We start from the raw sequence: 72089 nt of genomic DNA on the forward strand, positions 1-72089 counted from the left end.
GAATTCAGCCCAGCCAAGGAGATGGCAGAAGTCCATAGGACTCCATCTGGGGCCTGTTTCTTTGGCCTCTGCAACCTGGCAGAGCCTCTTCCCTCATAGGCCTAATTTTCCCTTTCTCTTTGTAGCTTAAAAGGAGAAAGACCTTCATGACTGCCATTTCTCTTTTGCTCCATTTTTTTCAGCCCCATGCCATAGAATCAACAGTGGTTAATTAAGATCAGTGACTTGTTCTTTCCAATTTCTTTCATCAAAGCTGAATTCTCTCTGATGATATATTTTGGTAACCTCCCTATTTCCAAAGAGATACAGAATATCTGTTTTTCTTCTTTTAACATGATTCTAATATGTGATTCTGTAATATATCTGTCTGCTCTTGAGGATATCAGTTGTTCATTCATACATTCATCATTCCTTTAAAGAGGCCTTATCATGTGTTGGCAAGAAATAGTGGAGCTAAAAATGAAGAAACTCATACTTCATCCTAGTCGTGTCATTAACTTCCTTCACTCACTCAGTCACTTAATACATTCCATTGACTTTTATGGTATTATGGCTATGACAGCCATCACCCCATTCATCTCCAAGGTTTGTCAGCTGTCGTAACATTCCGAACTGATGTCCCATTCTCTTTAACACCTCCATATACATCTCCAGGAAAATATAATGAATAATTTTTAGAGTGAGACAGCTTAACAATTTTTAACAAAGGAGAATAAAAAAAAATGAAGAGGACTTTAAGCAAAGTATAAGCAAGGAATAAGGAAGTTGCTTTACACTCAGCAATTGTGTTAGGTGTTCAAAATTCTGGAAAGAGTAATATTTAACCCTGCATCTTAGGAAGCTCAAAATCTTCCTCAGATATAAACACATGAATATAACATGATAATAAAATGGAATATACTTATTTATTAAATCAAATGATGGCACAAGCATTCTTGTGGGTGGCTCTATAGTGGCAGCACTACTTTGGGACCTGAAGCAAGATAGCTATTGTACCGGGACACTATGGTCTTCATTTTCTCATCCAGATTTACTTATCCCCTTACTCTCAAACTTGGTGTATTTATTTTCCAAAACCTTCCCTAAAGGTACATTTGAACCAACTGTTTCCTTTAGCTATTAGACCCAGCCCTTCTCTCTATAATATCATCTCTCCTACATTCTTTCATTTCCCTCATCTCATTGGAGTGAAGAGGGATATCAGTCAGTCCCACAGTGCAGGCAGGAATATCCCTGGTGTTTTCTATATATTCTATAGTCTTCTTTCAGTCTTCTTTCTATATATTCTATAGTCTTCTTTTTAACAATCCCTCCTGAAATGATAATAACTTAAAGATATCATCAGTTTCCCACTGGTGTCCTAATGAATGTGCAATCCAAGCTGAAAATATCATTGGGTTGTCCACAGAAGCATAATACCCCAAAAGGTAGCATGTCAGTCATAAATATGCAGAAAATTAGAGCACCTGAAGGGAAGAGCTAATAAGCTGATGTCTTAAGTCAGGTTTCTAGGATAATGGATGCAGATTTACATGTTAGGAGTGTCCTCAGGATAATACATATAAGGGAATGATAGCAGAAGTGTGGCTTAGAGGGAGGAATTGAATTGTGATTGAGTTGCAAATAAGGCTTAGACAGTCACTTGGAGAGCTCTGGTGATTTGGGAGCTCTGAGAATTCTTGGGGAATTCTGGGAATTCTTGAGTCACTTGGGGAGCTCTGGGAATTCTGGCCGGCCCTTCAGAATTGTCCTGTCTTAAAGTAAGAAGTGAGGCCTTGACACTTAACTAGTCAGAGGATGCAGGCTGCATAGGTGGACATTCTCTTTGGCTAAAAACAATTCCTCAAGAGGGCTTCCCTGCTGGCTGGTAAAGACTCTGTCTGCCAATGCAGGAGACACATGTTCAATTCCTGGGTCGGGAAAATCCCCAGGAGAAGGGAATGGCAGCCCACTCCAGTATTCTTGCCTGGGAAATCCCATGGACAGAGAAGCCTCTCCAGCTGCAGCCTATGAGGTCGCAAACGAGTTGGACGCAAGGTAGCAACTAAACAACAACAGAGTCCTAGAGAGACCAGGTGAAAGTCTCCAGCTGCCTACAGTCCCTGCCGCTGAGGAAGAGCGTTGGTACAAAAGGGAAAATCTGAAAGGCCAGCACAACACAACGTCCATTGTTATATTTGGCACGGAAGGATGTTAAGGTATGTTTTGGGAAGTAACAGCACAAAGACGGGATATTAAAAAATACCTTATCATGAAAAGTCTTGCTAGCAAAACTAGTCTACTGTGAATTTTAACAAGTTTTTAACCCTTTCAGGGCCTCATTTGATCATTAAAAAAAAAAAGCTGGCAACATCTAAGACTTTTAGGAATTTAACTTTTTAAAAAAGGATCTAGTTGTTACTTTCATGTGTCAATATGAAAATAATAACTGCAATTCAAATACTCTATATGGCTGATCTCCTTGAATGGCCACTTAATTATCCTCTCCAAACAAAATAGGAAGTGACTGACTAAATGCCTACCCTAGGCTTGTCACTGTGGTATTTTCCAATCTGTGAAGAATATTGTGGTTATATTATGGAGTCTTTTTGCTTTTTTTGCATTATAATTACATATGCACACATTTTTCAATCTGCTACACTATCAATGTAAAACCATTAATTTTTTTTTTTAAAGACTGACATGGAATAAGATTTTTATTCTGCTACTCGTTATGGGTCCCCTGACTGATTTATTAAGTTAATTCAACTTGTTTCCTTATATGCAAATTGGAGATTTTCTCCTTAAATTTTATAATGTATATAAAATGCCCCACAGAGTGCATGGAAGATAGAAGTATTCAGCATTTTTTACCTCTCCCTCTCCTGTCACATACTTTCATCTCATAGTTCCTCCTGTGCGTCTCTTTTCCCCTGGCTTTCTCCTTTCTTCCCTGGTATGTTCCTTGAGAACAGAGTATATGCATAAAAATCTCATTTTTACAGTGGCTAAATAATGTCTAACGTTTAACAATGTTTCTCTAAGTGCAGTCTATGGGCTGCATATATCAGAGTCACCAGGGTTTTTAAATAAAATGTAGGACCATAATTCACACAAACCCGACATAATATCAGAGGTTATATATATGTATTTTATCAAAATTTCAAAGGTAATCTCATAAGAGTGGAAATGTGGAGACCACCAAATCAGAAGACTTACGATAAACATTTGCTACATGAATACATGTGCTATGGTATCAACGTTCTTCTCATTGATGGAAATGATGGTAGTCAGTAATAAAAAGAAAGATAAACATACTTCTTTTAATATGCTGCACTTTTTGTATGAATTCTCTGAAGATGAAATGATGAGTAGACATGCTTGAGTTAGATTTGGTTATGTATGTCCTATGATATTATAAACCAGAAGGATGCTGGATTCGATTAGAATCATCACAGATCGACTTGGGCTTCCCTGGTGGCTCAGATGGTGAAGAATCTGCCCACAATGCAGAGAACCAGGTTTGATCCCTGGAGGAGAAAATGACAACTCACTCCAGTAATCTTGCCTGGAGACTCCCAAGGGCAGAGGAGTCTGGCAGGCTACAGTCTATGGGATCACAAAGAATAGGACATGACTGAGTGACTAACACAGTTCAGTCACTCAGTCGTGTCCAGCTCTTTGTGACCCCATGAATCGCAGCACGCCAGGCCTCCCTGTCCATCACCATCTCCCGGAGTTCACTCAGACTCTCGTCCATTAAGTCAGTGATGCCATCCAGCCATCTCATCCTCGGTCGTCCCCTTCTCCTGCTGCCCCCAATCCCTCCCAGCATCAGAGTCTTTTCCAATGAGTCAACTCTTCACACGAGGTGGCCAAAGTACTGGAGCTTCAGCTTTAGCATCATTCCTTCTAAAGAAATCCCAGGGCTGATCTTCTTCAGAATGGACTGGTTGGATCTCCTTGCAGTCCAAGGGACTCTTGAGTCTTCTCCAACACCACAGTTCAAAAGCATCAATTCTTTGGTGCTCAACCTTCTTCACAGTGCAACTCTCACATCCATACATGACCACTGGAAAACCGACGGACCTTTGTCGGCAAAGTAATGTCTCTGGTTTTGAATATACTATCTAGGTTGGTCATAACTTTTCTTCCAAGGAGTAAGCATCTTTTAATTTCATGGCTGCAGTCACCATCTACACACAAACGCAAAGGTTGATGCCTCAGACAGACAATTGGAAGAATTATTAAACTCTTCTCAAAATATAGTTATTACAATAAATGAGAAATAAAATGTCCCAGGTTCTTTGGTACTATCCTAAGAATGATTCACAGTCTTCTGCTATAAAGAGTCACAACATAAATAAGACTCAAAGGCAAGAAACTGGAGAAATACAGACCCCCCAACAATAATTATCTTTGTTAATAGAGATTTCTGTCTTCCCAATTAACCATTTCTGTGCCTTGAGGATCAAAGAGTAGCTACTGCATAATGCTTCTAAAGTTTTGATCTATTTCAAATTCATCGTCTCATTTTTTTCTTCTTTGAATTTAGGGGAGTTCCAAGGATCATGACAGCTTTCTTTGTGCACTCCTACTGATTTCACTCTAAATTTGACTTATCTTCAATAAAGAACTTTAAAAAAAATCTTGACATGAAATGAATCTGGTTTTATTATATCATTTGTATATGATCTCTGGGACTATGACTCTATTCCTTTTAGGACTGGGCTGTTGTGTTTTTGTTTTTTGTTTTTTTTTTCCCCAGAATAATATGCCCTAACCTTCACAGAAAACAATAAACTATCTATCTTTCCATTATCCCATGGGATTTTTAAAGCCAGGAGAATCCTAGCAACTGGTGTTGGGACCCATCTCTACTGCAAAAGAGATATAAACCATGGCTTCCCCTCAGGAAAATGCATAAAAACCAAAATGTGTGTGTGTGTGTGTGTGTGTGTGTGTGTACTTGTTGCTCAGTTGTGTTTGACTTTTCGTGACCCTATGAACTGTAGTTAGCCAGGTTCCTCTGTCCATGGGATTCTACAGGCAAGAATACTGGAGTGGGTTGCCATTTCCTTCTCCAGGGGATCTTCCCAACCCATGGATAGAACCTGGCTCTTTCACATTGCAAGCAGAGCCTTTACTGACTGAGCCACCAAACCAAAATAATACAAAATAAAATTTTGCAGTCAGAATCAGGACTCTTTACTCTTACAGGTTGCTGCTGCTAAGTCACTTCAGTCGTGTCCAACTCTGTGCAACCCCATAGACGGTAGCCCACCAGGCTCTCCCGTCCCTGGGATTCTCCAGGCAAGAACACTGGAGTGGGTTGCCATTTCCTTCTCCAGTGCATAAAAGTGAAAAGTGAAAGTGAAGTCGCTCAGTCAAGTCCGACTCCTAGCAACCACATGGACTGCAGCCTACCAGGCTCCTCCATCCATGGGATTTTCCAGGCAAGAGTACTGGAGTGCGTTGCTATTGCCTTCTCCCTTACAGGTTGAGTTAATGACTAATACTCATTTTCCAGTTTCTAGTATATCGTTGGTTATTTACAACAGTATCTTCCCTGGTGGCTCAGACTATAGAGAATCTGCCTGCAATGTAGGAGACCCAGGTTCGATCCCTGGGTTGGGAATATACCCTGGAGAAGGGAATGGAAACCCACTCCAGTATTCTTGCCTGGAGAATTCCACAGACAGAGGAGCCTTGCGGGCTATAGTCCGAGGGGTCGCAAAGAGTCTGACATGACTGAGTGACTAACACACACTTTACAACAGTAGAATACACCTATATGTTCCTTTCTCCATACAAATTAGGAAACTTCTCTATCCAGACTTGTTCCTAACCTGCCTTAATTTTGACTTCATAAGTACTATGTTATTTGTACGGTCCCCAAACTTCATGTTCTATGTGACTGGTGATTATTGGTATCTTTTCTATAAGTGTATAACTTATGTTTGACCTATCTAATCCCTAAGATTTCCTGTATTCCTCAGCCTCAAATCTATAAAATACAGCCCACATCACAGTCAACCACTTAATATTCAGCCAGGATTGCCCAGCTCTTCAAATAAGAGGGAGTGTAATACCCATGGCCAAATGATCTTCCTTTTCATCTTTCAATATGTGAATAACATAGCCAGAGAAACTTAAACAAACTTCTTTATATAAAATATATTTTTTTTGGCTGAGTCCTATTTGAATGCAAAGTACACAATCAAGACATGTCTTCAAATTTTGTTGTCTAATTATGTCCTCAAACTTCATAATAGTCTATGTCAAAATCTAGCCATATATTTCAGTGTACATATCATTAGGACAAGAGACAAGATTGACTCTTGGCATTCTGGAAGACTCTTGAGTGGTCCAGATGATGTGAGCAACAAAGTTCATATAAGAAGTCATAACAAATTACCTGGAGAGTGTCATTCTGGGTAATTAAGTTTTCTACAGTGTCAGTTTGAGTCAAGGTGGATGAAGAGGTTGTACATAGTTTATAAAAGATACTACAATTGTATTTAGAAAACAAAAATGTTAGGGAAAAAACATGATCATAACTTCTTAACACACTTTTTTGTTGTTCATATTTTATTTTTTAAACAGTCTTTAAAAATAAATTACATTTCAAACTAACCATATAAGGAATCTTCCTGAAATTAGATATTAAAAGGGAATCGTCTGAAAGAAGCATCAGAGCACATAGTTTACTTTAAAACAAACAAACAAACCAGAAAAAGAAACAAATTATGTATGTAATTAATGTAAGCAAATTATACACATATATAGATATAGATATATAGATATAATTCCAGCACGAAAACTCTGGTATGGGTTCTAGTTAATAATTAGACTCATGAAACAAAATTAAGCTTTAATCTAACACTACAGCTTCTTAGCTTTCAAAAGTATACAAGCAACAAGCACAACAGAAATAGTATCTTCATTTTGTTGAGAAACCTATTGGTTCTGGGGTAAGCATACAGTGTCTATTGCTTCCTCACTTAACATGAGCACTATATGGCTTCCATGAATAAGACTGAGGTGTCTGTGCATCACTTTGATATAGAGAGGTAGTTTCCTCAGTTTTCCACCAATCTTTTATACCATTTGAGTTCACATAGGTCCCACATCTGCCTGACTATTCAGCTTAACAAAAGCAGTTGTGTTCCCAGAAAGCAAATGAGGCTAAAGCAATGGTCTACATTTATCTTAACTCTGGGATTCTCCAGGCAAGAATACTGGACTGGGTTGCCATTTCCTTCTCCAGTGATAAAGTATGAAGTGAGTGAAGTGAAGGAAGTGAAGTTGCGCAGTCGTGTCCAACTCCCTGAGCCCCATGGACTATAGCCTACCAGGCTCCTCCATTCATGGGATTTTCCAGGCAAGAGTACTGGAGTGGGTTGCCATTTCCTTCTCCATCAAGGAGTTTCCAAGGAAATGTTACTGGGAGGTGAGGAACACCAAGGTCCAGGTCACTCCCAGCCAAGCCTGCAGAGACTAAGCCTGATTTTAACTGTTACTCATTGACATGAAACAACAGTGTGACATAGTAAATGCTAATATGTCAGCATGTAAAATTCTGTGTGAAAAAGGAAGAGAAAGAGTTTAATCCTAAATCGGATATTTAGGAAAAGCTTCAAACAAGGAGCAATACTGAGTTTTGGTTTCAAGACAATAAGAAGAATTTTCAATGGTTGGACAATAAAGTTAAGGGCAATTTAGGCCCAAGAAAGAGTAGGTGGGAAACTGGAGGAATTTGTAAGATATTTGGAAGGAGGAGTTGGTATTTCAAGATGTTGAAAATATTTTTAGTATAGTAATTCAAGAAAAATGAAACTAAAGGAATGCTAGCCCCAAATAACTTGATACTGCTGAATTGAAAACATCAAATTCTTTTGTAATTAATTTCCATGTTTACAACTGGCTTGATACAGGTTTACATTATAAAAATGTCAGCATGGGTCACTATTTATTATGCTGCTATTTATAATTATGGACAACAGAAATTACCTAAATTAACCAAAGAGAAGAATATCAAGTAAACTTTATCACCTCTACTTCAAGGGTGGTTGTGCATTCATGACAAAGAACATGTATGACAGAAGTGTGTAATGAAAGCTAGTGCTTCAGGGGGTATTGTGCTTACGTGCATGCTTAGTCACTTCAATCATGTCCGACTCTCTGAGATCCCATGGACCATGGCCCGCCAGGCTCCTCTGTCCATGGGATTCTCCAGGCAAGAATACTGGACTGGGTTGCCATTTCCTTCTCCAGTGATAAAGTATGAAGTGAGTGAAGTGAAGGAAGTGAAGTTGCGCAGTCGTGTCCAACTCCCTGAGCTCCATGGACTATAGCCTACCAGGCTCCTCCATTCATGGGATTTTCCAGGCAAGAGTACTGGAGTGGGTTGCCATTTCCTTCTCCATCAAAGAGTAACAGGCCTTCCTAAAATAAAGGAAAGTAGGAAGACCCAGACCAGGAATACTAAAAACACCAAAATTTCTAAATTGGGATACACCATCCTTCTGTGTTATTATCACAGAAGTTCTTGTGTGTTTTATTGTTTGTTGATATAACTTGTGATAAAATTTGGGGATTTGTACAAACTGAATAATATCTGCTCCCTCCAAAAAAATATTTTAAGGGCTTTTTTTTGTACTCCTAGACTATCATTAACATCAAACCGATTCCTATGAATTCTCTGGTAATATTGAAATAAAAATATGTCACAGACTAAAGGGACTACATATGAGTTAAATCCCAGGGAATTAAGGTGATTTTGTTCCAAAATCTCCTGCACTGTTATATTAGTACATCTATGTCTTTGAAAATTTATATTGAACTGATGTGGTTTCTTATGAAAGTGATTCAGTTCTAAAAGATAATACTAAGATCTATGCATTAATTAAGTGTAATTTAGAGGGAATTAGGATGATACCTATTATATTCATGTTAACCAAGGTTCTAAGACTAAAATAAGATCTTTACTAAAATATATATATGCATATATAGTAATTTTGGCACTGTTCACTTCATTCTTTTAAATCCCAGAGCCAGACTAGTTTAGATATATTATTAATACAAATGAATTCCCTTGAATACATTAAAAACATGAAGAAATAATCTATTTTTCACTAGTTTAAATTTAAAAAACACTGGTACTTTTTCTGACAATTAATTCTATTCTTATTATTGACAATATGGGACTTCAGAAAACTTATAAGTAGCAGATATTACTATCTGTGCTCTATGACTTGGATGAAATCATATCAATAGTTGTTATGTGTTTTCTTCTAACAAATTTGACATTAAAAATGAATATCCTGATTTTTTCTCAACTGACATGAAGACATAATCTTCCACTGATGTACTAAACTATACTTTTTTTCATAAAAATATTCTTAGTGCCTACATAATTTTCCAAGGCTTGGGTATATCATGCTTTATATTATGATTTTAAATAATTTTGATTTGTAGGCAATTTTCAGTATTGAGCTAATGGTAGTGAACATATGTTAGAATACAGACCTTTTTGTTTGTTTTCTTTGGGGGCTTTAATTTCTTTTTCTTAACATTTATTTTTTAAAAGTTAGCCAAAACCAAGGAAATCTATTTTTGTCTCTTAGATGTAATCAGCATAAAAAAAAAAAACTAAAGAAACAGCATTTGTCACTGTAAATGAACCTTTTGATTGAAATCTTTCAATTTTAAAACAACATTTATTAACTGATTTTCTCATTTGACACATTTCGATAGAACTGAGTATACAAGATTACTTAGGAGTAAAGTCATAGAAATTTCATGTTGAATGCAGCTCACATCATTTACTTTAATGTTCCACATGATGGAAAAAATTATTTTGAAAAGAATATGAATGAAAATACAGTTTTTTCAAATAAAAACACATTATTTTAATCCTTAGGTAGACTTACTTAGATTTCTAGCAGGAGGAGGAGGGAGATGGAGCATTGGCTTTTGATCTGGTTAATTTGCAAGAAATCCAGGAAAGTCACTATTTACCAAGATATGGTCAGAGGATAAGGAAGAAACCAAGGGATACTGATATGCCCTACATGTACCAAGAGCCGAATGGTATGACAAATATCAGTACTGAAGAAGTGAGAAGCTAGTGATTACTGGAACACAGAGACGAGAACTGGGTGGGCCGCAGGACCTGGTAGCCTGATTGAATCGCCTCCCACCCTCTGACCTCACTGCTGTGTCTCCCATTGACCAAGCATAAAGCATATGGCAGGCAGAGAGCAAACGGGATACTCATACAGACCAGTTTTCTAGGACAGATTAGGGAGAAAAGAGTCTAGAGGGCATATGGTTGTCAAATGAAAGCAGCTTCATCCTTAAAAGGCTTCTACAATAAATTCTTTGGGAGACGTGATTATTGTTTTGTCAACAAATAATCACTCTATGTATCCTTTACTTTTTAAATATGGGCAGAACTGTTATAAAGTAAAACGGAAAAAGAGCTTATTTGAAAAAATGCCTCTGGAACCTCAGCTCTGGGGGTAATTTAGCTGTTAACAATTGAAATCTTTTACAATGTATTTGTTCACATACTTATTTTGTGTTTACTATGTACCAGACACAATGCTGTCTGCCAGGCATGTACTCTATTATGTATTATAAAGTTGAAGTTTCTTACCCACAGACATATAAGCTAAATAGAGGTAGAGACAACATTTTAGCCTAAGTGGCCTCTAGGGTGAGCACAATTGACTGTCCTCTAAGTAGAGTCGACACCATCCTTCCCATCAGGGAAGATATCATCACTCTTTTATCACCGCCTCTTTCATTTATCACCCTCCAAAAAGCAACCATCATATTTTGTTTTTCTTTTCATTGTTGTTAATGGTCTATCTCTCCTCATTTCAACCAACTCATCCTTCTGAGCATTTGTTTTAGGTATTTTTTCCTTGGAATGGAGATTCTAAGATGGAATAATGTATGTTTTTCAGAGGAGTGGGGGCATTTTTAGAATGACATCTGAGAAAGGAAGCTGTCAGTCTGATGGAGAGATAGGTGTATATGCAAATTTGGGGGCTGGGCCTTTGTTCCTTTGTGGCGATCTATAGCCACATGAAGGGTGCCACACTATTGTTTCCTTCCACTGAGACAGTCCACAAGGAGGATGGACAACTATGGGTCAAGGATTATCTTGTCATCATTCCCATCAGGTGGAAGAAAAAGCCTCACATTCCCAAAGTGGGACTGTGTAGTGCATTACAGCATCCACCATAGTAATCATGAATCTGTTGTTTAATTTATAAGCAAAATAGTATAAATTATGCACACATATGCATATATACTTGTATTCTATTATATGCATAAATGTTTTGTTATAAATAACAAATGAGATTACAGAATAGTTGATTAGATAGTCACTGTAGTAACACCTTTTAAATTATTTAATAGACATACTTACATACACAAAATATGTATGTACATTTCTATCTAAATCTGTTGTTCCTAGACAGGAAAGGTTCACTGAAAAGTTCATGAATTGTTCAATGGCAGAAATCAATGTGTTTATACCCTAAATTTGTTTTAGATCCTTGAACTAAGGCATTTGATTGCTATCAATTATAGGCACACTGTCTGAATTCCTGCATTTGGATGACTAATAATATTGTAGGCTCTACCTACTTGTTAGTATTAAAGAAAAAGTAAATAACGCTTCTGTGAGCAGTTCTGTTCATTGTTATATTTAGGGTTGCAAACTGTCATAACTGTATTTGATTCCTCACTAACTGTGGATCTCTAATGGTTTCTTCTGCAGCCAAAGGAAATGACATAAAGAAGTCAGGCTGCTCCTTTAAGATAAGTTCTGGGAAGCAAAACCAGAACAGAGTAAGGACAAAGAGCAGAGATGATACAGAAAACAAAAGGAAAACAGCTGTGTTCTATATATTTTATATCTTTTAATCTTCACGATATATCCTAATCAAGAGGTATTTCTAAATGAAAAATCTGAGTTAATGATTTTAAACAGACTTACTTATTCATGGTCACACATGAAATATATCCTCAGAGACAGGACTTAAACCTAGTTCTACTGACCCGAAGTGCAGATTTTAGTCCACTGCTCTTCTGTCTCACCCCAGAGAAAAGTTCTCCCAAGGCATGCTTGCAGTGGGATGTCTAACTGAAAACACACATATGATGAGTGCACTGGTGTGATGCCAGTCTGCTTACTTTTTGTGTTTTCCCATCTGTGATTCTTGACACGGATATGCGACTATTCCTCTTTGGAAGAGAATGGGTATAGATGTATGAAAAAAAATCAACTCTTAAAAATGTTAAAATATAAAACAAATGAACCATTAAAGTGTGCGGATAAAAGTTAAATGAAGCTCCTTGTGATTCACTCAGAGATTTGGTTTAAGATTTTTCAATTTCTGGACAAGCCTGCACCTGTCCACAGATTCTGCTTCTCTTCCTTTAATAATTCAGCTGCTGACAGTTGGAGCTTTGCTTCTGCTTCATTAATCTGCTCCTGGGAAGCAGTATTTTCTCAAAATTTTGGTGACATTTTCATTTCTCATCTTTAAAGGATCCTTCTCCACCTCTTCTAGAGGTCGCACAATTCTACCCTCTCAGTCAGATGGACTCTCTTGTTTTTATTCAACCTGACAATGTTCAAAATAAGGTGCTACGTTTTTCCTTTGATTTACACTGATCATTTACATCTTTGTCCATTAGACAGATAGTCTCTTTCTGTTTTCTTTTGTCTCCAAATCACAATGCACTGAATTTGCCTCCAGAGAGATATTTTGGATTTGTTGAAGGATATAAGGAATTTGCTTAATTAGTGAAAAGTTAATCAAATGAGAGCAGAATTACTATAACATGTTGATTACTCAAAAACATTTGCAGAGACTTCCCTGGTGGTATAGTGGTTAAAAATCTGCCCTCCAATGCAGGGGACTTGGGTTCCATCATGGGTCAGAGAACTAAGATCCCACATGCCTTGGAGCAACTACACCTGCCTGCCACAATCGGAGGGTCTGTGTGCCTCAGTGAAAGATCCTGCATGGTGCAATTAAGACCCATAAGTAAATAAATAAAGATTTTTTTAATTGCAATGGAAAAATAGCATGGCATATTTTAAATGTAGGTCTACTGATTTTCAAGTTCAGGCAGTCTGTTTACATACTTACAGTCTTTTCCTCTGTTTCTCTTGGTTTAATTCTGGGTCTCTGCTTGGATGCCAGTGTACTCAAGAAGATAATATTCTTTTGTTTCCAAATTCCCAAACATACTGATGTTACCACCATTGGGTCATAAGTATAAAATCAAATATAATAACACATGCTGCTGTGTTTTTCATGAGTCAGAAGATTTGAAACTAGCAAGTTCCAGAAAAGAAGGGATAAGTTTAGAGTTAGGAAAAAAAAAAGTTATATATGACAATGAGTTGGAAGTGTAATCTTTCTAAATCTCATCTTTTTTGTTTCTAAAATGGTGCAATTGTCACTGCCTACTTCGTAGCATTATTGTGAATACCAAATAAATTAGTATATGCAAAATTCTCAACACAAACACAGCAACTTACTGAAAGCACTTCTATTATTATTGATACAAAGAGTTTTGAAACATAAGACAGATGAGTCTCCAATGGTAATCTGGTTATCCCCTTTGAGTTTCAGAGTTCTCATATTTTAATTAAGAAAAAAAAACCTACATGTTATTAGCCAAATCGCATTTCCCCCCTAAATTCATGTATTGAAATCCTAAATCCCCATTACCTCAGAACGTAACCACATTTGGAGATAAAAATCTCTAAAGAGGTAATTAAGTTAAAGCAAGGTCTTTAGGGAGGGCTATTTCCAATATGACTGGTATTCTTACTAGAAGAGTTAATTCAGAAAGAGACAAACACAAATCAAGGGCCAATTATGTGAGGACATAGTGAGAAGGCAACCATCTGCTAAGCCAAAGAGAGTCTTCAGATGAAACTACACCTGCCAACCCTTCATCTTGGACTCCTACCCTAGAGAACTGTGACAAAAGAAAATTCTATTGTTTAAGCTACCCAGTCGGTGGTATTTTTTATGGCAGTCAGTCCTAGCAAATCAATATACTTCCCTTTAAATATAAAGAGCCATAGCATAATGCCCATAAATAGGTGACAATAAATATTTATTCCATTTCCCCAGTTATGACATTTATGACATTCTTAACTTTATAATTATTTCTCATACACATCTTTTTCTCTTAAGAGCATCTTTTCTTGATGTCAGAAATCATATAATCTCTACTGAGCACTCTTCTTTTCATAGCTAAAATCAGTGATTTGCAACTAGTATATTGATGATTATTGGTTAAGTAAATAAATGGATATCTGAATGATAATGCATCTGAATTATCCAAAAATAGAAAAATTCTCTTTGGACCTCATATGGTTAAATTTAATGGCAACTTTATCTCAAGCATCCTGTAATTGCCAGATGGTTGTAGACATTTTAACAAAATATTAATTGGCAGCCTCGAAGCAACACATTACAGGAATATTTTCCCATGTAACTCTCCGTGTTTAGGTGGTGTAGAAATGTTCACCTCTCACTTGACTTAAAACCACATGAATATGGCCTATTTAATATTTTACTTATATCCTTTGTTATCTGGAGTGAGATTATTAATGCAGAATAAATGATTTAGCTAAATATTCTTGTCAGCCACAAAATAAACATGCATAGGTCAATAATGCCTCACTTGAAAAGGTCTATCAACATTTTTTTGAGAAAGTGTAGGGAATTTGTTCAATCTGCATGAGACAACCTGAGGCAGGCAAAGACTACCTGCATAGCTAATACCACACCTTTGAACATAGAGCCAACAGGAGGTTAGAAATGCCAACACACAGACTACCGTCTAGAATACTGTAGCACATTGGACTGAATTCTCACCATAGGAAAACCACAGTCTTTTTCAAATTAATTCAGCAGGCCCATCTGAACACTGAAACAGAATATTTGACTCCATAAGCTCATATATTGTCTTGCCCATTTACAGTTAAATCGCCTGTCAATAAGTTTATTTTCAACCTGGCTACATAAAAAACTATATGACATAAGCACTAAAACAGCATTTCCTAATCTGTGTCTTGTAGAATATAAATCCCTTCAAATGTTAATTGGTAAAAACAAACCAAAAAAAGAGATAGTGGGTTTCCTGGTCATTTTCTATTCGGGAGACCATGACTTTAAGTTAATTTGAATTTCACAAATTTGCAGAAATTGTAATATAGGAATCTATGTTAAGATTACCCAGACATATGATTTTAAAATATATCCGATCATGATACCTTAAATCTAGGGAGTGACTTATTGACTTATTGTACTGTAAAACACACCAATGAAACTGCTGAACGTAACAGTAAACACTGCTAACTCAGAAATCAGAAATGTAATATTGTCTTGTAGAGTGAGGAATATATGCCAGAGGCTGGTTGAAATTTAGAAAAAAAAAAAAAAACAAAACCGTAGAAAATTTCTATTATTAAAGTCAAAAGAACTAGCACTTAGGAGATCTCCTTTTGACTTTGGTATAAGATTGTTTTCTGTTTGTTTTTTGACTTGACTTACAATTCCTTCTTCTTAAAGGACAATTGAGGCCAAATGCATGTTTTTTTGTTAATCATCCAAAATCAGAATTGAAACGCAATCCCAGGCTAACTAACAGAGGGAGATAAAGGGCGATGGAGTAAGATTTCCCTCAATGAAACAAGGGCCTCACAAAATCAGGTTTCCCTCAGTGGTTCAGCTACCTATCACTCAGTCTGATACAACAGGGATAAATAATGGAGGTGCTCATTCTAAAGTGAAAGTGAAAGTGTTAGTCACTCAGTCCTGTCCAATCTTTGCAACCCCATGGACTGTAGCCCACAAGGCTCCTCTGTCCATGGAATTATCCAGGCAAGAATACTGGAGTGGGTGGCCATTCCCTTGTCCAAGGGATCTTCCCCACCCAGGGATCAAACCCAGGTCTCCTGCGTCACAGCAGATTCCTTACTGTCTGAGCCACTAGGGAAGCCCGTTTATTCTTAACCTGTCCTTAAATAGATTCATCATAGCAATTGCTTCACATTATGTTTTGTTTTTGGTAGCAGGTTTACTGAAATGTAATTTTAGCATATTTTCATCATCCCTTAAAGATGACATATTTTTAGCTGCCACTCCGTAATCTCCCTTCCCTAGCCAGGTCAGAGCAACCCCTAATCTATTTCATATGTATATTCTGAGCATGGGGTCTTTTGTGACTGTTATTCACTTAGCATAATGTTTTCAAAGTTTATCTGTTTTGTAAAATACATAAATACCTCACTACAGTGTATGGTTGACTAATATTCCATTGTACAGTTGTGGCATATATTATTTATTCATTTGTTAGCATACATTTGGGTTGTATCCACCTTTGCTATTATGAATAATGCTGACATGAACACCTGTGTACAGGCTTTGTGTGCACATTCACTTTTTTTCTGTTTGGTATAGGTTCAGGGTCAAATAACTCCATGCTTAACTTTTTGAGGAACTAACATTATTTTCTAAAGTAATTGTACCATTACATACCCACCAGCTATGTAGGAGGATACTGAATTCTCGCCATCCTCACCTCTCCACTTATTTTCTGTGCTTGTTTTTTTTGATAATAGCCATCGTAATGATTATTAAGTGGTCTCATGGTGATTTTGAACTTCATTTCCCTAATGTTTAGTGATACTCAGCACCTTTTTATGTCCTTATTGGCTATTTGTCTATCTTCTTTGGAGAAATGTCTGTTGGAGTCCTTTGCTCATTTTTAAATTAAGTTTGTTTTCTTGCTACTTATTTCTAGTTCTTTTAAAAAATATTATATTAATCCCTTTTCCAGAAAAGGAGGGTCCTGTGAGAGAGCTGCTCAGTGAGGGGCCATGTGTCTGTCTGTCTATAACACCCCCAGTCTCTCACCTCTGCTTTCATCCCGAGATTCTGAATTTCTATTTACACTAGAAGCACCTGGAAGAGTAGTTAAATTCCATGACGCTGCCTCCACAGCTTTTGATTCAGTAAGTCTCACATTTTTAATAAACACCATGCATAATTCTGATATAGTTTATCTAGTTCCCAAATATAACATATTTTCTTACATCTAAGGAACTCCTCAAGGGAACAAGAAAAGAAAGCTGAGAACCCAAATCAGTCAACATTTCTCCTTGTTAGAAAATATGAAAAGGCAAGCCGATATATTTAACTATAGGTTTCAATATCTAATTATTTTCTTCTTCCATCTATCTCCAGCTAAAATATCTATATTATATTCATCAATCTTTTATATTATTTACCTATATATTTGTATTGTGACTCATTGCAGGAAGTATTTTAAGTCTCTTAGAAACTGTATCATATATAAGCTGAAATAAAATTTATAATAAAGGATTGGAAAAATACAGACTAAAAATCAAGGCTGCTAAACTAGAAAAAGAAATGTTCATCATTAAGATGAAACTCTAGTATTTCACTGCTTCATAAAAATAGAGATCATATATAACCTTTATAGTCATTTCATAGTGTCATTCATATGACCTACATACTGTATAAACTTTCAAAAGAAAACTTTTTGATAGAGCACTAATACATTATTAGTGTATAAAATTGGAAAATAATGATACATTTAAAAAAGGAAGACAATCAACTTTAATATTTAGGTTTACCTCTTTCACAATGGAGATATATATGTATATGCTTATCTATAAGGATAGATTAGATAGATCAGAATTGGAATTATGATGCAGTACTTTTTTTTTCCATTCTGTTTTGTGTAAAATGTTCAAATTAGGCAAACTTATAAAGAAAAAAGATCATTGATTACTTAGGACTTCGGGATGGGGAGGTAAGGTGAGAAGGGATGGGAAGTGACAGTTAATGGGCAAAAAGTATGTTATCAGAGAGGGTGTGGAGAAAAGGGAACCCTCTTACACTGTTGGTGGTAATGCAAATTAGTACAGCCACTATGGAGAACAATGTGGAGATTCCTTAAAAAATTGCAAATAGAACTGCCTTATGACCCAGCAATCCCACTGCTGGGTATACACACTGAGGAAACCAGAATTGAAAGAGACATGTGTACCCCAATGTTCATCGCAGCACTGTTCATAATAGCCAGGACATGGAAGCAACCTAGATGTCCATCAGCAGATGAATGGATTAGAAAGTTGTGGTCCATATACACAATGGAGTATTACTTAGCCATTAAAAAGAATACATTTGAATCAGTTCTAATGAGGTGGATGAAACTGGAGCCTATTGTAGAGTGAAGTAAGCCAAAAAGAAAAACACCAATACAGTATACTAACACATATATATGGAATTTAGAAAGATGGTAATGATAACCCTCTATGAGAAACAGCAAAAGAGACACAGATGTATAGAATGGACTTTTAGACTCTGTGGGAGAGGGAGAGGGTGGGATGATTTGGGAGAATGGCATTGAAACATGTACACTCTCAGGTAAGAAACGAATCGCCAGTCTATGTTCAATACAGGATACAGGATGCTTGGGGCTGGTGCATGGGGATGATCCGGAGAGATGATATGGGGTGGGAGGTGGGAGGGGGGTTCAGGATTGGGAAATCATGTACACCCGTGGTTGATTAATGTCAATGTATGGCAAAACCAATACAGTATTGTAAAGCAAAATAAAGTAAAAATAAAAATTTAAAAAAAATTCTAAAATTATTGTGATTATTGAGCAATATTGTAAAGTTATTAAAAATGACTGAATTGTACACTTTGAGTTAACTTCATGGTGTGTGAATTCCATATCAATAAAGCTGTTGCTACTAAAATATTTCAATTAGCTATGTATCAAGATTTCACAAAATAAAATTCCATATTGTCTTTGCATTTTTCTTCTGTCACCTTATGTTAAAATGAACACCAATATATGTACTGATGTGTATTTGTATAAGACCAGGAGCTGACTGTGGCTCAGATCATGAACTCCTTATTACCAAATTCAGACTGAAATTGAAGAAAGTAGGGAAAACCACTAGACCATTCAGGTATGACCTAAATAAAATCCCTTATGATTATATAGTGGAAGTGAGAAATAAATTTAAGGGTCTAGATCTGATAAAGTGCCTGATAAACTATGGAATGAAGCTCATGACATTGTACAGGAGACAGGGATCAAGACCATTCCCATGGAAAAGAAATGCAAAAAAAGAAAAATGGCTATCTGGGGAGACCTTACAAATAGCTGTGGAAAGAAGAGAAGCAAAAAGCAAAGGAGAAAAGGAAAGATATAAGCATCTGAATGCAGAGTTCCAAAGAATAGCAAGAAGAGATAAGAAAGCCTTCTTCAGCAATCAATGCAAAGACATAGAGGAAAAGAACAGAATGGGAAAGACTAGAGATCTCTTCAAGAAAATAAGAGATACCAAGGGAACATTTCATGCAAAGATGGGCTCAATCAAGGACAGAAATGGTCTGGACCTAACAGAAGCAGAAGATATTAAGAAGAGGTGGCAAGAAAATTGCAGAGGAAGGTAAACTTCCAAACTCATTCTATGAGGCCACCATCACCCTAATACCAAAACCTGACAAAGATGTCACAAAAAAAGAAAACTACAGGCCAATATCCCTGATGAACATAGATGCAAAAATCCTCAACAAAATTCTAGCAATCAGAATCCAACAACACATTAAAAAGATCATACACCATGACCAAGTGGGCTTTATCCCAGGGATGCAAGGATTCTTCAATATCCGCAAATCAATCAATGTAATTCACCACATTAACAAATTGAAAAATAAAAACCATATGATTATCTCAATAGATGCAGAGAAGGCCTTTGACAAAATTCAACATCCATTTATGATAAAAACTCTCCAGAAAGCAGGAATAGAAGGAACATACCTCAACATAATAAAAGCTATATATGACAAACCCACAGCAAACATTATCCTCAATGGTGAAAAATTGAAAGCATTTCCCCTAAAGTCAGGAACAAGACAAGGGTGTCCACTTTCACCGCTACTATTCAACATAGTTCTGGAAGTTTTGGCCACAGCAATCAGAGCAGAAAAAGAAATAAAAGGAATCCAAATTGGAAAAGAAGAAGTAAAACTCTCACTGTTTGCAGATGACATGATCCTCTACATGGAAAACCCTAAAGACTCCACCAGAAAATTACTAGAGCTCATCAATGAATATAGTAAAGTTGCAGGATATAAAATCAACACACAGAAATCCCTTGCATTCCTATACACCAATAATGAGAAAGTAGAAAAAGAAATTAAGGAAACAATTCCATTCACCATTGCAACGAAAAGAATAAAATACTTAGGAATATATCTACCTAAAGAAACTAAAGACCTATATATAGAAAACTATAAAACACTGATGAAAGAAATCAAAGAGGACACTAATAGATGGAGAAATATACCATGTTCATGGATCGGAAGAATCAATATAGTGAAAATGAGGATACTACCCAAAGCAATTTACAAATTCAATGCAATCCCTATCAAGCTACCAGCCATATTTTTCACAGAACTAGAACAAATAATTTCAAGATTTGTATGGAAATACAAAAAACCTCGAATTGCCAAAGCAATCTTGAGAAAGAAGAATGGAACTGGAGGAATCAACTTGCCTGACTTCAGGCTCTACTACAAAGCCACAGTCATCAAAACAGTATGGTAGTGGCACAAAGACAGACATATAGATCAATGGAACAAAATAGAAAGCCCAGAGATAAATCCACACACATATGGACACCTTATCTTTGACAAAGGAGGCAAGAATATACAATGGAGTAAAGACAATCTCTTTAACAAGTGGTGCTGGGAAAACTGGTCAACCACTTGTAAAAGAATGAAACTAGATCACTTTCTAACACCGCACACAAAAATAAACTCAAAATGGATTAAAGATCTAAATGTAAGACCAGAAACTATAAAACTCCTAGAGGAGAACATAGGCAAAACACTCTCCGACATAAATCACAGCAGGATCCTTTATGATCCACCTCCCAGAATTCTGGAAATAAAAGCAAAAATAAACAAATGGGATCTAATTAAAATTAAAAGCTTCTGCACAACAAAGGAAAATATAAGCAAGGTGAAAAGACAGCCTTCTGAATGGGAGAAAATAATAGCAAATGAAGCAACTGACAAACAACTAATCTCAAAAATATACAAGCAACTTATGCAGCTCAATTCCAGAAAAATAAACGACCCAATCAAAAAATGGGCCAAAGAACTAAATAGACATTTCTCCAAAGAAGACATACGGATGGCTAACAAACACATGAAAAGATGCTCAACATCACTCATTATCAGAGAAATGCAAATCAAAACCACAATGAGGTACCACTTCACACCAGTCAGAATGGCTGCGATCCAAAAATCTGCAAGCAATAAATGCTGGAGAGGGTGTGGAGAAAAGGGAACCCTCCTACACTGTTGGTGGGAATGCAAACTAGTACAGCCACTATGGAGAACAGTGTGGAGATTCCTTAAAAAATTGCAAATAGAACTCCCTTATGACCCAGCAATCCCACTGCTGGGCATACACACCGAGAAAACCAGAATTGAAAGAGACACATGTACCCCAATGTTCATCGCAGCACTGTTTATAATAGCCAGGACATGGAAACAACCTAGATGTCCATCAGCAGATGAATGGATAAGAAAGCTGTGGTACATATACACAATGGAGTATTACTCAGCCGTTAAAAAGAATTCATTTGAATCAGTTCTGATGAGATGGATGAAACTGGAGCCGATTATACAGAGTGAAGTAAGCCAGAAAGAAAAACACCAATACAGTATACTAACACATATATATGGAATTTAGAAAGATGGCAATGACGACCCTGTATGCAAGACAGGAAAAAAGACGCAGCTGTCTATAACGGACTTTTGGACTCAGAGGGAGAGGGAGAGGGGGGGATGATATGGGAGAATGGCATTCTATCATGTATACTATCATGTAAGAATTGAATTGCTAGTCTATGTCTGACACAGGATACAGCATGCTTGGGGCTGGTGCATGGGGATGACCCAGAGAGATGTTATGGGGAGGGAGGTGGGAGGGGGGTTCATGTTTGGGAACACATGTAAGAATTAAAGATTTTAAAATTAAAAAAATAAAAAACTTTATACTAAAAAAAAAAAAAAGAATTTACAGAACAACTGTACAAAAAAGATCTTCATGACCAAGATAATCACGATGGTGTGATCACTCACCTAGAGCCAGACATCCTGGGATGTGAAGTCAAGTGGGCCTTAGAAAGCATCACTAGGAACAAAGCTAGTGAAGGTGATGGAATTCCAGTTGAGCTATTTCAAATCCTGAAAGATGATACTGTGAAAGTGCTGCACTCAATATGCCAGCAAATTTGGAAACCTCAGCAGTGGCCACAGGACTGGAAAAGGTCAGTTTTCATTCCAATCCCAAAGAAGGACAATGCCAAAGAATGCTCAAACTACCGCACAATTGCACTCATCTCACATGCTAGTAAAGTAAAGCTCAAAATTCTCCAAGCCAGGCCTCAGCAGTACATGAACCGTGAACTTCCTGATGTTCAAGTTGGTTTTAGAAAAGTCAGAGGAACCAGAGATCAAATTGCCAATATCTGCTGGATCATGGAAAAAGCAAGAGAGTTCCAGAAAAACATCCATTTCTGCTTTATTGACTATGCTAAAGCCTTTGACTCTGTGGATCACAATAAACTGTTAAAAATTCTGAGAGAGATGGGAATACCAGACCACCTGACCTGCCTCTTGAGAAATCTGTATGCAGGTCAGGAAGCAACAGTTAGAACTGGACATGGAACAACAGACTGGTTGCAAATAGGAAAAAGAGTACATCAAGGCTGTAAATTGTCACCCTGCTTATTTAACTTATATGCAGAGTACATCAGGAGAAACGCTGGGCTAGATGAAGCACAAGCTGGAATCAAGATTGCCGGGAGAAATATCAATAACCTCAGATATGCAGATGACACCACCCTTATGGCAGAAAGTGAAGAAGAGCTAAGGAGCCTCTTGATGAAAGTGAAAGAGGAGAGTGAAAAAGTTGGCTTAAAGCTCAACATTCAGAAAACGAAGATCATGGTATCTGGTCCCATTATTTCGTGGGAAATAGATGGGGAGACAGTGGAAACAGTGTCAGACTTTATTTTGGGGGGATCCAAGATCACTGCAGATGGTGATTGCAGCCATGAAATTAAAAGACGCTTACTCCTTGGAAGAAAAGTTATGACCAACCTAGATAGCATATTAAAAAGCAGAGACATTACTTTGCCGACTAAGGTCCGTCTAGTCAAGGCCATGGTTTTTCCTGTGGTCATGTATGGATGTGAGATTTAGACTGTGAAGAAGGCTGAGTGCTGAAGAATTGATGCTTTAGAACTGTGGTGTTGGAGAAGACTCTTGAGAGTCCCTTGGACTGCAAGGAGATCCAACCAGGCCATTCTGAAGATCAGCCTTGGGATTTCTTTGGAAGGAATGATGCTAAAGCTGAAACTCCAGTACTTTAGCCACCTCATGCAAAGAGTTTACTCATTGGAAAAGACTCCGATGCCAGGAGGGACTGGAGACAGGAGGAGAAGGGGACAACCGAGGATGAGATGGCTGGATGTCATCACTGACTCGATGGACGTGAATCTGAGTGAACTCTGGGAGTTGGTGATGGACAAGGAGGCCTGGCGAGCTGCGATTCATGGGGTCACAAAGAGTCAGACATGACTGAGCGACTGAACTGAACTGATTTGATGTGTGTTAGTCACTTAATCATTTCCAACTTTTTTGACCCTCATCTCCTGCATTGAGGCTCAGTGGGTAAAGAATCCTGCAATGCAGGTGATGTTGGAGACACAGGTTCAATCCCTGGGTTGGGAAGATCCCCTGGAGGAGGGCATGGAAATACACTCCAGCATTCTTGCCTGGAGAATCCCATAGACATAAGAGCCTGGCAAGTTGCAGTACATAGGGCTGTAAAGAGTAGGACACACTGTATACATAGATACATATATATTGGGGCTCCCCTGGTGGCTCAGACGGTAAAGCGTCTGCCTGCAATGCGGGAGACTCAGGTTCGATTCCTGGGTCGGGAAGGTCCCCTGGAGAAGGAAATGGCAATCCACTCCAGCACTCTTGCCTGGAAAATCCCATGGAGTTGATTTACAATGTTGTTTTAGTTTCAGGTGTATAGCTCAGTGATTCAGTTATATACATACACACACACACACAGAGATACTCTTTTTCAGATACTTTTCTCTTATAGGTTATTACAAACTATTGGACAGTTTCCTGTGCTATACAGTAGGTCCTTATTGGTTAGCTGGGCTACAGTCCATGGGGTCCCAAAGAGTTGGACAGACTGAGCGACTCACTTTCACTTTCATATATATTGTGAGGGAAAGGCTTGAAACAGTTACACTGCTGTGACTGGAAGCAGATGATTTTTTTTTTTTTTTCCTGAACCTAAACCTAAAAAATATTATAATAATAACAATTGTCTTATTCCACAGACTTTTGAAAAATATTTGGTGAGCAGATCCCTAAGATCAGACTTGGCTCTTTGAAAATATGTGTTGGTAAGAACATAAAATCACTGTAATTTCATTAAATAAACAAATACATTTTTTATCCTGTACTTCAAGCTCACATATCAAAGCATTTGTGTTATAACAACTTTGATGGTTTTATGCCTGAGGTTTCTGTTCACTGAGATGAGGGCTACAGGACATAAAGCTGTTTTGGGGAAAGGATCTTGAGTTCAAGTGTCGGGGACATAGAATTGGCAGAATCTTTAGTATATCCAATAATAGATGCCTCTTAGTCATAGGAATGCTATAGTAAGGCTAATTATAGATAACTAAGAGGACATCTGTGACCAAAGCTCAAAAGTACCTATGGTTTCAACCAGGATTTGAGATAAGACCTCAAAATCATTTATAATCCTCACTGGAGATTGGGTGAAGTGTTCCCAACATTATCCTGGTTGGGTCTGTAGAAGAAACTGACTGGGCAGAGATAATTTTGAGAAGTCAAGGGACAGTGACACTGGAGGAGGTGAGGCACTACATAGGACAGAGGCTAATGTATCCAGTGAGTTTCTATTTAACTGGACAGGATAAAAAGAAACATTTGATGGGTAGTCTTGTGTTGTGGCTGAGTACCTCTGCATTAAGGGTCTCCTGCGCAAGTCAATATGCATCAGCAACGCACTTCAAGTTAAACAGTCATGTACTGTTTTTTGGAGAAACAAAATAACTATAATTCTTATAGCTTTTTAATATTCTCAGAGCAGATATTCCTGATAAACAGGCATTAGTGCTTCTTCCACTAGGAACTTAAAAAATATAAATTAATGTCTTATATTGTGGCTCCTGCAGTGGTCTCTTGTGCTTTAGAATAGCATGAATCAATTCACCAAGGCTAGAGTCCTGTCACATTGTAAACCAGTGAAATTAAGTTTGTGAATCTGAAAAGCTGAAAAAACACCCCTGGGACTGAGGAAAATGTGAGAATAAGACTGAGAAACCATGATTCCCTATCCGTCTTCCTACACACTTACATAGCCTCTGTCATCTGGGAAAGAAGCACAGTTTTCACCACACGAGTTAAAGGCTGTGAATGTGACCTAGATAATTCTTGAAGAATTTAAGTTGAAACACTTCCTTTAATGTCTACTGAAGGAAAAAAACTAAACCTTCATTCCTTAGAATGAAATTGTGGTAAAGCAAGTGTATCGAGAGAGATGGATTGTGATGAAAAAGAAATTGTACTTCCAGTTAAGCTGTCCGAATATATTTGGTCAGACTTTAAAATAGTCTCATCATATTTAAATCATTGGAAATTGTGTGTGTGTGTGTGTGTGGTGGTGGTGGTGGTGGTGGTTTAGGTAATAACTAAACGTTATTCTAAACCATAAGGATAAATAACTTCTCCACAGGAATAAGAAATACTTGGCATTCAAGAAATATCTAATTTAAAATGATTATGCTGTAAATAATTTTCTCACTGAAAATACAATATTTTACCCCTTAGTATAGTTCTCCTTTGGTACTTACTCAAGATAATAAATTATATAATAAATTTTAATAGTCTTAGCTTCCCTCAATAATTAGAACAAGAACAGAGGATAAGCAGGATGGCCACCTGGCTTCATGCCTAAGCTATTTTATAGATGCCTGATAATTTTTTTTCTGAATGATTAACAACTGGTATTGAAACAATATTGGAGCGAATGAAAATTTATAAAAATTAAAAAAAAAAAAAAAACATTAGCGCTCTTCAGCACATAAAGGTAAAGTCTACATGTTGGCATTCCTGTTATACAAAATTTAATGGTAAAAAGACATTGGCCATGATTTATTCTGCTCATAAGAACAGTACATTTAAGAGAAGGAGAAATTGGGCTTATTAGAAAGAAAAACACTAAGTGTTCCACAGTAGTTTAATTTGCTGGACTTTATTCAGTAGTATAGTTCATTGACTAAAGGGATTGAGAGAAACAGTATTTCTTTCTTGGAGACAGTCTTAAATGGGTGACCTAAACGGATTTTTCTAGGACCAAGCCTACAAAAATTTAAATATCTCAAGATTTTGATTAATTTGTCTAGTCATCCATTAATTCACACTTAGTTTTGAATATCTACTGTATTTCCCTAATTGTGGTAGTTACCAACGCTCAGAATTTTGGAAGATACACATTGCCCTTACCCTCTGATCGCTTCAAGAATAGTAGGGAAAACAAGAATGAAGCAGGCAGTGTCAGCTGCATGCCATATGAGGGATAACTGAAAAAGGAGAGTGAGTTTTGGAAGCACAGAGCAAGGGCTCTTCTTCACTAAAACTGTTAACAATTTATGGAGTATTGAGGCACCACCAAGGAAATTTCAGACTCCTCAAAATACTTCTGTCAAATATCCTGGAACCAAAGTATTGTTAGGGCCATCAGCTAACCAAGAATCCAGGATCATGTTGTGAAAGTGAAAGTGAAAGTCTCTCAGTCCTGTCTGACTTTTTGCAACCCCACAGACTATACAGTCCATGGAATTCTCCAGGCAAGAATATTGGCGTGAGTATCCTTCTCCAGGGAATCTTCCCAACCCAGGGATCAAACCCTGGTTTCCCTCATTACAGGCTGACTCTTTACCAGCTGAGCCACCATGGAAACCCAAGAATACTGGAGTGGGTAGCCTATCCCTTCACCAAGCGATCTTCCCAACCCAGCAATCTAATTGGGGTCTCCTGAATTTCATAGGTGGATTCTTTAGCAATTGAGCTATTGTGGAAGCTCTCATGTTTAGAGGCGGAACAGAAAATCCATGTTCACTGAGGCATCTACCACTCAGTTTTCCTGGAGGTTAGTCTGGTATAGTAATATATTTTCTCCACAAATGGCATAATATCCATCATTATACTGGCTAGCGAATTCCTATGATACAAGTTTTGATCTTAGACAACGAATGTGTAAGTTTGGGGTTTAGCTATACAATTGTTTTCTGGGATTTCATTGAATTGACTTTTGAGATTTACCCAAGAAACATTATAGACAGTGGAAGCTCCAAAAGATTGACAACATCAACTTTAGAGTCTCCTGGTCAAAGGAGGGAGAAAGCTCATTTAGCTTTTCTGCAACTATTTTCCTAAGGAAAAAAAAAAATGCTTCCAACATGATAGAATAGTGATTTCCAGGCAGTGGTATGAAATATATCAAGGTAAAAGAGGATTTTGTACAAAATAGCAACAAGGAGTAGCAAAATAGTTTGATTGTACATTTTTATGTTCTATGCATACTCACAGCTTTTTCATTATTCATACTGACTTTCTTTTGAAAAAGAACTATACTACCTATCTTTATAAAATATGACCATGGAACTCTATATGAACACACTGTAAACAATAGAGTATGGTGGAATTTTAGTATCCTAATTTCAAAGGTTACAGGTATGTGAACTTAGGTTAGTTTAAAACTTTATTTTACAATTGGGAAAGAGAAAAATCTTGGGTGATATCTATACACACACAACACACACACACATCCGTAATAATAAATTTGGAAATAATTTGCAATTCATTAGCCAAGGATACTGAAATAAACAATAGTCAGAGGAGATAGAGCCATGTTTGTACAATTACACTTGGCTCCAGAACTTTAGAAGAGACATCAGTTAGCTTTGTTTTCTACAAAAATGAGGGTCAGTGAGAGATTAAATACTCATATTTACTGTCTTCTTATTTGCCTTTTATGTTGTGGCTTAAAAATATATTTACCACCTGAACCATTATTTGGGAATATGTACAGATATACAAAGCCATCCTCTTCCTTTTTTTAATTTCCAGTTTTACTGAGACATAATTCACATAAAATAAAATTCACCAATCTTAATACAGAAAACACAACCACATCCACATCTAATTTTAAAACAATTTTACCACCTACAAAAGAAATTCCAAACCTATTAGAAATCATGCCTCTTATCCTCTCACCCATAATCCTAGGGAAATTCAAACCTAATTTCTGTCTGTATGGTAAATCACTTCGGTCATGTGTGACTCTTTGTGACCCCGTGGACTGTAGTCCACCAGGTTCTCTGTCCATGGGGATTCTCCAGGCAAGAATAATGTAGTGCTGCTGCTAAGTCGCTTCAGTCGTGTCCGACTATGTGCAACCCCATAGACGGCAGCCCACCAGGCTCCCCCGTCCCTAGGATTCTCCAGGCAAGAACACTGGAGTGGACTGCCATTTCCTTCTCCAATGCATAAAAGTGAAAAGTGCAAGTGAAGTCGCTCAGTCGTGTCCGACTCTTCATGACCCCATGGACTGCAGCCTACCAGGTTCCTCCATCCATGGGATTTTCCAGGCAAGAGTACTGGAGTGGGGTGCCATTGCCTTCTCCAACATTTTGTTCTACTTTGGTATATACCTAGAATTCCTGAGTTATATAGCAAATTAATAATTAACATTATGTGGAATTGGCAAAATATTTTCCAAATGGGCATCATTTTACATTCCCACCAACAATGTTTATGGTTTCCAGTCTGTTTGCATCATAGTCAAACATCCCTTTTTCCTATCTCTTTTATTATAATGATCCTAGTGAGTGTGGAGTGATACCATATTAATGCTTTGATTTGCATTTCTTAAACAACTAATGATTCTCAGCATCTTTTAATGTACTTCTTAGACATAATATATCTTCTAAACAGAAATGTCTATCCAAATAGTCTGCCTAATTTTTATGTGGTTATGTATCTATTTTTGAGTTGTAAGCTATCTTTGGGCTTCTCAGTTGATGCTAATGGTAAAGAACCTGCCTGCCAGTGAAGGAGACATGATGACACATGGGTTTGGTCACCAGGCTGAGAAGATCCCCAAGAGGAGGGCATGGCAACCCACTCCACTATTCTTGCCTGGAGAATCCCGTGGACAGAGCACCCTGGTGGTCTACAGTCTATAGGGTCGCAAAGAGTCAGACACGACTGAAGCGATGTAGCATAACATAAACTACTTTTGTATATACTATATACACAAGCCTTATAGACACATGATTTGCAAATGTTTTCTCCCATTTTATGAGTTGTCTTTCCACATTCTTGATGCTATTGTTCACAGTGTGAAAGTATTTAATTTCGATTCAGAGCCATCTATCTCCTTTTCTTGTACCAATTGTGCTTTTGCTGTGGTGTCTAAGAACCAACACCTCATCTAAGGTCATAAAGATGTGTTCCAATGTTTTCTTGTAGTATTGCTTAATTTAATTTTTAAATATGGCATGCAGAAGAGGTCATATTTGCTATTTTATATATAGATATTCAATTGCCCTGGAGAAGGAAATGGCTACTCACTCCAGTATTCTTGCCTGGGAAATCCTATGCTACAGTCCCTGGGGTCACATAAGAGTCAGACACAACTCATCGACTAAACAACAGCAATCAATTGCCAATATTATTGAAAGACAAATCTTGCCCCACTGAAATGTCTAGGCACTATTGTCAAAAAAATTATTATTTTTTTAAAAAATATAAATTTATTTATTTTACTTGGAGGTTAATTACTTTACAATATTGTATTGGTTTTGCCATACATCAACATGAATCCACCACAGGTATACATGTGTTCCCCAGAGTTAAGAGTTTCTTTCTGGACTTTCATTTCTATTTTATTAATCTATAACTATATTGTTAATCCAGAATGACTGTATCAATCATGTAGCTTTGTTGTAAGTTTTGAAATAGGAAATATGAGTCACCCAAGTTTATTCTTCTTTTTCAAGATAAATCTGACTCTTCTAGATCAATTCTATTTCCATATGAATTTTAGGATAAGTTTGTCACTTTTTGCCAAAAAGCCAGATGGGAGTTTAATACAGATTGCATTGAATCTGTAGATCAGCTTTATGTATGTCTTCTTCTTAACAATATTAAGGTTTCCAATCTGTGAAAGTGGTATATATTTCCACTTGTTTAAATCTTTTTTAGTTTCTTACCAATGTTTTGTAGTTTTCAGCACTTCTTTTTCCTTAAGTGTTGTACTTTATTCTTTTTAGATGCTATTGCAAAGAACATTGTTTTCTTCAGTTGACCTTCACATTGTTCATTCCCTATGTATAGAAACACAATTGATTTTTATATACTGAGCTTATATCCTTCATCTTACCTTAGGTTGCTTATCAGTTCTAATTGTGTGTGTGTTTTACTGAACTCTTCACAATATTCTACATAAAAGATTATGCTATCCAGAAACAGAGATAAATTATTTATTTTTATCCAATCTGGATGCCACTTATTTACTTTTCTTTCCTAATTGTCCCAGAATATCATGTACAATGTAAAATAAAAGTGGTAAATTAGGAGTTTAAGTTTAACATATACACAACACTATATATAAAATAGATAATCAACAAAGAACCATGGTACAGGGAACTCTACTCAGTACTCTATAACAACCTATATAGAAAAAGTACCTAGAAAAGAATAGATAACGTACATGTAAAATTAAATCACTTTGCTGTACACCTGAAATTAACACAATATTGTAAATCAACTATACTCCAACATAAGACAAAAAATTTTTAAGAAGTGGTAAAATCATATATTCCTGCTTTGTTCCTAATCTTAGGAAACAATAATCATTTTTTCACCATTGATTATTATGTTAGCTCTGGTTTTTCCACAAGCACCTTTAATCAGGTTGCAAGAGTTCATTATTATAACTAAATTGTTGAGAATTTTTAGCATTGAATCATTTTGGATTTTGGAATATACTTTTTTCTGCTAATATTGACATTATCATTTAGTTTATATTTTAATTTGTTGATATTGTATGTTGTGTTAATTAGCTTTTAGATATTAAACCAACTTTGCATATCTGGGATAAAACACTCTTGGTCATGGTGTATAATACTTTTATACATTATTGTATTCATTTTAAAATTATTTTGCTGAGATGTTTTATATTTATTTATGACAAAATGTTAGTTTATGGTTTTGTTTTTCTCATGCTTACTTAATTTGGTTTTGGTGTCAATTTACCTGTCCTCCAGGGGGTTCTCCTGTGGCTCAGATGGTAAAGTCTGCCTGGAATGTGGGAGACTCAAGTTCTATCCCTTAGTCCAGAAGATCATCTGGAGAAGGAAATGGCGACTCACTCCACTATTCTTGCCTGCAAAATTCTATGTATAGAGGAGTCTGGTGAGCTATACTCCATAGGGTTGCAGAGTTGGACACAACTGAAAGACTTCACTTTCACTTTCTGTCCTCTAAAGTCAGGGATTATCTCATTTAAAATTCAATAGAAATTATCAGTAAAATTATCCGGTTTTGGGCTTTCTTTTGTGGATAGTTTTAAATTACAAATTTATTTACCTCTTATATGTATATTTAGAGTTTACTATTTTTCTTGAGTCAGTGTAGGGAGCTTGTGTCTTTCTAGGGATTTTTCTGTTCTATAAAACTTATACAATTTGCCTGCATGTAAGTTCCTATGCTCACATGATGCGTGCTCAGTCATGTCTGACTCTTTACAACCGCAGGGACTGCAGCCCACCAGGCTCTTCTGTCCGTGGAATTTTCCAGGCAAGAATATTGGAGCCATATTCCAGGCAATATTGCATTGCCATTTGTTCCTTCAGGGGATCTTCTTGACCCAGGGATCCAACCTGTGTTTACCAGGTCTCCTGCACTGGCAGGCCGATTCTTTACCACTTGAGCTACCTATAACAGTACCTTATAAATTCTTATATATTTCTAAAATTTTGCAGTGAAGTCACCTCTTCCTTTTCTTATTTTAGCAATTTCAATCTTCTATTTTTTTTTCTTTGTCAGTTGATGAACAAAATTTTGTTCATCTTTTCAAAGAACCAAATTTTTGTTGCACTGATTTTCTAAATTTATTTTCCAAATCCTTTAAAATTTTTTATATTTATTATTTAATTCTTCAGGCTTGCTTTGAGTTTTCTCTTCTCTGTTTATTATCTTAAGGTGAAAGACTAAGTTACCAATTTGAAACACATATATGTTTATTTATGTATTTAAATATAGATGTTATCACTATAAATTCCTAAGTACTCCTTTAGCATTGTCTCATAAGTATGCATTTCATTTTCATTCATCTGAAAGTGCTTTCTAATTTTCCTTAAGATTTTTATTTGCCTAGTTTATATCTATTTATAGATACTATTGAGCTACTGTAATCATTGCCTTTTACAATCTTATTTTATGTTTCTTAAAGAAGATGAGCAAAGAATAGAAAGTAAGTATGTATTTATAGAGTTCCTTATACCAACCTTTTATTTACCTTTTCTGGCTTGCTTGATTTTTTAAAAATGTGAATATGAGTTTTCATCTGGTCTAACTTCTGAAAATTTGTAAGCAAAATTGGAAAACTCAGCAGTGGCCACAGGACTGGAAAAGGTCAGTTTTCATTCCAATCCCAAAGAAAAGCAATGCCAAAGAATGCACAAACTACCACCCAATTGCACTCATCTCACATGCTAGTAAAGTAATGCTCAAAATTCTCCAAGCCAGGCTTCAGCAATATGTGAACCGTGAACTTCCATATGTTCAGGCTGGTTTTAGAAAAGGCAGAGGAACCAGAGATCAAATTGCCAACATCTGGTGGATCATGGAAAAAGCAAGAGAGTTCCAGAAAAACATCTATTTCTCCTTTATTGACTATGCCAAAGCCTTTGACTGTGTGGATCACAATAAACTGTGGAAAATACTTCAAGAGTTGGGAATACCAGACCACCTGACCTGCCTCTTGAGAAACCTATATGCAGGTCAGGAAGCAACAGTTAGAACTGGACATGGAACAACAGACTGGTTCCAATTAGGAAAAGGAGTTTGTCAAAGCTGTATACTGTCACCCTGCTTATTTATCTTATATGCAGTGTACATCATGAAAAACGCTGGGCTGGAGGAAGCGCAAGCTGGAATCAAGATTGTCAGGAGAATTATCAATAACCTCAGATATGCAGATGACCCACCCTTATAGCAGAAAGTGAAGAAGAGCTAAAGAGCCTCTTGATGAAAGTGAAAGAGGAGAATGAAAAAGTTGGCTTAATGCTCAACATTCAGAAAATGAAGATCATGGCATCCAGTCCCATCACTTCATGGCAAGTAGATGGGGAGACAGTGGAAACAGTAGCTGACTTTATTTTTTGGGCTCCAAAATCACTGCAGATGGTGACTGCAGCCATGAAATGAGAAGATGCTTACTCCTTGGAAGGAAAGTTATGACCAAGCTAGATAGCATATTCAAAAGCAGAGACATTATTTTGTCAACAAAGATTTGTCTAGTCAAGGCTATGGTTTTTCCAGTAGTCATGTATGGATGTAAGAGTTGGACTGTGAAGAAGGCTCAGCGCCTAAGAATTGATGCTTTTGAACCATGGTGTTGGAGAAGACTCTTGAGAGTCCCCTGGACTGAAAGGAGATCCAAGCAATCCATCCTAAAGGAGATCAGTCCTGAGTGTTCATTGGAAGGACTGATGTTGAAGCTGAAACTCCAATACTTTGGCCACCTGATATAAAGAGCTGACTCATTGGAAAAGACCCTGATGCTGGGAAAGATTGAATGCAAGAGGAGAAGGGGACGACAGAGGATGAGATGGTTTGATGGCCTTACTGCCTCAATGGACATGGGTTTGGGTAGACTCCAGCAGTTGGTTATGGACAGGGAAGTCTGGTGTGCAGCAGTTCATGGGGTAGCAAAAGTCGGACGTGACTGAGCGACTGAACTAAACTTCTGAAAGGTTGTTTTTGAACCACAAATGACGCCAGGATTCTTGGCCTCCAGAGGAGAAGAATCCAGTCCAGGGCCAGAGCGGAGGCTTGATCACTCAGAGCTTTTGTGTAATTAAGTACTATTAAAGTATAAAAGAGATAGAGAAAGCTTCTGACATAGACATCTGAAGGGGGCCGAAAGAGTGCCCCCTCAGTAGTGTTAGCAACAGAGTTATATACTTTCAATTAGTTATTACAGTGAATCAAAACAGTGTCTGGATGTTGTAAAGACCTTACTAGACCTACTCCCATAATTTACATTTTAAGATAACAGGATTGGCCAGAAGGTTTTTTCCAGAAACTGTCCTCAAACAGGATACATTATTGTTATATAATCCTAAGGAATGTAGAGGGGGGAAAAATGTTTGTCCTTTCCTCCTCCTTGAGAATTTCAGACCCCTCTCTCCTTGGGGACCCCCAGACTTCTTATCAACCTGACTAGGAACTGACTCTCACTTCCTTATTCCAAATCATCTTTTTTTGTTTACACCCACGTCCTTTGTGCTCTTACTCTTTATTATTATTGTTCTATAACATGTATTGTTTACTGTAATTACTGTTTAAATCAGTTGAAAGGGAAAATATAAAATGAAACTTTTATAATTACCTATGTAATTACCTTTACTAGGGCTTCTTCTTTTTTTTTTTTTTTCTTTTTGATGTTGATTTAAATTGCTGTCTGGGGCAAGGGTATGTTAAAATGCCACAAAGCTCTGCCACCATGTTTCAGTCATCTTATTTTTGACTTGGTGTTTCCTTGGTTGCTGTCAATGTTTGTCTTGACAGAGTCATGCTAAGCTTGATTTTGAGAATCTTTGCCTAACACCGCCCCCTGCCCCCCCAACCCACCCATGGAGGGAGAGGCCCTTGAAGGTCCCTTTTTTGTCATTTTCACTTAGAGGTTGTTCTTAGGTTCAGCTGTGCCAGTGAGGATTCCACTGTTTGTTGATAGATTTTTGTATGGCCTGGGAACTGCTTCACAACTCCCCCACATCTTACTCTGATTGTTTCTGAGTAGGAATAATACATGCACATTCTCCTAACACACAGTTGTGTGTGATCCTAGGAGGGCTCTTCTGGGTATATCCATAATCCTCTCTTTTATCCTTCTGACATTTCTGATTTTTTTTTTTTTTTTTTGAAGAACAGTTGATTTACAATGTTGTATTAGTTTCTTGGACACATCAAACTGACTAAGTTTTATGTAGATGTGTGTGTGTCTGTGTGTATGTGTGTGTGTGTGTGTGTGTGTGTGCACTCTGTCATATCCAACTCACTGTGGCCCCATAGACTGTTGCCCACCAGGCTCTTCTGTCCATGGAATCCTCCAGGCAAGAATACTGGAGTTGGTAACTATCCCTTTCTCCAGGGGATCTTCCCAACCCGGGTATCAAACTTGGGTCTCCTGCATTTCAGGCAGATTCTTTACCATCTGAGCCACCAGGGAATTCAAACTTAGCGTAAACATGAAAATTTTGAGGTCGAGGGAAGACAGCTTAAGGACATGAATCTAAAAGTCTTTACCAAGGCAATCTTGGGAAGTGATTTCTCAAGGTCACTTTGGACTATCCAGTAACCAGTAATGACATTTCCCCACAGTGAACAAGCACTGGCTACTCAACCTCATATGTAGGTACATATTTTGGTGTGACTTAGGCAATGGCACCCCACTCCAGTACTCTTGCCTGGAAAATCCCATGGACGGAGGAGCCTGGAAGGCTGCAGTCTATTGGGTCATGAAGAGTTGGACACGACTGAGTGACTTCACTTTCACTTTTCACTTTCATGCATTGGAGAAGGAAATGGCAACCCACTCCAGTGTTCATGCCTGGAGAATCCCAGGGATGGGGGAGCCTGGTGGGCTGCCGTCTATGGGGTCGCGCAGAGTCAGACACGACTGAAGTGACTTAGCAGCAGCACTATATTTACCTTAAAAATAATTACTCAATTTCATTTTAGACATCCATTCATCCTCCACTCTTCATGAGTGTTTTATGAGGTAGAGCTCACCTGTGATAATAATGACATGCTTATTCAAGACCCTTGCATCAGGTATTCTAGATTATTCCTATGAAGCAAACACTCTTTTTATGACGTGATCTGTTAGTCAGGTACTATTACTATTTACTTGTTAAAAATACAAACTGCAAGCAAAAAATTTGAGTAACTTGTTCAAGACAATGTAGTTATCAATGTAATAAATATATCATAGGTTATCATTGTTATCAAGTAATCAAGACATCATAGGTTATCGATGTATCAAGTTATTAAGGTATCATAGTTATCAAGGAAGCCAGGGTTCAAGTCAGGCAGCAGGATCCTAGTAAACAGACTGAGGCCTGACCAATCAGAAACTTCCTTTCCCTTAGAGTTTAGGAATAAGCTTTTGTCCAAATTAAACCAATGAAATCAACAGATGTTTGGCTTTCAGAGAAAGAGATTTTCTCTTCCCATATGCAGCTGACTCTATGAGTATGTTAGGAGTGCTCCTTCCATCCAGCTACTATGTGACTAAAAAGACTAAACATGCAGAAAGGAAGGCAGCTAAAAGGGGGAACTTGACACTTGTCACCATTTGAACCATGAATCCAGCTGGGTTTCCATTCATGAAAAACTCTACAATTCCATTATATAAGCTAATACATTTATGTCAGATTTTTTCTGTTTTTTTGAGTGTTTTAACAGATATGTCACCAGGATCACAGATATCAAAGTTCAATGAGATGCCTTTATAAACAGAATCTTGGTGTCTTTAACTGTCAGTGAAAACACAGTATTTTAAAAGTTATATCTTGACAACACTGTCACTTCTAAAGAGAAAAAAGGCTGTGTGTGTGTGTGTGTGTGTGTGTGTGTGTATGAGGGTGTGTTTATACACAAATATATATATTTCGTCATGATTTTTATCTGCTTCTTGTCATCTTAGTAAGATAAAATGTGCACATATATGTATAAATGTGTGTGTGTTTATATACAAACATAGTTTTCATTATGGTTCTTGTTCATTTTTGTCATATTGGCAAAAAAAATAAAGTTCAGGTTCACAAAATTGCTTCCGAATGCAAACACTCTTCCCACGCAACCAAGAAATACATCTTTTCTGAATGATTTACAAAATTAATGAGGCCCGATAATATGAGTTGAAAATACATATTATCAATTATATTATGTACAAGAAAAGTATTACACAAGGTGTAGTTCGTAAACACTATTTGCTTTCTTATTTATCCAACTCTAGTAACATAGGACTAGCAATTCTGGAATTTGCCCTGAAATTATTTGCTTATCCTGTCATGGGACATCTAATTTAAAGGTCTGTATAAATCAGAAAGAGACTACCATGTTTGCTCTGTTTGACTTCTGATATGTCTCTCCTAATCCTGACAATGAGAACAAGACTGTGGGCAGATCAAAATAAAATGTACATCATTCAGCACGCTTCTTCTCAGAAGTCATGGAACAAAGACCAATCAATATGGGTCTTTGATTTCCCCATCTCAGCTACTTCTTTTTCTCTACACTGTCTAGTAGGGACACCAACATGTTTGCAACAATATGATCAACCCTCGAATGGAGACATGAGCAAGATATTACTCATCTTTGCATATTCCACATGACTCTCTCAGGGCCTTTTACAAAGGAGGAACTCAAGGAATGCTGCTTGCATTAATATTTGTAAAAGGTACTGGGCTGCTTCACAACCCAGGTGATAGAGTATTATAACAAAAGACTTGCTTCTATGTCTATATGCACAACAGAACATGTAGTTACAGAGATGGATGGAAAAATGAATGGATAATTGATATACATGTGCATATATATATATATATATATATATATATATATCTCAAGAAAAACAGCCCTAAGTTTTATTATATAATTATATATAATATATATATATAAACATTTAATTATATATATATATAAACATTTCAGTTTTCTATCCAGCTGCTCAGTCATGTCCAACTCTTTGCAACTCAATGGACTGCAGTGTGCCAGGTTTCCCTGTCCATCACCAAGTCCCAGAGGTTGCTCAAACTCATGTCCATCAAGTCGGTGATGCCATCCAACCATCTCATCCTCTGTCGTCCCCTTCTCTTGCACTCAATCTTTCCCAGCATCAGGTTCTTTTCCAGTGAGTCAGTTCTTTGCATCAGGTGGCCAAAGTATTGGAGTTTCAGCTTCAGCATCAGTCCTTCCAATGAATATTCAGGACTGATTTCCTTTAGGGTAGACTGGCTGGATCTCCTTGCAGTCCAAGGGACTCTCAAGAGTCTTTTCCAACATCACAGTTTAAAAGCATCAATTCTTCAACACTCAACTTTCTTTATAGTCCAACTCTCACATCCATGACTACTGGAAAAACCATAGCCCTGACTAGACAGACCTTTGTTTGCAAAGTAATGTCTCTGCTTTTTTAATATGCTGTCTGGGTTTGTCATAGCTTTTCTATAAACATAGAGAGTTTTTTTTCTTTAACTTGGAAAAATCATGACAAGCAAATGCTTTCTCTGTAATCTTTGTATCTCAATCAAAATCTGTAATGGAATCACCACAGCAACTGTCCACCATTTACTTTCTCTCTAACAGTTAATCTCTCTATCTATCTATCTATTTATAGAGAGGTGATCCAACCTTCTACTACATTTCCAATTCTATATTTCAAACCCAAATTGCCAGAAAATTCTACCTAAGTTTTATATTTCCTCTGATTTGGCAAGGACAGTCTTTCAATTTAACAGACATTGTATGACAATCCAAATGTTTTTTATTATGATACCTGTTACTGCCCTGTTGGTCTCCCCCAGGGATATCACAGACCTTTGGATACAAGCACCTTCATCTTTACCACTGTAGTAATTCAAAGGGATATTAATTATACATCGAGGGCATGGCATAGGAAACCTCCAGATCCAAATTTCTGAGTCAATTAATTTTTTAACTTGGAAACTTGGAATCAGGAAGAAAGAATATAATATCAGTTTCATACAATAAAATTATAACCTCCTGGAAACATACTTCACTGGATGTCAGCCGATATAACTTTTAGTTTTAATTCTAGCACTGATTGACTAGTGATCACACTCACATCCCTAAACAAAGGCTTTGGACCAGTGGCCAGAGAGTCTTCTGTTCAAATACAAAATTCATCCATAAGAGAGGACAAATGACCTTAAAAATTCTTTCCCCATATTTCAATATTCAAATTCCTAATATCTTTAGCTGTAAAGTACAGATTTTTCTGTCACACTAATTGTGTACAGAATTGTTTCAAAATTCAAATAAGAGGGTGAATGTGAAATTACTCCAAGAATAATAAAATAAGGCTTTGTTTTCCTGATTATATATTGACAACAAAAATAATTGTTTAAAAAATCAGTTAAAATATTATGATTCTTTGTGTCTTGAAATTGTGTGACAAGGAAAGATTTCAAAGATACTATACAGAAGTGTTAACTGCAAAACACTTGCTGCATTATGCCAAGTCACTGAATCAAGTGGAGCCATGCCTGACTTAGCTTGTTTGTGCATTCATGCTTGGGCTGATGTCTGTAGGAATTTCCATCCATATGTTAGGCAATGGCCTGGAGTAAAACATGCTCAGGATCAGGGTTCTTTGCCAGGTTAGGTTGTTGTAATGCTTTCTAGAACAGCTGGAATATGTTTTCCAAGAGTACACAATAGCACATAAATAGCTGTCTTGCCATGATTTAGAGATTTTAAATTCATTCCCATGTTTAATTCATCACACAACTCTATTCTGACATTTTAATATTCAGATTTTTTCCTTTTTAAATAATGATGCCTATTGCTTACAAGTTGCCTTTTCTATTTTGGCATATAGGGCTTCCCTGATAGCTCAGTTGGTAAAGAATCTGCCTGAAATGCAGGAGACCCCAGTTCGATTCCTGTGTTGGGAAGATACTGTGGCAAAGGGATAGGCTACCCACCCCAGTATTCTTGGGCTTCCCTTGTGGCTCAGCTGGTAAAGAATCCGCCTGCAATGTGGGATCCCTGAGTTGGGAAGATTCCCTGGAGAAGGGAAAGGCTACCTACTCCAGTAGTCTGGCCCAGACAATTCCATGGACTGTGTAGTCCATGGGGTCACAAACACTCTGACATGACTAAGCACCTTTCACTTCACTAATGTATCTCAATAACAGTAGCAGCATTTGGAATTCCTTTCAGAGGACAAACAAGCAGCAAAATCAGTAGATGACTCATTGGTAGTACTGCATAGCCCATGAGGGAAGGGAAAGGATGAATCTATTGGATACCAAATTTAAACAAAAGTTGGCTAAACCAAATTTTAAATCTCTGCTCCCTTAAAACTACTGAGTGTCTGTATCAGTTGAGGTAGAAAGTCAGTGAATTTCTAACTAGCTTCAGTTAAAATTAATCACAGATTACTTGTTTTAATCCGGTTCAATCACTTCATGGCAAATAGATGGAGAAACAGTGGAAACAGTAAGAAACTTTATTTTTGGGAGCTCTGAAATCACTGCAGATGGTGACTGCAGCCATGAAAAAATACTTGCTCCTTGGGAGAAAAGCTATGACAGAACTAGACAGTATGTTAAAAAGCAGAGACATTACTTTGCCAACAAAGGTCTGTCTAGTCAAAGCTATGGTTTTTCCCGTAGCCATGTATGGATGGAGGAGAAAGCTAATAACCTAAGAATTGATGCTTTTGAACTGTGGTGTTAGAGAAGACTCTAGAGAGTCCCTTGGACTGCAAGGAGATCCAACCAGTCTATCCTAAAGGAAATCAGTCCTGAATATTCATTGGAAGGACTGATGCTGAAGCTGAAATTCCAATACTCTGGCCACCTGATGTGAAGAATTGACTCACTAGAAAAGACCCTGATGGTGGGAAAGATTGAAGGCAGGAGGAGAAGGGGACAATAGAGGATGAGATGGTTGGATGGTATCACCGACTTGATGGTCTTGAGTTTGAGTGAATTCTGGGAGTTGGTGATGGATACGGAAGCCTGGCGTGCTGAAGTTCATGGGGTCACAAAGAGTCAGATATGAATGAGTGACTGAACTGAACTGAACTGAATTTGTGTTAATACTGTTCATGGGTTCTCACATCAAGAATACTGGAGTGGTTTGCCATCCCCTCCTCCAGTGGATTACATTTTATCAGAGCTTTTCACTATGATGTGTCCATCTTGGCTGGCTTTGCACAGTATGACTCATGGCTTCACTGAGTTATTATGCAACTTCCTTCACCATGACAAGTCTGTGATCCATGAAGGATCAGTTCATGGCAAAAAGATGGAGAAAAAGTGGACGCAGTGACAGATTTTAGTTTTTCGGGCTCAAAAATCACTGTGATGGTGACTGCAGCCATGAAATTAAAAGATGTTTGCTCCTTGGGAAGAAAGCTATGACAAACCAGACAGTATGTTAAAAATCAGAAGCATCACTTTGCCAACAAAGGTCTTTATAGTCAAAGCTATGCTTCTCCCAGTAGTCATGGATGGATGTGAGAGTTGTACCATAAAGAGGCTGCCTGCCAAAAAATTGATGCTTTTGAACTGTGATGTTGGAAAAGACTCTTGAGAGTCTCCTTGGACTGCAAGGAGATCAAACCAGTCAATCCTTAAGGAAATGAGCCCTAAATATTCATTGAAAGGACTGATACTAAAGCTCTAGTACTTTGGGCACCTCATGTGAAGAGCCAACTCATTGGAAAAGACCCTGATGCTGAGAAAGATTAAAGGCAAGAGAAGAAGAGGCAGCAGAGGATGAGATGGTTAGGTAGCATCACTGACTCAATGGACATGAATTTGAGCAAACTCTGGGAGACAGTGAAGGACAAAGAAGCCTGGTATGCTATAGTCTATGTGGTCATGAAGCGTCAGGCATGCCTTAATGACTGAACAACACTGTCTTAATTAAAATAAAAATTGCAAGGAAGGTACTGAAAGAAGAATACAGAGTTGAAAGGTATTATCCAAGACCCTATTTCTTCCAAACTTTCTCTTGCATCATCCTAATAGTAATGGCCTTACATCTTTATGATTCTTACCTCGAGATTCGGTTTGCTAAAGATGATCACTGTACCTCTAAAGTAATGTATTTTCTACATAAAGAAGGGATATCTTTCCTATCCAACTAATTTGTATTTCTTATTAACTAGACCTGAGTAAGATACATGTCTTTAGACCAAACTGATCAAAAGGATACATTTTTAGAAAACAGTACAGATTAATGACTCTTTGGATGTGAGGACCAGAAATCTGTGTTTTAACCAGTTCTCAACTGATTTTTGATGCCCACTAAAGTTGGAGAACCACTAATATGTGATTGCAGGTTGGGTAGAATCTATCATTCCTGGGTCAAAAACATACTAATTATGGCCTAAATAAACCAGGGACGTGTCAATGAGCAAAAAGTAGGGATGGCTATTGAGAAGTCAAATCCAGAGGTCTTAGAAATACATCTAAGTTCTTTAGACTTCAGGTTTTTTTGTTTTTTCTCTATTTTATATGGGATTGATTTTATCAATATAACATTATAAGAACAAATATATATATAATACACTAGAACTATACTCAATATTAACATTTAATGATGACACAAGAAACAACAAATAATCAGATACAAATCTGACTGACTACCACAGTGTAGTGGTAAACTGACTGTGAGTGTCAGAGTGAAAAAGTAAAAGACAGATATTAACAGATGGTTTATAGAAAGTATCGTGGCATTTAAGATTTGCTGTTGTTATTGTTGAATATTCATCCTTCAACTTGGACAGCATTCTGAGTATGACTCTGCTCTGTCACAGAGCATAATATAGGCACATTATGGAGATACTGTGATGAGAGTTCCAGACTTCCGCAATAAAGCAAATAATACAATAAAGCTAGTCACACAATTTTTTTTGGTTTCCCAGTGCATATAAAAACTATGTTTACATTATAATGCAGTGTATTGTAATTTACTCTACAATAGCACTATGTCTAAAAAAAGTATATATATTAATTCAAAAGACTGTATTGCTAAAAAAATAATGGCTGAGTCTAAGGCAATCCTCTAAGCCTTCAGTGAGTCATGATATTTTTGCAATTGTAACATCAAAGATCACTGATCACAGATCACCATAACAGATATAATAATAATAATAAAAGTTGAAGATATTGAGAAAATTACCAAAATGTGACACAGAAACACAAGGTGAGCAAATTCTGTTGGAAAGTGGTATTTGTAGATATGCTTGAGGCCGGGTTGCCACATAACTTAATTTGCAAAAATGTACTATCTGAGAATTATATTATACTAAAGTGAAGTACAATAAAATGAGATATGCTTATATTTTGAATAAACCACAAGTCAAGAGAAAGCAATTAAATTAAGGACATAAGCCTTAACTTGAATGAAAAGTAAGAAAAAGGCATTTTGCTAAATTAGTTGAAGCAGCAAACATTCACAGAAATTAGTTGAGTAAATACTCTATTGAATTCAGACATCTATAAATGGCAGTAGAGGTTAAGAATATATTTCTACTAGAAATGAAGGTTTTTAATATGACCAATAAAAACACAGATGGTGTGGGAAAAGAAAGTGATGGGGAACAGAAAGATGACAGAAGAATATGGACAAAGGCACTAAGACCACACTGTACAGTTTTTGGCCATATTAAAAAAAAATTCTCACTTATCCTTTAGTAGAGGAGGAATTAAACTTTAATATCAGAAAATTGGATAATATTAAAATTTTGAAGTTTATAACTGTGCAACACTAAGGATATGGTAAACTCTGTCTCATTCTGAAGTGTAAATTCAGGCATTTTCAGTTTATAATTTTGTTATCTTTATAATGCTACAAATTAAAGAACCCCTCCAATAGCACAGGTGCTAACAGAGAGCGAGGAGCATATGTGAATACTAAGTCAAAATTCAGGTGCTGAGAAGGGGACAAAGAGGAACACAGCCCCTCCGCCCCCAAATGGAATGTTGTTTCAACAAGGATTATTTCTGACTGGATTTACCATATGTACAGAAGCACTTAGTGAATTCTAAAAAAATACATAATAAACAGATGATTAATATTATCTTCAGTTCAGTTCAGTCACTCAGTCATGTCTGACTCTTTGCGACCTCATGAACCGCAGCACGCCAGGCCTCCCTGTCCATCACCAACTCCCGGAGCCCACCCAAACCCATGTCCGTTGAGTTGGTGATGCCATCCAACCATCTCATCCTCTGTCGTCCCCTTCTCCTCCTGCCCTCAATCTTTCCCAGCATCAGGGTCTCTTCCAATGAGTCAGCTCTTCGCAGCAGATGGCCAAAGTATTATCTTAAAATACCTCAAAATGCTATCATCGAGTGCAAAGGACTATATTTGCGATCTTTCGTGACTTGTGTAACACAAAAGAGATCCTCATGAGTAAGTGTCTTTCTAGTTATTTTAGTCAGAAAGATAGTTTACATCTGATCAGCTTTGTAACTAGCAGGAAAAAAATCCTGAGACACTGTGATACTGGTTCTATTTTGTGCCTGAGCAGGTTAATTTGTCAAGGACAATCAATTTGGTCACTGAAGAGAAACAGGGCATGTCTAAGAATGACTTTAAATATATTTGTACTTCAGAGCTTATACCTGTCAAATGGGATATTCTTTATAGTCAACTCACTGTTGCTCTGACTTAAATTCTTTCCACAGTGGAACAAAAGTAGAGTAATTTTGAAAGTGGTATTTTAAGTGAAGCTATTTATTTATACTTTACATTATATTATTTATTGTGTTTGGAAACAAAAAAAGAATCACATGATATTTTTTAAAAACACTGTAATGTTTTCTGTGAAAAAATACATTGACTACAGCAATAAAACTTCATGGCTAGAATGATGAAAATCTGAATTGTACAAATATGTGTAATGCACAGGAGCAAGATACAGTGGAAAAAACATCAATCTCCAAGAATTTCAAAGGTCACAGTCATGGTCCTATCTAGGTATTGCTATACACTAAGACCTAGGAGAGGCTTCTCCATTGTTCAGTGAGAGGACTGTACCCCCATGACCTCCCTCTCAATGCCTCCAGATTTGAGTTTATTAATTGTATTTTTTAAAATATATGTAGATGAGTGCTTAATATATGCTTATTTTATTATAGGAATTTTCTATAAGGAGTAAAACAAGAAGTTCTTTTATATATATATATATATATATATTTATATATTTATAGGTGAAAATGAAAGTCACTCAGTCATGTCTGACTCTTTGTGACCCCATGGACTATGCAGTTTATGCAATTCTCCAGGCCAGAATACTGGAGTGGGTAGCCTTTTCCTTCTCCAGGGGATCTTCCTAATGCAGGGATTGAACCCAAGTCTCCCATACATATATAGGTTTGTACATATATGTATATGTACATATAAATATGTATTAGCATACTAGAAAGAATTAACTGGGAAAAGGAAATTACAGGATTTTGAGAATGTATTGATAAAGACAGTACTGAAACATATGTAGAAAAGTTTAAGTTATGCTACAAAGGATAGGGCATCACCCTGAGGGTTTAACCACCCTCAGGTAAAAGAAAAAATTGAATAGACAGGGTTGAGGTAAGCTGAAAGAAGAAAAGCCTGTATTAAGGGCAAACTTGGGAGAAGCTTTCATTTAATTCAGAAACAACAAGTCAGAGGTGATTCTTTGGGAAAGGAATAAATATTGTGATCTCACTTTCTTCTTCTCTCCCTTAATCTTCTGCCATGGCTCCCAACAGACTGAAGCCAATGGGAAGCCAGAGTGCAAAGGAGTCCCGCTGATAAACTCTGTACCTAGTGGGGTAAAGTGAGTGGGTGGGGGAAGCACAGAACAGATTGCAGAAGGGTGGGTAGGGGATCTGGAGTGACAAAAGTCCTGGAGTGCTCCGCTGGCTTTGTTTGCATTTAAGCAAAATATCCTAACAGATGACTGTTACACTGAATTAATGTCTTCTTCTTGACAAATTGTCTTCGTATGTATATTAATCTACTAGGTAAAGGTTTGTCTTGATGAAGAAAGAGGTACATGCATTGTATTTCAAAAAAATTAAAGACTACTATGAATGCACACATATAAACTTCCTGGAGCCTTCCGTAGACCTAATACCTACATCATGCTTGGACATAACAAATACACACACACATATCACGTACATAGATACCAATACACTTGAAACCATTACTCTAAGTTTTGTGACTGTAATGATAATGAAGGTGAAGGTGAAGGTGAAGTCGCTCAGTCGTGTCCGACTCTTTGCGACCCCGTGGACTGTAGTCTACCAGGCTCCTTCGTCCAGGGGATTCTCCAGGCAAGAATACTGGAGTGGGTTGCCATTTCCTTCTCCAGGGGATCTTCCCGACCCAGGGATCGAACCCAGGTCTCCCGCATTGGAGGCAGACGCTTTAACCTCTGAGCCACCAGGGATAATGGGTACTAGTTATTATAATTCACTGTATGGAAATATACATACGAAATATACACACCAAACTCCCCAGGAGCCTAAGTTCTGCCTTTAGCTTGTGTGTGCCTGTGGGCTCAGTTGCTCAGTCATGTCCAACTCTTTGTGATCTCATAGACTGCAGCCCCATAGGCTCTTTCAACCCAGGAATTGAATTTGCATCTCCTGAGTTTCCTGTTTGGCAGGCAAATTCTTTACCACTGAGCCACCTGGGATGCTTGCCTTTAGGTTACCTGAATCTAATTCTACTCTTGCCACCTGGAATTATATATATGTCCTTGGTCAAGTTACTAAACTTCCCCAAGCCTCAGCTACCTTATGTATAAGTTAGGCATTTTGATAAACTTAATTGATTTAGGGGTGGGTGTGGGAAGGAATGACACACACAAAAAAATGATAAGGAGCCAGCATGACTCAGTGCAAAGGATGCTTGATTAGTGAGTATAAAAGTAGTAACAGTACTTCTCTTTCTTCTCACTTTACTCTTCTTATTTGTACAAATAACACTGCTATTACTCTGTGTGAGGAAATTCGCTAAAGTTTTAGCCATGGATGTTGACTCTACCTTTACAATCGTAAACACTTACTTAAAAGTTACATAAGAGAATAAATGGCATTCTCTCTCCCTATTTGATTTTACGGAAATCTGCCACACAGTTGTAATGGAATAATATGGGAAGTCCGCATGCTCGTCTCAGACTGAACAACATAGCTTCTTAGAATGGATTATACCAACTCAAGCAATTTCCTTTATATGTTGCATGCCTTAAACTTGAAGGAAAAAAATATCTTCATGGATCACATTGTGCCTTTGTTTCCTTACTTGAAACTTCCAAGGTGACCTAAACAGGAGTATTGAGAGATCAACACCTCTTTCACCAGGGAATATTTTCTCTTTGTTTTGTGTTTATCCTCAGTGTTCTTGCCTGGAGAACCCCAGGAACGGGGGAGCCTGGTGGGCTGCCGTCTATGGGGTCACACAGAGTCGGACATGACTGAAGTGACTTAGCAGCAGCAGCAGCAGAATGATGAATAAGAACAGGAATATTAGTCAAGTACCAGAGTTGAGATTCCCCATTTAAAAATGAAGCCAAATAATATAGCAGTGACAAATTCTATATAAGCCAATGTAATGGGGGACATTGAATATCTACTTAAAGAGCAAAGAAATTCGAGGCCTGAATTTCTGTTACAGCTTATTAAACTGGCAGTTAATGAGGTTCTACAGATTTATGTATATATTTAAAATATGGAGATGTCCTAGTATAAAATATGGGATATCCAAGTATGTGTGTATATATATAAAGTGTCAGATTAAGGGAAGAACTGCTTTTCCTCTCTACTTTCTCTGAAAAATTTATTTATGAAGGAAAGGAACTAACAATTGAATTCTACACACACACACACACACACACACACACACACACATACACACACCTCCTCTGGTGGCTTAGTTGGTAAAAAATCCACCTGCCATACAGGAGACTCGGGTTTGATTCCTGAGTCAGGAAGATCCCCTGGAGAAGCGCATCACAACATTCCAGTGTTCTTGCCTAGAGAATTCCATGGACAGAGGAACCTGGTGGGCTAAAGCCCACAGGGTCATGAAGAGTCAGACGTGGCTGAAGTGACTTAGAATGCACACATAGCAAGCACAATGATAACAACTTTATATATAAAATTTTACTTTAGGATTGAAGTGAATAGGTAGGTGAGGGACGTGCCACTAAAGATAATGTCTTTGATGACATGATGAATATTATGAACAGTCATCAATATGACAGGAGGTACTTTCTGCAATCTAATAGCTTTACTAATTAAAGATTGCAAGCAAAGCAATAATTATTAATCTTCCTAGGAGACAGTATAGAAGCATCACTACATACCATAGGTAGGTCTCATTAAGCCTGTAGATGACACAAAAATAGGGAACACTGGACACCCACCTCTTCACACCGTTTTTTTTTTTTCCTCCCCTAAAAGGAGGCTTCTTCAAAGTATACTTAAACATCCTGCACTTTCCACTACAGCTTAACACCACTGCTTGCATTAGAAGGTTATAGGATATATGTTAGACACACATAGGTTCAAATCTAAATTCCACTACTTAGTAGTTGCATGAACAAAGTGGATGAAATTAAACTCACTGTGTCTATTTTCTAATCTATGACCCTGGATAAAACTACCTCAGAGGATACTTGAGAAATTAACAAGTAACAAGAAAAGCTGCAACCATATCTAGCATTATACATTTCAGAACTCTTTCCAAACGAAATCATCACAAAAGGTAAGGTAACCTCTGGATTCACCAGGATGGAACAGTTACATTCTTAGGTCTTCTCCTTTGCAACTAAAGAACGCTGGGAATAACAAAAGCCATGAGGAGACAAACTCCGAAAGGTGGAAAGAAGGTTGTTTGGTCGCCTGAAGAAACTGAACCTTGAACTATACACTTCAGTGAATCCCCCAGGTTTACTATGGCTATTTTATGACCCACAGAGGGAGTTGCAGAAGACTCTAACCCTGAACCACTAACAGGATCAGTAGGAACCACATTGTGGATCCTACTAGGAACCACAATAAGATCAGGATCGATAAAACTCTAAATAAAATACTTTTTTTTTTTTTTTTTGCCCAAGCCTTACAATGGGAAAAAGTGGGGGCTAAAAAAGAAGGCCTTCCTTTTGTGGTGATTGTTGCAATACATGCTCAATGGCCATCAAATACCAGTGGAAAACCTGCACTTGGACCAAGTGAAGAGTTTATTTTTCACCCCACCCTACCTCAACCTTCAGAAAATTACAGCAATGTTTCTTTTCCCCAACCCAGTGATATCAGTAGGACCAAGTGTGGATCTGATCTTCCATTCCTTGCCCACCAAGAGCAGCTGATTGCATCCCAATCCTTCTTTTGAGACAGTGACAGTGAGGCTGAGCAGACAGCAGAACTCCCATCACTGCATGATGGTAGCAGATGATGTTCTGTTTTCACTGCCAGGATAGTGATAGTTTGTGGCATGGAAAGCTGACCCATGTAAGCATTGGCAAGTCTGAAGGAAATGGAGCATCCTCCTCCCATCAAATATCACCAAGAAAGGACAAAAGTGATAGAGGTGTGGCTATATTTGCCACTCCTCTTCTACCCTCTCCTTTCCTTTGCTGTGGATCCCAGCAGGGAGCTGAGTTTCTCTAATGACTCTGCAATAGAAGTGGTAAGAGTCAGCCAGCCCTTCATGTCTGCCTTAGCTAATGACAGGGATCCTGTCTAGAAATGTAAATTATTTATTTTCAAAAGAGAGGACAATATCCTAAATCAAATATTGGCAGAATAATGTTCTTCATTAACAAATATAGTTGCATAACTTAGGAGTTCTTATGTAAGATCCACGGAGACATAAAACTGTATTAAAAATTGGGGTTTTTAACAGTGAAACGTGATCCCTACTCACATTATACATGAAAAATTAAAAGCTAAAACTATAAAGCTTCTAGTCCAATAAGTAGAAGAATAACTAATACTATGAATTTGAGCTAGGCAAAGATTCTTTAGCTGGGACATAAAGAACTCTATAAACTAAAAAATTATACTGGACTTGATCAAATCTTAAAACTTCTGCTCATCAAACATGTCATAAGGAAAATGGAAAGAAAAGACATAAATGGGAGAAATATATTCACAATCCCTAAATATGACAAAGGATTTACATACAGAATATATTAAACACTCTCACAACTAAGTAATAAAAAGTTGAATGAAAAATTAAAAATGGACAAAGATCTGGAACAGATATTTTCCAGAAGAAGATACACAAATGGACAATAAGTGGATGATAATGTGCCCAATACTGTTAGCACATGTTTTCATCTATTTAATTTAATTTATCATCAGATAAGCTAAAATTGCAAATAAAAAACACAATGAGATATCACCTGACATCTGGCCAAAAGACCAAGCATAACAAAGGTTGGCAAGAATGCGGAGAAAAGTGAACCCTTGTTCACTGTCGGTGGGAATGTAAATTGATGCAGCCACTGTATTAAAAAGTATGAAGGTGGCTCAGAAAACTAAAAATAGAACTACTATATGACTGAGAAATTCCATTCTTAGGTGTGTATCTGAAAAAAACAAAAACACTAGTTCAAAAAGGTATGTGGATCTCAATATACATAGCAGTTCAGTTCAGCTCAACCATTCAGTCGTGTCTGACTCCTTGTGATCTCATGGACTGTGGCACGCAAGGCTTCCCTGTGCATCACTAGCTCCCAGAGCTTGCTCAAACTCATGTCCATCGAATCGGCGATGCCATCCAACCATCTCATCCTCGGTCATCCCCTTCTCCTCCTTCACTCAATCTTTCTCAGCATCAGGGTATTTTCAAATGAGTCAGTTCTTCGCATCAAGTGGCCAAAGTATCAGAGCTTCAGCTTCAGCATCAGTCCTTCCAATGAATATTCAGGACTGATTTCCTTTAGGATGGACTAGGTAGATCTCCTTGCAGTCCAAGGGACTCTCAAGAGTCTTCTCCAATACCACAGTTCAAAAGCATCAATTCTTCAGCGCTCAGCTTTCTTTATAGTCCAACTTTCACATCCATACATTAATGACTACAGGAAAAACCATAGCTCTGACTAGACAGACCCCTGTTTGCAAAGTAATGTCTCCGCTTTTTAATATGCTGTCTAGGTTCGTCATAGCTTTTCTTCCAAGGAGCAAGTGTCTTTTAACTTCATAGCTGCAGTCCCCATCTGCAGTGATTTTGGAGCCCAAGAAAATAAAAGTCTCTCACTGTTTCCATTGTTTCCCCATCTATTTCCCATGAAGTGTTGGGACCAGATGCTATGATCTTAGTTTTCTGAATGTTGAGCTTTAAGCCAACTTTTTCACCCTGCTCTTTCAATTTCATCAAGAGGCTCTTTAGTTCTTCTTCACTTTCTGCCGTTAAGTGTGGTGTCATCTGCAAATCAAGGTTATTGATATTTCTCCCAGGAATCTTGATTTCAGCTTGCGCTTCATCCAGCATGGAATTTCACACAATGTAATCTGCACACAAGTTAAATAAGAAGGGTGACAATATACAGCCTTGATATTCTCCTTTCCCAATTTGGAACCAGTCCATTGATCCATGTCCCATTCTAACTGTTGCTTCTTGACCAGAATACAAATTTCTCAAGAGGCAGGTAAGGTGATCTGGCATTCCCATCTCTTTAAGAATTTTCCAGTTTCTTGTGTTCCACACAGTCAAAGGCTTTGGGGTAGTCAATAAAGCTGTAGATGTTTTAGCAACAGAAGTACATAGCATTATTCACAATTACCAAGATGAAAGCAATCTAATTGTCCAACAATAGATGACATTTTGCCAAAGTAATTACTCATTGTGTTTAGATTTAAATCCACATTTACTGTCTATCTGTGATTGTCACTCTCATACAGTCAGCCCTCTGAAGGATAAGGATAAGAGGCTGATGGAAGCTTCCTGATGGGAGAGACTGACCATGGGGGAAACTGGGTCTTGTTCTGATGGGCAGGGCCATCCTCAGTAAATATTTAATCCAATTTTCTCTTGATGGGTGGGGCTGTGTTCTCACCCAATTATTTGACTGGAGACCAAACTATGGTGGAGGTAATGAAGATAATGTCCACCTCCTTCGGAAGGTCCCCTGGAGCCAAACTAGAGTCATTGAAAACTAATCAAACTGTTCCCATGCACTACAGCCTTGTCTAACTCAATGAAACTGTAAGCCACGCTATGTAGGGCCATCCAAGATGAACTGGTCATAGCGGAAGTTTCTGACAAAACATGGCCCACTGGAGAAGAGAATGGCAAAACACTTCACTATTCTTCCCTTGAGAAACCCATGAACAGAATGTAAAGGCAAAAAAAATTGACACTGAAAGATGAACTCCCCAGTCTGGTAGGTGTTCAATATGCTACTGGAGAAGAATAGAGAAATAACTCCAGAAAGAACGAAGAGATGGAGTCAAAGCAAAAACAATGCCCAGTTGTGGATGTGACTGGTGATGAAATAAAGTCTGATGTTGTAAAGAGCAATATTGCATAGGAACCTGGAATGTTAGGTCCATCAATCAAGGTAAATTAGAAGTAGTCAAGCAGGAGATGGCAAGAGTGAACATCAACATTTTAGGAATTGGTGAAATAAAATGGACTGGAATGGGTGAATTTAATTCAGATGACCATTATATCTAATACCGTGGGCAAGAATACCTTAGAGGAATGAAGTAGTCATCATAGTCAACAAAAAAGTCAAAAATGCAGTACTTGGGTGCAATCTCAAAAATGATAGAATGATCTCTGTTCGTTTCAAAGGCAAACCATTCAATATCACAGCAATCTAAGTCTATGCCCCAACCAGTAATGGTGATAAAGCTGAAGCTGAATGGTTCTATAAAGACCTACAATACCTTCTAGAACTAACACCCAAAACAGATGTCCTATTCATCACAGGGGACTGGAATGCAAAAGTAGACATCAAGAGATACCTGGAATAACAGGCAAATTTGGCCTTGGAGTACAAAATGAAGCAGGGCAAAGGCTAACAGAGGTTTGCCAAGAGAATGCACAGGTCATACATAGCAAACACCCTCTTCCAACAACACAAGAAGAGACTACACATGGACATCACCAGATGGTCAATACTGAAATCAGATTGATAATATTCTTTGTGGCCAAAGATGGAGAAGCTTTAAACAGTCAGCAAAAAAAAAAAAAAAAGACAGGAGCTGACTGTGGCTCAGACCATGAACTCCTTATTGCCAAATTCAGACTTAAATTGCAGAAAGTAGGAAATACCACTAGACCATTCAGGTATGACTTAAATCACTTACAGTTATACAGTGGAAGGGACAAATAGATTCAGGGGATTAGATCTGATAGAGTGTCTGAAGAACCATGGACAGAGGTTTTTCACATTGTACAATAGGCAGGGATCAAGACCATCCCCAAGAAAAAGAAAGGCAAAAGGGCAAAATGGTTGTCTGAGGAGGCCTTACAAATAGCTGAGAAAAGACAAGAAGCGAAAAGCAAAGGAGAAAAGGAAAGATATACCCAATTGAATGCAGATTCCAAAGAATAGCAAGGAGAGATAAGAAAGTCTTCCTCAGTGATCAATGCAAAGAAATAGAGACACAATAGAATCAGAAATACGAGAGATCTCTTCAAGATAATTAGAGACACCAAGGGAATATTTCATGCAAAGATGGGCACAATAAAGGACAGAAATGGTATGGACCTAACAGAAGCAGAAGATATTAAGAAGAGGTGGCAAGAATACACAGAACTATACAAAAGAGACCTTCATGACCCAGATAACCATGATGGTGTGATCATTCACCTAGTGTGAGACATCCTGGAATGTGAAGTCAAGTGGGCCTTAGGAAGTATCAGTATGAACAAAGCAACTGAAAGCAATGGAATTCCAGCTGAGCTATTTCAAATCCTAAAAGATGATGCTGTGAAAGAGCTACATTCAACATGCCAGCAAATCTGGAAAACTCAGCAGTGGCCACAGGACTGGAAAGAGTCACTTTTCATTCCAATCCCAAAGAATGCCAATATCAAAGAAGTTCAAAGTACCGCACAATTGCACTCATCTCACATTCTAGCAAAGTAATGGTCAAAATTCTGCAAGCCAAGCTTTGACAGTGCATGAACCGTGAAATTCCAGATGTTCAAGCTGGATTTAGAAAAGGCAGAGGATCCAGAGATCAAATTGCCAACATCCATTGGATCATAGAAAAAGCAAGAGAATCCAGAAAAGCATCCACATCTGCTTTATTGATTACACTAAAGCCTTTGTGTGGATCACAACAAATTGTGGAAAATTCTTCAAGAGATGGGAATACCAGACCATCTTACCTGCTTCCTGAGAGATCTGTATGAATGTCAAGAAGCAATAGTTAGAACTGGACATGGAAAAACAGACTGGTTCCAAATTGGGAAAGGAATACATCAAGGCTGTATAATGTCGCCCTGCTTATTTAACTTACATGCCAAGTACATCATGCAAAATGCCAGGCTGGATGAAGCACAAGCTGGAATCAAGATTGGTGGGAGAAATTTCAACAACCTCTGATACGCAGATGACACCACCTTTATGACAGAAACTTAAGAATCACTGAAGAGCCTCTGGATGAGAGTGAAAGAGGAGAGTGAAAAAGCTGGTTTAAAGCTCAACATTCAGAAAACTAAGATCATGGCATCTGGTCCCATCACTTCATGGCAAATAGATGGGGAAACAGTGAGAGGTTTTATTTTCTTGGGCTCCAAAATCACTGCAGGTGGTAACTGCAGCCATGAAATTTAAAGACACTTGCTCCTTGGAGGAAAAGCTATAACAAACCTAGACAGCATGTTAAAAAGTAGAGACATTACTTTGCAAACAAAGGTTCGTCTAGTCAGAGCTACGGTTTTTCCAGTGGTCGTATATGGATGTGTGAGTTGGAATATAAAGCTGATCACCGAAGAATTGATGCTTTTGAACTGTGGTGTTGGAGAAGACTCTTGAGAGTCCCTTGGACTGTAAGGAGATCCACCCAGTCCATCCTAAAGGAAATCAGTCCTGAATATTCATTGGAAGGATTGATGCTGAAGCTGAAACTCCAATACTTTGGCCACTTGATGTGAAGAACTGACTCATTTGATGCTGGGAAAAAGTGAATGCAGAAGGAGAAGGGGACAACAGAGGATGAGATGGTTGCATGGCATCACTGACTTGATGGACATGAGATTGAGCAAGCTCCGGGATTTGTTGATAGACAATGAAGCCTGGCATGCTGCAGTCCATGGGGTTGCAAAGAGTTGGACATGACTGAGCAACTGAACCAAACTTACTCTCTATGATAAACACTAACTGTAATAATTTAAAAAAAAATCATGTGTTCTGTTAGTACTATTTGTTGCCTGTTCTTAAAGGAAAAATCACAAGGCTCATGTTAGCCATTTCTAGGACTGGAGCATGTGTCTAAGACTGAGACAGTCCTTCAATTCTAATAGAAGTCAAAGTGTTGAAGACCAATTTTGACAGAATTTGAACTGAACTTTTATGCAACTTTAGTGCTTTCATTACCAAATGTTTATGCTTCTGGAATCTTTAAGCACCAAATGGAGACAGATCACCTGGAGGTATGTGAGACACTATATGGCACCATTTTTGCGTAATTACCTCTGAATAGTTTGTAATAGTGTCCAATAGTAATGTGCTGCTCTTGAATCATTTAGCAGAAAGTTAAAGTAAGTCTGAAAACCTAAATACCAATGAGATACTGGAAAATAAAAATAATAGTTCCATAAGAAAAAAGTAAATTTTGAGATGCTGGTAATTTTTCCTTTACCAGTTTTTAGGGAAGCTTAATTGTTTTAACTACCACTTATGAGTCATGGGGCCCCACTTACAAGAAAATCAGACTTATCACACAAACCTGTTATTTGATTCCTTCAACCTTCCCGTTAGCCAGGTACAAGAGAGATTAACATTCCTGTTTAAGAGGTCAGTGATGCTCAGGGATATGATTATTATGGTGACAATAAGAGCTGACAGTACCTAGACTAACCAATTACAGTACTGATGGAGAAAAACTGGTAAGGTGTCTCAACTATCACAGAATAAATGCATTTGTTTTGATATTCTTCCTCATGTGGGTATATTCAAACATTTAGAGCTTTTGATATTCTGTATTTTCTGGGTCTTAGTTTAAGGAGAAATCAAGGACTACATTGAATTTTGTTTCTTGTTCATCTCCAATTCACTATATTTTAAAAAATGCATGAGTATTTGTAATCTTCCCCTTTATTCTGAAATTCATCATTATAATCAAGAAATATCTAAGTGGTTGATTTCATCCAAGATACTTTTGCTTTCTGGGAAGAATGCCAAGGTAGTTCACATATTCAAAAAGAGAGTTGCAGCTTCCTTCATACCACAGTTTGGCACTGGGTCAGAAAGGGACAAGGCTTCTCTCTGTCTTCTTTTCTGCTTAGCTCTGTCTGTTTTACACAGAAAACAAGCTTTTCACATATAGCCATTAAAAAGAATGTCACAGCCCTATACGTCATACTCGCCAGTCTTAGAAATTGCATTGTAAAAATAGAGCTTATTTATGCAGTTACTGTAGATCAGCTTCTAAGAAGATTCTTTCTCTGCTTGATTTGGCCTCAGTTATGCAACTGCCCTTAAATAGTACTCAAATTAACTATTTAAAACCGAGGGAATAAAGAGTATATTTTACCAGATCCTATATCATGGACTATCTTGTCTCAGAGATAAAAAGAATTTGCTAAGATTTTCAGCTCAATTAGCCCCACATGGAATTGGAGAAAGGTAGTTTTCTGAAGGATAGAATGTGGAAAAAAATGGAATTAATATATATTTCTAGTTTACAACGTGAGTTATTACTTGAAAATACCCCCATAGAGGTAGGAACAACGTCATTTTAGCTTTACATAGTATTTATGTCATCTGATTCAGTACTTGAAAATAAATTTTTTTCTCAAAAGTATGTTACATAACTAAATAAGTAGATGAATGGATGAATGAGTGAGTAGATAGATCAAAAGATGGGCAAATACTTTATTAGTTAAAACAGTCTTAGACATATGTATTAACTCAGTAAGTATTTATTAAATTCATATTTCAAAATGAGTCCTGTTTTCCTTTACTGAAATAAACATATTCTCATCAATGTACCATAAGACATGCACCATTCTAACTGTCTTGGAAGATGAATCTTTTTAAAAAAGAATCTTTCAAAGATTTCCTCACGCTTTGCTCTCTTCTATAAACTCTGTCATTAATTTGCATTACACATCATGGTACAAACATACACAGATTTTCTCTTCTTTGCTGCATTTGGAATGTTAAGCAACTGCCAACATTCAGCCAATGGCCCCTTGATCCTCTTTATACCATGCTCATAGTGCTGGGGAAGAAAAGAGTCTGGGCTTCTTTCTGGGTCCCCAGGGAATCTTCTGAGAATACTCTGCCCTGAGCAGTCTTACCCAAGCATGACATGCATTTTATTTTCTAAAAGGGTGTTACACATAGGGAATACATAACTCTTAATAAACTAGTAGAAATTAATTTTAGCATCTTTTTAAGAGTGGTAACTTTCTTTTATCAATTGACTAATACAAATCTGTATAAGCAAGTTACATCTAGCACTCATTTATAGGGAAGACTAATAAGATCTTAAAAGAAAAATATAAAAGCTTTCTTAATATCAGAGCTTAATTTTTCATGACACTTTAAAATTAAGCCTCTGGAGGAGACTATCTAAAGATCATTTATATTTTGTAAATATTAGGCATTTGCTGGTCAGTAAAGACACTCTGAGTAATGCACAGAATATAGTTGACCATTAGAAGCTGGATTCATACCTCTGTCACTGTAATGACCTGTATGTCCTGAGTAGATTCAAACCAGTCCTCAGGCATCTTTATAACAGTGTGGTGGCTGAGTCTCTAAGACAATGATTCATTTGTTCATTTACTCATTAACGGAGGTGATGTTTACTAATGCCTAATATGTACTGAGCACTATCTTAGGTAATTTATATAGAGCAATTAGTCAAACAAAGATCACCTCTGACGTCATAGAACATAATGTTTCCTGAGAATATCAATGCACATGTCAACCATTAATAACAGAATTAGAAAGGGAGAAATGAATGCCATGATGTTAGTAAACAAAATAATACCTGATGGAGATTAATTAGAGAAGGCTACTGATACAGATTTAGTTGGGAAGATCTGGTAAGAGTATAACAATAAAAGAAAATCAGTGAAAGGTTTATAGGACAAGAGGGACGTGAAATTCCAAGATGAATACAGAATACGTACCAAGTGTTGGATACCAAAAATAAATTTGAAAATTGAGAGGAAAATTGGAAACCTAGAATAAAGTGAAGGAAGGAGAGAAAGGCTCACATTTAAGTTAGAGGGTTTCCAGAGTATATAGAAACTTATTAGCCTGATAAGAAGCTTGAATATTAGCTTAAATTCAATATACATTGAGATTCTTATTATTTAAAGACAAGTAATGTTATTATTAACATTAAATCCAAATATGTTACTAAATAACATGTCTCTTGAATGAAATAATTAAAACTGGTTCTCCTTTAGTTTCCTCTGCCCAAAGAATGGTTGATGTTAACAATATTTAAAAGTTCATTACATTTTGATTTTCTATGAGAAACATTTGAAAATAGAAAAAGGCTGGCTGTTCTCCTGCTTTATAGCTTGTAAGTATTTCTATATGTAAGTTTCTTCATCTGAAAAATCTTGATACATAGGATAATGGAGAAAAAATATCAAATGTATTGAATGACAACATGTTCTGTATTTTCCAATGCTCTAGAAATTTTTTGGCTTCCTTGTTCAATTTAACAAATATTCATTACTCACTATTGCAAACCAGATATTGAATATGTAGAGATCCAAAATACAGCACCTGTCCCCAAAGTGTTCATGTTTGAATAACTAATGACTAAACAACAACGACAATCTAAGGAAATATTAGGAATGACTGAGCTATTAATAACATCATAATTCTATGAGATCATGAACATGGGTTTAATTTTCTTTGAGTTTAAAATAAATATGACTCTTCTGAAGCCTATCCTACACCAATTGCTTCCTTAGCAATTTCCCAACATCTCTAATGACAGCTCCTATGCAACTGGAGAAAATACTAGAGAAAGAACTATCTCTAGCCACATAAAGTTGAAAGTAATTTCGAGGTCATTTTCTGCAAGCTGATCAATACGGATGGCACACCACACATCCACCCTGAATTTATTCCCGTAATTTATCTTAGCTTTGAGTGTAGCCATGGTTGATCGCTAATCCATATTCACTGAACATCACAAATGAAGGCAGAGTCAGGAGGTACTTCGTGTATCGTCTCATCTACTGTGGAAAGAAGTTATTGGCTCAAATGTTCATCTTCTTTTACAGTTGCTAGGCCTCTCTACACTTAAAAAAAAAAGAATTACTGTTGGAGAATACTGAAAAATTTGCATGGCATGCTTAGCAGGTAATTAGTTCATTAAAAATAAGAACATAATTAAAATTGCCACCATATAGCAATTGAACTGGTTTAATTCGAGTATTTAAGTGAAAGATACCGTTTTAGGTGTGCGATTATTTCGATTTGCAAAAGGATCAACTCCATCATTGAAAATATAATTATTTGGATTTTTCATGAATACAACCTGAACCAATCCATAAATTAATGTGAAGATAGGATTATAAACTAACACTGTCTGTTTAAACACTTATAAATATTTCCAAATCACATATGACCATTTACTCTGAGAACAAAATTTGTTGAAAACTATATGGTAGAAGGGCCACTAAAATTACATGGATGGATAAAGTAAAAAATTCACTTCTGATTTATACAAGGCTAATTTTGTGGAGTTTTCCAACCCTGAAATATTTGCAGCAAATTTTTTGATGATTTTTATTGTTTTACATTATATATGAGCCATAATTAAACTATATAACCAATATATGATTTTTATAATTATACATACATGTGTTCAGTTCAGTTCAGTTCAGTCGCTCAGTCATGTCTGACTCTTTGTGACCCCATGAATCGCGACACTCCAGGCCTCCCTGTCCATCACCAACTCCTGGAGTTCACTCAGACTCACGTCCATCGAGTCCGTGATGCCATCCAGCCATCTCATCCTCTGTTGTCCCCTTCTCTTCCTGCCCCCAATCCCTCCCAGCATCAGAGTCTTTTCCAATGAGTCAACTCTTCGCTTGAGGTGGCCAAAGTACTGGAGTTTCAGCTTTAGCATCATTCCCTCCAAAGAAATCCCAGGGCTGATCTCCTTCAGAATGGACTGGTTGGATCTCCTTGCAGTCCAAGAGACTCTCAAGAGTCTTCCCCAGCACCACAGTTCAAAAGCATCAATTCTTCAGTGCTCAGCCTTCTTCACAGTCCAGCTCTCACATCCATACATGTGTATGAAATATCATTTGGGAGGTAGTAAATTTTTTACTTAAAAATGTTCAAAAGAAGGTATACAATGATACTAATTATATTATAAAAGTCTACCTTAAATCACTAATCCTTAACTTAAGATACTTAGTTGGAGAGTGGAAAGCTATACAAAGCAAGAGAAGAGAGTGATAACTAATACTACATTATTTAGCCTTTTGTTTAACATTATCATAATATTTCTTATGTATTAGCATGCTTTTAATGATCAGCTTTAAATTATATTTACCTAAGACTTACTATCTTCAACTTTATGAACTCTTCATCTTTAACAGCAATAATGATAGCATTTGAGAGTCTGGGTCTGTAAAATTCATCTAAATTAATAAATGTATTTAATCCTCAGGATATGAGGCTGAGGCCCTATTTCAGCCATTGAGGAAACTTGAGATCTGAAAGATTAATTTGTTCATGGTCATACAGGCAATAATTGTCAAGATCCAGATTTACATTTCATTTTATCAAAATGTTTTTATGGATCATATTCTTAACTAACTTAATAAATTAACATTATTTCAACTCCTTTGTATTTAATACTAATGTAGCATTTCTTTGTTTCTTTTAAACTAATTTACATTCAAGATACCCCCCACAGTATGTTTGTTATTCTATACTTAAAACATTATAGTCTCAATCTTAGTTTATATACTATTTTCCACAAAAGTTCAAGTTCTTACAAGTATACACATTTTATATACTTTCTACAACTTCAAATGGTGCGTCCTTCACTAGATAGCTTTATTTGTATTTAAGTTAGCTGTGTTCTTTTTAATATATTTAATATTTTTATTTTCAACCTTTAGAATAAAACACTGTCCCCTCAGATCCACTGGATATGTTTTAGATTCCTCGTTCTTGTCATATGAAATGTAATCTATACCAAGTGTTTACAATTTTCTCATGTTACTATCAGTATCAGGTCAGTTGCTTAGTTGTGTCCGACTCTTTGAGACCCCATGAACTGCAGCACACCAGGCCTCCCTCTCCATCACCAATTCCCGGAGTTTACCCAAACTCATGTCCATTGAGTTGGTGATGCCATCCAACCATCTCATCCTCTGTCGTTCCCTTCTCCTCCTGCCCTTAATCTTTCCCAGAATCAAGGTCTTTTCAAATGAGTCAGCTCTTCACATCAGGTGGCCAAAATATTGGAGTTTCAGCTTCAACATCAGTCCTTCCAATGAACGCCCAGGACTGATTTCCTTTAGGATGGACTGGTTGGATCTCCTTGCAGCCCAAGGGACTCTCAAGAGTCTTCTCCAACACTTCAGTTCAAACGCATCAATTCTTCTGCACTCAGCTTTCTTTATAGTCCAACTCTCACATCCATACATGACTACTGGATTCATGTTACTAATTGGCCCACAATTCCCAGGACATCTCAATCCAGACTTCCCAAGTCCTTGATTAATATATAAACTACACCCGTCTCTGTTTTTAAACATGTTTCCATTTTCCAGATAGATTGACTCATCATTGCAGTGAAAGAAAATGAAAATAAGAATTGGAATTCATATGAAAACTATTTCCCTGACCTGTATAAGCAATATTAACTCTTGGATCCTTTCTTAGTGCTCTTGTAAAATGACACTGGCTAAAAATGAAGAACAAAAACATAAAAATCTCAGTCTCCTGGATCTTAGTGTTAATATCCATTATTCTTTCCCTACTACAAATCAAGCAAAGGTTTTTGAAGTCATATGGCAAACAGACATACCTTTACTTAACAAAGTAGCTTCTCACTGCATTGTGGACAAAGTCCAAGTTTTTTTTCATGACTTTTTAGATCTTATGGTTTTATGGATGAGAACACTGAGCTTTAGAAAGACCAATACAAAAAGCTCACAGTGTAAACTGTTGCTTAGTCACTAAGTAATGTCCAACATTTTGCAACCCCATGGACTGCAGCACACCAGGCTTCCCTGACCTTCACAATCTCCCAGGGTTTGCTCAAACTCATATCCATTTTGTTGATGATGCCATCCAATCACCTCATCCTCTGTTACCCCCTTCTCCTCTTCCCCTCAATCTTTCCCCGCATCAGGGCCTTTTCCAATGAGTCAGCTCTTCACATCAGGTGGCCAAAGTATTGGAACTTCAGCTTCAGCATCAGTCCTTCCAATGAACATTCAGGGTTGATTTCCTTTAGGAATGGCTGGTTTGATCTCTGTCCAAGGGACCCTCAAAAGTTTTCTTCAGCATCACAATTTAAAAACATCAATTCTTTTGTGCTCAGTCTTCTTTAGGGTCCAACTCTCACATCTATACATGATTACTGGAAAAACCATAACTTTGAATAAACAGATTTTGGTGGCAAAGTGATGTCTCCGCTTTTTAAATCGCTCTCTAGAATTGTCATAGATTTTCTTTTAAGGAGCAAGCATTTTTTAATTTCATGGCTTCTGTCACCATCCACAGTGATTTTGGAGCCCCAAAATAAACTCTGTCACTGTTCCCAATGTTTCCCCATCTATTTGCCACGAATTGATGGGACCAGAGGCAGGATCTTTGTTTTTTGGATGTTGAGTTTTAAACCAGCTTTTTCACTTTCCTCTTTTATCTTCATCAAGAAGCTCTTTAGTTCCTCTTTGCTTTTTGCCATTAGAGTGGTATTATCTGCATATCTGAGGTTGTTGCTATTTCTCCCAGCAGTCTTGATTCCAGCACCGGATTGATCTAGCCCAGCATTTCCAGTGATGTATTCTGGATATGAGATAAATAGGCAGGGTAACAATATCCAACCTTGACAAACTCCTTTCTGAATTTTAAACCAGTCTGTTGTTCCATGTTTGGTTCTAACTGTTGCTTCTGTACCTGTATATAAGTTTCTCAAGAGACAGGTAAGGTGGTCTGGTATTCCCATCTCTTGAAGAATTTTCAACAGTTTGTTGTGATCCACACAGTCAAAGGCTTTAGCATATTCAATGAAGCCAAAGTAGATGTTTTCCTGGAATTCCCTTGCTTCCTCTATGATCTTTGCTATTCTCTGGGGAAACTGTAGGTGAAATATCTAAAATTGAGTTGGGCTTCCAAATGGCTCAGATGGTGAATCTGCAATGCAGGAGACCAAGGTTTGACCCCTGGGTTGGGAAGATCCCCTGGATAAGGGAATGGCAACATACTCCAGAATTTCTGCCTGAAAAATTCCATGAACAGAGCCTAGAAGGCTACAGTCCACTAGGTTGCAAGTGATGAAAATGATTTAGAGACCAAACCACCAACAACTACAAACATTCTTAGTTGTTGTAATATACCTATTCTCCATGGGTTTATCTTTGTATGAAAAATCTCTCAGTCTAGGTCCTAGCAGGAAATTACAGCACACATGGAATGACTTAACTATAAAGAATATAATTTAGGAATTATTTATAAAGTTGTAGTCAGGGTTATAGCAACCAACAAGTGATAATGAGTCACACAAAGACTAATGACTGATGGAAGCTGTTACTCTTCCTAGATTGGGATAAAGGAAATGTCTGAGTTACTTAGAACATGGTGTAAAATGGAGTTTGGAAGTAAGTCATTTAACTGTATTTTTAGGAGAATTAATCCATCTGGATACAGAGTAAAGCTGGAAAGGAAGCCAAAGCATAATCCCTGAACTTTCCTTTTTTTTTTTTATTTTTTATTTTCTGCTTGGGGCTGCCTCCTATTGGTCAAATCCAACAGAAGTTGGAGAGCATGGGAATTCAGGATATATCACCCTTGGAGACCATAGAGGAAGACAGAGCAAAGAAGGACATAGAAGGTATTTGGGAGGCAAATAAGGATAACTAGTTCAGAAAACTTTATTACTGCTCATCAGTGTTAGGTGTCTCCTTCTAGGAGCTTTTCTTGCACCCTGACTTTTCTTCATATTACTTCTTATCATATTGCCTAAAAGTGTAATTATCAATTGTTCTAACCCACACCCTGACCCTTCATGTGAAGTGTGCAAGAAGACATATGGATCATGTCATTTTATTTTGGTTTTTTTTTTTCACAGTTGTATCCCTGGTAACTAAAACAATGCCTGGGACATGCTTTGTGCTCAAACAATGTTCACTGAACAAATGAATTTGAATGAATACATATAAATAACAAAAACCCTCTTCAAACTTCCAAACTTATGTAAATGAACAAAATGATATATTCTAGTGTGGTAGAAATCTGTTGCTGCTGATGTTGTTGGGTTTGTTATTGTGAAAGAATGTATGTGTGTGTTTAGGTGCATAGCTTACATAACATGGTGCACAAATGTTAAACTTTTTTAAAATTTATATATGTGTACAATTCCTTTGATAAGTGGATTGATTTCCAATGATATTATTTCAAATAAATGAAAACAAATAAGTCTGTCTTGCCCTGATTAAGTTCAGTTCAGTTCAGTTGCTCAGTCATGTCCGACTCTTTGCGACTCCATGAATCGCAGCACCCCAGGCCTCCTTGTCCATCACCAACTCCTGGAGTTTACCCAAACTCATGTCCATCGAGTCGGTGATGCCATTTTTAGTAGTTCATTAAAATTCTTCCATTAAAATGGAAGAATCTAAAATTTCTATATAGGAGGACTTAGAGTTGTCAATATGTGCATTAAAGATATTTCTTAGTTGTACATTTGCATAGGAAACTCTGTTTTCACTGGATTATTTGCTTATCTTACATGTATTAGGGGGATCAGCACTGACAGAATTATGAGAAAAGCATCATTCACCCCAGGGGCACCCTCTTGACAGTAGACTGGAATTCTAAAGGGTAGCTAAAATTCTCCCAAAATACCCCTTGGCTACTATCCCTAGTGCCATTGTTTTTAAGCATAGTCAAGCAATGAATATTGAAGCTGACAATGGTTCTCTGTGTTTGCTAAATAAATAAGCTGATAGTTTGCTTGTTTGGCACTGATAAATCCACATATTTAATTTAAATAACTTTGATGCATGTTTTTATCATATCCTCAGTACACAGTCCACTGCCACTGAAGTTGTTACTTATATTTCAACTTGGAATCTACTTGATAGTTATACCTACATCATAATGTTGATACTTGGACTGATTTCAGTTTTGTTTTTTAATGTTGAAAACAGGAAAAAATTAAATTTAAAATTAAGCTGATCACAATAGGTTTGGTGATAATCAATTAGATAATAGTTATAAAGGAAAGAGTCCAATGCCTACACAACCTAATGTAACACAATCAGTGTCATTATTCTCTTCCAGATCATTTTTAAAGTCTGGAAAAAAGATAAAATTAAATGCAGGTTTTTGTTGTTTTTCATGATACACTGAAACACCTTTAAAACCCTGTTATCTCGATTTTTTTTTTTTCTGGTTTCAGACAGCCTGATAAAATACCATATCAAACTCCAATCATTTTCTATACCCAAGTCATTTGTTTACCTGTATTATTTTTCTAACGATTTTGACGTAGACCCATCACAAATATTTACAGTCAGATAAGTAATATTTGTTTCAAAATATCCCTGCATCCTCAGTTCTGTGATTGAACTGAGAAATGTGCAATGCATTAAAGTGTTTATGTATCTGTATGTGTGTGTGTGTGTGTGTGAAATTCCTTTGTCTACTGACACTTTGAAGAATTAATGAGTTTACTTCTTTGAATAAGGAAGGAAGCAAGGAGATTTGGGAGAAGTCCACTTTATGGCTTCAGTGAACTGGTTGTGTTCTGATTACAGAATAATGCTTAGAACTTCATATTGTCAACACAAGGGAAATTAGCATGTCCATATTTGAATTTAGTGCATCATTTGGCATGCAGGATAATACCATAAATATGCTAGTACATGCCTACATAACAATTTGTGGTATGAATCACATGTAATATTTTGTCTGAGTTGGTTATAAAGCAAATTTGGAAACCAGAATTAACCAGATGACATTTTATTATTCAGTTGGACTGATGTAATGTAAAATTTAATTACATAATATTTCACCCACAGCTGCGACAAAACATATATGAGCTTCCAGGATTCACCCGCTAAGCTGAAGTGGAGACCTATTGGGAAGGCGATTAAAGTGGGCTATAAGCAAGAACATATTCCGAAGCTGATTCTTTGGCTAAATGAGTCTATTTATATGTCCTGAGGCTCTTTTCTTAAATACTCAAATGCCATTTTCACCTAGTTCCTCTGAGAGAACAGATATGCTCTAGAGAATCTTTTATAATAAAGCAAAACAAACAATACAAAAAAAAGAGTTCATCTAAATCTCCTTGAAAAGCATCACAAGTAGTTGGTGAGCTTGCTGTACTTTAATCCCCCTTGTGTTTACAGAAGCTTCAGAGTTTTGGTATCTAATTGCTAGCAAATGGCAGATAATAAAATGTACTCATCAAACCAAACAGGATTTGAGTTCATTTTGCGGCTGCATTGTCTGTGTCTAAAAACTTCTATCTGAAATCTGCTCAATGAAAAGCCACTTTACACGTGAGAAAGAAATTTAATTAAAATAAAGTGAATGAGCTGCCAATACTATCAATTCAATAAGCATTTATTGAGTCTTACTACCTTCCAATGGCTGTGCAAGATATAGATACGGGTATGGCTTATATTTTCAGTTCCTCTTTTTTGAGCTTATGTGATACTATGGGAAATACTCTGATGGGCTACATAAAAGGCCGTTTGATGCTTCCTTCCCATATTTCTGTTCTGAGCAGCTGACCTCTAGTTCAGTCTAAGCCAGTGTCAACAAAAATAATCAATACAAAAATCTACAATAGAAATATTATATAATTTTATTTGAGTGAAACTAAGGACTATAGCCTGGGAGAGAGCATCTCAGATAATGTTGAGGAACTGCTCTGGAGAATCAAGGTTGACATCAAACAAGTCACAGACATTTTGCTTTAAAGTTTAAAAACAAACAAATAAACAGCACATTAGCATGTACATAATTGACCTTGGCATCTGGAAAGGGAGTCTTATCATCGAAAGATCACCAGCATTGGCATCCCAAAGGGAGGCATTTAATCTTTATTTTTAACATGGACATTCTTTACTTCTGATTACATATCGTTTCTTTAATAATTAAAGTAAGTATACAATGTATGTTTAATAGGCTGCAAGCAGACTGTTTTAGTTAGCATAAAATTCATGTTAAATCACGTATAAGCCACAATGACTATCCCATATATCAGTATGCTAAAAATCTCTTTCATCACAAGGGAGATTCAAAGGGTCACTAAATATGAAATCACTATTTCAAAACAAGACTTTGGTGAGATCCCACCCAGAGTGGGCCTTATTTGCTCCCTAACATCCCTCTCCAACAAAAGGCCTTCTTACTAGCTCTCAGGGCCCCCTTCCAGTGTGTTTGGGTACAGGATGGAAATGAATGGAACTGGAAGAGCCAAAACCACTATCACCATCTTTTCAAAGAAAGCAACTCCTTCTTGTCTATCCCAGGGCATCTTAACTTGCAACACTGGACTAGCATGTGTGGCAAATATGTCAGTAGCTTTGACTCTTAGAATACTTCCGGGGTGAGGTAACATGCAAAGGGTTTCCAATTCATTAAAAGCCACTAAATCCTGACAGCAAATCCATAGACAGAAGATTAAGGGCAACCAAAGCAGACCTCATTGTCAGCTTCTCCTTAAATGACTTTCCTAATTGAATTATCTCAGAGAAGGCGATGGCACCCCACTCCAGGACTCTTGCCTGGAAAATCCCATGGATGGAGGAGCCTGGTAGGCTGCAGTCCATGGGGTCACGAAGAGTCAGATACGACTGAGTGACTTCACTTTCACTTTTCACTTTCATGCATTGGAGAAGGAAATGGCAACCCACTCCAGTGTTCTTGCCTGGAGAATCCCAGGGACAGGGGAGCCTCATGGGCTGCCATCTCTGGGGTCGCACAGAGTCAGACACGACTGAAGCGACTTAGCAGCAGCAGCAGCAATTGAATTATCTAAACATTCATAGGGGCAATTTATTGTCTCCCACTCCAAAACCATCCTTGCAATTACAAAGTATTTCTCTGTAGCCACCATGGCTACCCACTCCAGGATTTTTGCCTGGAGAATTCCATGGACAGAAGAGCCTGGAAAGCTACAGTGCATCGGTCACAAAGAGTCAGACACAACTGAGAGACTAACGGTTTCACTTTCAACGCTTTTCACGTTGTCAGTCTATACAGTTTCTTCTCCCTACAATATTCATCATATGAAACTCACCTCTTATAGCATGGTACAACTTTTGCACCATTTCTTTAGGTAATCATTCTCTGAAGATTTCTTAACAGCCCCACTGTTAAAGCTTATCATTATTATTACAATAATACATTGGGGTTGCTGATTCTATGTCCACTACCTGGTTTTGAATCTCTTAAGGAAGTGCTCAGCCTTTTCATCCATGTGTCAGCAGTTTCAAGCACTATGCTTGATACATCTTAAGTGCCAAACTAAAGAGAAAAAATCAGCTGAGCTATCCCCTCTGCAGAAGTTGTCTCATAGATTTATAAAACTCTAAACCATGCATGGAAGGGTAGGATCATTGCATTTAGGGGTGCTCAATCATTCTGTTTGCATGACAGATAACACCACATTTGCAAATACCACCTATGGGAAATATCTATTTGTGTAAAAATGCAAGGTTATAAATTACTACAATAATCTCTAATCACCACACTCATTAAGAACAAACTGAGGGCTTCCCTGGTGGCTCAGTGGTAACAAATCTGTCTGCCAATGCAATAGACATGGGTTTTATCCCTGGTCCAGGAAGATCTCACATGCTGTGAGGCTACTAATCCCACGCTCCACAACTACTGAGCCTGTGCTCCAGAGCCTAGGAGCTGCAACTACTGAGCCCAAGTGCCACAACTACTGACGTCCACATACTTTAGAGCCTGTGTTTTGCAACAAGAGAAGCCACCACAATGAGAAGCCCAAGCACCACAACTAGACAATAGTTCCCACTTGTTGCAGCTAGAGAAAAACCCACACAGCAATGAAGGCCCAGAACAGCCAAATAAAACTGACTTGTTTAAAAAAGAACAAACTGTTCATATCACTATGTTTACTGTAGCCCTAGATCAGGTAATTTCAGATTTTTTTTTTTTTTTTTTACAATTTTAGGGATTATTTACCTACCAAGAAGCCATATAAGAATGGCTAGCCACTGCCTATTTAATATATTTAATGTATTCAGTCCAGCTTATAGGTTTTTAAAAACTGAAAAATTGAATGCAATTATTATTCTTTTAAAGTAAACCGTTTCTAAATACTGGTGGCCTTACCATGTTTATTTTATTATTATACTATTTCTTGAACCCTTGACAAATAATTTCACCACACTAGTGCTCTGTTCCACTTTGGAAAACTATTGATTTCATCCAACCCATTCATTTTGTTGATGAAGAAACTGAGATCCAATAAGTCTGGGTGACTTAAAGTTCGCCACATAGTATAAAAAAATGTGAGTTATATCTTACTATCTCATATGTGGTCCTGAGATATGGCTTACAATATCCATTCCTTGCTCTCACTTTAAGTTACCTCTCAAGGCCAAGTCTTCTCTTGGGTCTATGAATAGTGACTAGGAACAAAACATGAGGGTATATTTTGCATATATGAAAAATAAATAAATATAACTTTAACAATATAAAATGCATTTAGAAGAAATGCAACTTCAATTGTTTTTATGTTTCAGCATGAAATAACCTTGACATGTGAAGATTATCTGTAAGCTTTGTTTTGCTGTTGTAAGTAAGAAAAGAGTGTATATAGCTGAATTCTATGTTTAACTTTATTTTAGTCTGCCACTGCACGGAAACTTTATTGGCTGAAGCTGAGTGCCTGATAAGTAATTGATTAATAGTGGGGGAGTTCTGTGTGCTGAGCTCCAGCTGGCACAGCTTACCCTACCCCTGACTGAGTGCTGGGAAGAGGGTAAGTTGATAATGCTGTGAGAGCAGACTACCCTTATTCCTTGACAGTTATAGATAACAGAGCATTGGTACCAACCATATTTATGGGACAAAGTTTCTTTACAAGATTGGTGAAATTAAAATAGACAAAACTGAGGTTCAGAGCCCGGTCTCCCTCACATCTCATATAGATATATGGATATAAACAGAGAGCGGAAGAAAATCTCTCTGAACAGATGTCATCAGCTGAGCGTTGTGTTGCCATGGAAATGTGCACCTGATCAATTGATGCCCCAGACTTCAGGAAAAGAAATAGTTACTATAATAAGTGGCACCCACCACCAAGAGAGGGTTATTTCTGGAAGAGGTGCTCAACGCTCTCTCATGTTATGCATCCTCCATTGCCCCACAAATGTTTTGAATCAGGTAGATCTCCCCATGGTGGAAACTTTGACGTGTCACCTAACTGTTCTTGAGTGTTCTTTTTGTCTTCTGAAACAAAGGAACTAATACATGCCTTATAATGTTGCCATGATAATTAAATGTGGTCAAAGGAAGTTTTGACTTTGTGGCTGGTGTAAACTCACTGTTGAAGAAGTGGTGGTAGTCGCCTACCATATAAGTGAGAATTTGTAACAATAATGTAAAAACATATTTTAAAAAGTTGTATAGCAGAAATGAACACATTAGAAAGCAATTATATTCCAATAAAGAAATGGTTAAATACAAAAACAATGGCTGAACAATTGCACATTATTGAATATTTACCCAAAGCATATATAGCAATGCATTTAGAATAATACAGAACTTGGCCATTTACATTATGGTCTATGAATTAGCAGCAGTGGCATCTTTTGGAGGCTTATTAAAAATGTGAAATCACAGAACCCACCCCACACTTACTGAATCAAGATTTTCCTTTTGAATAACATTGTCAGTTGTTTCATATGTATGTTACAGTTTGAGAAGTGTTGAGATATGGTATAAGATACTACCTATTTTTGTTGCTGTTACTGAGCATCTGCTATGTGCCAGGTATTGCATTTAGATCCCCCGTGTTAATTAACTCATATATCCTTCAAAAAAATAAATAATAAAGAAAAGAGTTATCTTTCATTTTAAAGATAAGAAAACTGGCTAGGAAAGATAGTTTGATAATGTCTGTGCCAAATTTCAGAGCAAGACTTTTCTTTTTCCAAGACCTTTTTCTTTTTTCCATTATTTAACACCACATGCTTGTTTCACTAGAGGCCCTAGCAGGAAACAGAACTCTCAATTTGTAATTTGAAGAGGGTTTATTAAAGGTACTCTTTACATTCTATGGACAGGATATAGAAACACCATAAAAAGATAACTAATAACAGTGAGATCTTACCTTAATTGGTCTAAAATAAATTAGAGTATGTAGAGGTTAACACAATTTAAGGGTAAAGATGCCTGCATTGGAAGGA

This window comes from Budorcas taxicolor, chromosome 18 (genome assembly GCF_023091745.1).
Source record: "Budorcas taxicolor isolate Tak-1 chromosome 18, Takin1.1, whole genome shotgun sequence".
Taxonomy (NCBI): Eukaryota; Metazoa; Chordata; class Mammalia; order Artiodactyla; family Bovidae; genus Budorcas; species Budorcas taxicolor.